Source organism: Pinus tabuliformis, chromosome 4_2 (genome assembly GCF_031772625.1).
Source record: "Pinus tabuliformis cultivar Carrire ecotype Pingquan chromosome 4_2, CPIR1, whole genome shotgun sequence".
Classification (NCBI taxonomy): Eukaryota; Viridiplantae; Streptophyta; class Pinopsida; order Pinales; family Pinaceae; genus Pinus; species Pinus tabuliformis.
In genome coordinates this window covers 427,751,272-427,823,360 of record NC_142304.1, presented here as the reverse complement: position 1 = coordinate 427,823,360, position 72,089 = coordinate 427,751,272, and positions in this window count along the sequence as shown.

The following is a 72,089-nucleotide window of genomic DNA, read 5'->3' as shown; positions in this document are numbered from 1 at the left end:
TGTGCTTGCGGCCCCAAATATTTGTACTTTTCTCTATCAAACTTAGGTGGGTATTCGAAAACAATAAATAATGTACAACAAATTTGTACCCTTCAAAAATCAAGTACTCCATTGCAATTTTATGTGATTCCCTTTTTGTATTCTCCTATTTACTTTTCTTCTCTAGTTCTAAATTTTCATCCAACAAATTTATACCTAATTCCTATAAATTTTATTATGACAAAATCTTAGTCAATCCCTTCCCTTTTACCAATTTAGTGGGCTTGATTTCCATGTCATATTCTGGAATTTTAGCAATCCATTTTCCTATCTTGCCTTCATTGTCTCCCAACGTGAGGAGCATAAGAAATTATCCTAGACTGCATAATGTAAGTTCGGAAAGCCTTCAAGGATTTGAATAGAGCATAGGCTTGTTTTTCCAAAATATTATATTTTAGTTATGCATATCTCAATGCTTGGCTGATAATGCAACTAGCTACTCCTATTCTTCATTCTTTTGCAATAAGACAACTACAACAATGTTAGAAGATGAAAAGGAAAAGATATGAAAATGATTTTGATAATTACGGATAGCCAAAACTAGTGCCTCTCTAAAGGCCTTTTTTATTCTGACAAATTATTCTCTGGCTTATGCAATCCATTTAACCTCTCTGTCTTTCTTCAAGAAAAATATGTAATTGCCCTCACAACTTCAACATAGTTGGGTATGAACCTTCTCAAAAAAAATTATCCTTCCTCAAAAACTTTGAATCTCCTTTTTGTTCTGAGGCAAAGGAATACTACTAATTTCTTCCACCCTTTTGGGGTCAATATTCACTCCTTCCCTTGAGACTACGTGCCCCAAAAATTTTCCTTCTGTGAGGGAAAATTGGGACTTCTTTTTGTTCAGTGACAACCCATATTTCTTGCATTTTTCAAATTCATGTTGTAACTGTTTCAAGTGTTCCTCATCAAACTTTGAGAAGATCATTGTGTCATCTTGGTAAATGACCACAAGCTTATCCTTCTCCCCAACAAAAGATATATCCATTTCCTTCTAAAAAGTGGCACCAACATTTAGGATGCCAAAAGGAATTCTGGCATACATGAATGTTCCCCAAGGTGTGGTGAAGGCAGTCTTTTTTTGATCATCAGGGTGCAAATCAATCTAGTTATACCTAGAGAACCAATCAATCATGGAAAACCTTGATGACCCTACCACTTTCTATAAAATATAATCCATCTTGGGAAAAGGATAATTATCCTTTAGAGAAGCCATGTTCAGGTTTCTGAAGTCCACACACAATATGATTTCTCCATTTTTCTTCTTGACAAGAACTAGATTAGCCACACAATATGAGTATCTTAAAGGCACAATGATCTTATCTTGATGCATTCGCTCCACTTATTTCTCTATCAGTGGAAGAAGAAGGGGATTAATTTTCCTAAGCTTCTCTTTGTGAGTTTTGATTCCTAATTTCAAAGGTATTTTATGCTTAATGATACTAGTATCATAGGTTTTCAAATCATCATAGAACCAGGAAAAAATATCAACATATTCTTTGAACAAGTCAACATACCTCTATTTGAATTCTTTTGGGATCCCCTTGGCTAGTTTAACTAGTTTAGGTTTTTTTTGTGCCAATGTTATAGTCTTTTGTATCCTCCTGATGCTCCTTCTTGGCTGGTTTGACTGCAACATTGTTGGCTTGGTGGGGCCTGACCCAGGTTCAGCGTTAGTTAGCCAAACAAATCCCTACACTACTGGACCTTTCAGCATCAGCCCATGGAGCGTGGACCAAAGTCTCACCTGAAGCAGTATGGGGGATGCTGGAACCAAGTTTCTGCACCCTAAGATGGTTGTGATGTCAGTTTATTCCTTCTATTCCTGCTTTTGCACAGGTCACTTAGTTCTAGGGCTTTCCAGACTAGCCCTTTACTCCGCCCTTCAGTACCTTCATGAAAAGGTACAATTGACCTTCGTGCAGCCCTAACCTATGGCTTAGGTACTTTCGCGCTACTAGGGCAGCGTACCGTGTAGATTCCCAAACTAGTTTAAGTGTCTTACTTATCTTATTAAGAAATCATAGTTAGCATCGCGTAAACAGATGTTCTTACTTGCGTTCACTTAACCAACATAATTACATACATTCACGCATCATATAAGCATTATAAATGAAATTCATACATAACATGTCAAGATGCATTAACAGGAAACAAGACACAAAGTTTGTAAAATGCTTCTCTTTATTTATATCTTTAGAGGATTACAGACTTTATCCACCCCGCACACACAGCTGCAGGGGTCCATGCACTCAGTTGCGAAATTTCACCCTATGCCTTTGCACACTTAGTTGTAGAGCCTCTACCAACGCTACAACCCGAAACTTAGAATTCTTACTTCAAAGCTATGACTATCTTACTTCCCCAAAACTTATCTGAACTACTTAGAGCTTACTTAATTAGCTCTTTTTATACAATCCCATGGTCCGCGAACCATGGGTAGATCTTTTACAACTGACTTTACTTTAGAAAAATAAGGGCGGACAACCCTTTATGACTCATGACACCTTCGTGCTCCGCGACCACAAAATGCGGAGACTTTACAATTTTATTACAAATTTTGGCCCAAAACATGGCTTTTAGCCCCAAAATTGTCCTTGGGGGATCTCGTTCCCAATAGGCCCCCAACACAAACATCGTGACTTGCCCTTGAGTCACTCGGTAGGCGCGAAGATCTTTACGTGAATCCCTTCCAGCTCAACTCGTATGACCGCAACCTCAGTCATCCACTGTGCAGTCGCCTGCTTCGCGTCTTCAACCATCTGCTCAGTCACTGCTCCTAAACTATTGGCCTGAAGCTTTTGTTGAGTTGCTTGCAGAGTCGCAAGCTTTCCTTCAATAGAGCCTGTTATCGTGTAAGCCTCATCTAGCCAGGGCTTTAGTCTTGCCTTCAGTACTACTTCCTTGTGCAGTGCTGCATCCACCTGTTCTTTTAGCTGCTTGTCCTCCTACAGCTTTGATAATCTTTGTGTCAGTGCAACGTTTCATGTTGTACCCTTGACTTCATCATAGCATTGTTGTAGCTCCCGCACTTTTGTCTCTAGTCGTTGTACATTGGGGTCCTCCTGCAAGCTTGTCAGGACCTCAAATGACTACTCAAAAAGTTGCGTGCAGTCCGCTACTACACTGTCAACCGTCGCTATTGCTTCTATGACAGTGGTCGCCTGCTTCTCCTTTACTTCTGGAAAAGTTGAAGGCTAGGCCTTCAACTACAACTCTGTGATCTGCAAGTTCAACTCCAACTGGACCTTTGCCATTTCTGTCCAAGTGTCATGCACCCTTGTGGCCAGCTTGCAAACACGTACCTCATCCGGTTCCTCCTCAAGAATGGCCAACTCTAGGACCATTCGACATGCCTCCTCGACGACCTGTATAATACGCTTCTAATTGGTTTTCGTGGTCACAACGACGATGGCAGTGTCTCGCTATAGTGCCATCTGCTCATTGTTAATCCATTTTTCACTAATCACCTGGAGGGCGTGGTGCTCATGGGCCCTCAACTCTGCAATCATTACATCCTACAAGAGGTGGAGTGCTTCACCAGGAGGCTCTGCCAAATTCAACCCTACTCCCTTTAGGGCGCTGACAGTGGGCCTGTCAACTTCATTCTTCATGGTCAGTGCTCCATCAGGCAGCACTATCGCGTTGGAGGCCTTTGCGTGCAGCATCTCGGCAGCTTCTGAAGTGCCAATAGCAAGGTTGGTAGACATCATGCCAACTTGTGCTGCATGGGTTTGCAGCTCCTGCAGACGTGTCTAGATAGCCCCCAATACTAGTTGTTGTTGTTGTTTAAACTATTGTAGGGCCTCCATGGTGACATCCCACACCGTGTCACCGATGTCATGCAGATTGCCTTATGTTAGTGTGATAGGGTCCAGTGATGTCTTAGTAGCCTTTGATTTCTTCCTAGACCCTCCTTTCTCCTACTCCCTTGGATACTTGATGCGGGTGGACATCGCCTGAGGGTCCACATCGTGCTGATCTTCCTACTGTCTCTTCCTTTGTCTTAGGTGAAGGCAACCTCGTGCCTTTGTCAGAGCCCCACTCTATTCCACCTATTTGCTTCCTTGTCTACTGAGCGACATCGTGTTCCACCTAGGCCTTTTCAACGGCCTCCGTTTTCCTCTTTTTGGCCAGTTGTGTCATCTTAATCTTGGCCTCCTCCTTCTTTCTTTGCACAGCAGACTTGCTCGCTCCAACCACCAAGTCTATTGTAGTGCGCCACTTTGCCGGCCATCGATTAAGCACTGCATCAATGGCATCATCCGTTTTCAGGTAAGGTAAGTCATACCATTTCTGTGCAGGGTCCTTCCACGCCCTAATGGACACATGGTGAAAGTCTTCTTTAAACTCTACATAGCCCTGCAGGTTGGCGTACACCATAGGCGACAACCATGGTTTGCGATTGATGGCCATGCAGATGTTCATCTCCATCAAGATCCAGAAGATCTTATTTTCCTTGATTCATTGCGCATCCTTGGTCGCCCATAACGAAGCGTACTTTGCTACTTCTGGTAGGTCTGGCATGACCGAAGGGAATTGGCTGTCCTCTGGTAGCTCCCATGCTACCAACACAATCGACAGCAAAAGCCATGCATAGTGGAACGTCTTGTTGAACTCCTGTGCTTCACGACAGTTTGCTAGGAACTCTCCGCAAAGATAGTCTGACCAGTTGAATTGGACTCCTTCTGCGCATTGGGCTGCGAGTGCGACGACAGGCGCTGGCACCTCATCGGCACGACACTTCCTTATCACCTTCTCCGCTAAAATCTATGTAGCTACCTTTACAACAAGGTTGCAGATTCTGGATATGGCATATCTGCGCAGCTTCTTTACCAGCTTAAACTTCTCTTTCATGGCCTCCGCAAGGGCATGCTCCTCATATTTTCTTCCAAATATCATGGCTGGATTCTCTCTAGTGTAAGGCAACTATGTGATCATGTGGATCAACCTGTTAATGATGGGGATTGGCTCCTCCAGCCACAAACACCCATCATGCACCAAGCATAGCAGCTGCTTGATGACCAATACTGTAATCGGGGTGCGGTTGTAGTGCAACACCCAAAGCAGGTTGAGAAACCCTGCCTTGTCTACTCCTCTGAGGCACCTCCGCAACCCCAATGTAGTCATTCCAGTGTTTGTATCAATGATGCAACACATCATCTGGTCGGTCGCTAGGTGTGGGAACTTCTCATGATCGGCCAAGTCCCAGTCTTCAAGTTTCAACAAAGGAACCTGTCCCATGCACGGTCCCTCAAAAACAATTTCGTCTAGTAGTAGAGGGGTTTGCAAGGGGGCCTTGCTCTCATCAATCTCTTTCAGCACCTTGGTCTTGCCCTTACACGGAGGGACATACTCAAGCAACCGAGTGATAGGGTCAACACCCTGGGCTTCAACCTCCTCCACTTCTACTCCCACATCCTCATCATCCATCAGTATGTCTACGATTTTTTCCTCCTCCGACTTCAAATTGATGTCTTTTCCCTTCTCTTGTGTGGTAGGATTTGGTGGATTTCTTCTTGGTGATGTGCGCACTGGTATTGTAGACTACTTGTCCTTCTTATCCTTCATGCTCTCCTTGGTTGGGGTAGGCTTTGGTCTCGACATCCTTGGTGATTTAGGGAATTCTGCTAATACTTCGGCCACTTCTGGAGAAGCTACTTCTACCTCCATATCCATTTCTGGCACTGACTCCTCCGCTTCAGTATCTATGGCTTCTGTGGGCATCGACATGATTTTTTACAGGAACTCCTATGTCTCCTTTGGCAATGTCTCAAAGATTTTACTGGCTATTAGAAGTTCCTAGTGCTCGTGATTCATGTGTGCTTGAGAGCTCAACAACTCAATTCTCAAAATGCCAAGTGTTTTTCCCTAGACAGCCACTTGTAATTTATAGGGAATTTTGAATTCAAATCCGACCATTCTCCCCAAATTTGGTTCATTAATGCAAGATTGACAACAGATCTTCAAGGATCTAACCCATAAATTTTGTCTTAAATGCCAGATTCCCACTCCATTTGGCCGCATTTCTATCATAAAATCATGAATAGTGACTTTAATAGTCACTTTCTAGCCGACCAACATGATTCCTTCCTGGGTAACCGACTCCCTTCACACTGCCGTGAACCCTGTGACACTTCCTTACTCCGCACAATCCTCCAATCGCGCAGCTCCCCAAACCAGGAAGTGTAGTTTATAGTCTTGCACCTCCTTTCAGCTACCTGGAGTGCTAAGATTGTGCTACCTTCATGTAGTCACATGGCAGGACCACCGATGTATGGCTTCAAGTGACTGTCACTCACCTCTCCTGGGAAGGGTTCTCCATTCAATTTGACCAACTGAACTGCTCGATCATGCCATGCTTTTTTGCGCTGCTTTTGGACCTGTTGGTGAAATCCAGCTAGAAATATTTCTTCCTCAAGCTCAGCTAGCTGCATGAGCCTCTCCTCCAGGGCTCTGTGATCCATCATACCTGTGAGTGTCGCTATGCGTAGACTAGGCACAATATATTCTATGGGCATAAATGCTTCAACACCATAGACAAGCCTAAAGGGTGTTTGTCCCGTCAACTTCTTGCATGTTGTCTGATAGTCCCATAGTACAAAGGGTATGTGTAGGTCCCAATCACTTCGTTGAGCGTTGCAAACCTTGGTGAGCACATTCTCCAACACTTTATTGAATTCTTCCATTGTCTCATTAGTCTACGAGTGATAAGGCATGCTCTTCTGGTGATATACTTGAAATTCCTCCGTTAGCATGCTGATCGTTTCATTCAAAAAGTGTGTACTGCGATCACTCATCAAAATCTTTGGACACCCGAATCGCGTCAGTACGTACTCGAAGAGGAACTTTGCAGCTGTCATTCCTGTATAATCCTTCACAGGTTGTGCCTCCACTCATCGAGTCAAATATTTTGTTGCAGTGATAATGTACCTCGCTCCCGTCTTTCCTTGGGGTTGGATGGGTCCCACAAAGTCTATCACCCATTTCTAAAAGGGTTGTAATGTCATCTGTGGATTCAAAGGCAGCTCATCCCTCCACGATGGCCTGCCAGTCCTTTGACACACATCACATGCTTTGCAATACTCTTTTGAGTCCTGATGAAGGGTTGGCCACCACAAACTTGCGCACAGAATCTTCTGCGCGGTTACTCTCCCTACATAATGTCCTCCCGTGGCGCCCCCATGAGCATCCACTAGGTTGCTACTTCTTTCAAACTTTGGTATGTACTGTCACAATATCTCATTGGACCTGATTTTATATAGATGCCTGACAATGACATAAGTCTACCGTGCGCACCACTAACTCCTTCTTTTGCTGGATGGTGTATCCTTCCGAGGCAGTTCCTATAGTTAGGAAATGTATGATATCTTCAAAGTGACCATCCGCGATGAGCACTACAAATAGTTGCGCGCCATGCAATCCTTCCTCCAAATTCATGAGCTCTTCCCCTGTTTCGATGTGTGATAGATGGTCTGGTACCACATTCAGTCGTCCAAGCTTCACAATAACTTCAAAATCATACTCCTGGAACAATAACAGCCATCTGCAGATTCTCCCCCCGAACACAGGCTTATTGACTAGGTATTTCAGCGTGAAGTGATCTGTATACATCTTAAAATGGCCACCCAGAAAGTAGTGTCTAAACTTCTGGAGTGTTATACCATGGCTAACCCTTCGCGCTTGGTGGTGGAATAGTTCCTCTTTGCCTTGGATAATCTTCTTCTTGCGAACACTATAGGATGGTACAAGTCTCCTCCACTAGCCTGTGTCAATACTGCTCCCAGCGCTATACATGACGCGTCGACATGTACATCAAACTCCTTCTTCCAATTTGGGAAGACTAGGATTGGTGCGGTGACCATATTTTCTTTCAATACATCCAAGCTCTTCTTACAGTCCTCGTTCCAGCAAAATGTGACATCCTTCTTCAACAACTTCTCCATGGGTGTGGTGATCTGGGCATAGCCTTTGATAAACTTTATATAATATCTCGTATGTCCTAAGGTAGCACGCAACTGTTTCACACTCCTCGATGCTTCCAGATTTAGTATCACTGTGATCTTCACGGGATCTACCATTAGTCCTTTTCTACAAACCACATGACCCAGCAGGGTCCCAAAAGGAACACAGAACAGGAATTTCTTCAGATTGAGTGAGATCTGGTATCTTGGACAGGTACCCAGCATCAGGCACAACCTTTCTACATGGTGTTTCACTAGCCTAAACACAGTCTAATCATCAAAGTATACTTCCAGGAACTTATGAATAAACTCCTTGAACGCAGCAATGACTACGTGCAAGAAAATCACAGGCACATTCTTTAATCCAAACGGCATTATAGTGTACTGAAAAAACCCCCCCTCAGTTTTGAAGTTCGTCTTGCTCCTATCCTCTAGCGTGATTCTGACCTTATGGTACCCAGAGAACCCATCAGTGAAGGAATATGCTTCCAGGCCACCTAGATTGTCCAACACTTCATCAGTGAACAGAGTTGGGAAAGGATCATGTATGCAAGCTGTTAGCACTTGAAATTTCACCTCAGGCTGAGAAAGGCAAACCTCAAAGCTACATCAAACCATTCAGCCTCGTAGCTAGCCCTACGGGGCAGGAGAAGGCTCTCTCCGGTCAATCTCAGTAGATATTTGAATAGGATGAGATGACCAACAAGGTAACACTGATATTAGGCTAGTAAACTGATTATAAAGGTTGATTTGGGGATTTTTTGGGGTTTTTGGTGGCAATTTGAGGAGCTGCAATTTAAGGTGCGGGGATTTGACACAGTTTTTGCAGGGGGGTCTTTGGGGCAAGGTAGGAACCTGTATTGATGTCTTTAGCTGAAGTGGATGATTAGGAAGAAAGATAAGAAGGCTAAAGAGAGCAAACAATGGATTTGAATTCTCTTTAGACAGCAGAAAACATAGAAATTAAACAAATTTAAAAGTAGAGCATGGCAAGCATTAATTCTGACTTTATCACTTCATTTGTCTAATGTGCAGCAGTAAAGAAAGGAAATGAATCACATAACAAAGCTTACAAGAACATGAAGAACACACCATCAACACATGAGTCCACAAGAATCCCAAAGATGACTGCAAAACCCTGGTCTTCCTTAGCCAAAAATTGCAGAGATACAAGTGAATAATACAATGATAGCTTCTCCCTCAAGAGTCCAACCATGAAAATGAGCAAGAAAGTACATAATATAGATGATCTAACCTCTTTCCCTGCCTCCATGGGTCGAGCTCACTATCCTAGGAGCTGTTTGAACCACTTCTAAACTAAGCACTACAAAATAGGCAGTCAAAACAACTTGCCTCTATAAACTTGGGAACCAGTTAATACATTCAATTTTTACCCTTTACATGCAAGAATCTTCTAGAGAAGTTAAACAAGAGTAAAAATATTCAAAAAGTGCCACAAGTACAGTCAAGAGGATCACCATCCACCTCAGAAAGTCAAACTGGAGCTAAACTGCGTTTTCTGGGCTGAACTGGTCAAATGTGGCAAAGTTCCTCAACGGGTCGCGCACATCTTCCTCAACGGGTCGCGCACTTTGGAGCCCTGTTTGGAGGCCTTCCCGGTGTCAGAATGAGGTTCCGGATAGCTCGTTGGAAAGGTCTCTGAGTCTAATTTCCAAACAAACTGGAATTTTTGGATTTGGAGGTCATTTACCTAGTAAAAAGTCAATTCTCCCAAGACTACTTCTGCAGCTCAAAAAAGGGGCAGAAAGTCAAAATTTGGCTGTAATTTGACCTTTTGGAGGCCCAAAACTTCATGAAAACTCAAATCCATCCATAGACATGTATAACTTTGCATGAAAAATCCAGCAATGCTGAGTTTTCGCAAAACGGAGCTACGATGACAAAGGGTCTCACCAGGGGTGAGACCCGTTGAGAAGCCAAAACCTGTAAATTGCCCAAAAATGTCAAAAATGAGCCAAAACTTCCAAAAATTTTTGTGCTTGGTGCTGTGAAGAGGCTAGTGGGTGTCATGATGAGTGAGAGAAGCCTTGGCCAAGATGCAGAGGGGGTTGGTCTTCTTCTTCCTCTTAAGAGCCTCGGTCAACCTTCTTTGGAACATTTTCATCTTTGCTTTACAAACGTGCATCCTAGCCCAATAGTGGTTTTTCATGTTCCTTAGCAGATTTTTCTCTTGGTTGGCCTTAGCCAACAGCCTCTCCAAGTGGGCATTCTCCTGAATAAGCAATGACTCCCGGTCAACAGGCAATGGGTCACCGGGCCTCCTACGGTTTAGGACTCGGTCACTACGAATCCTCCAAATCTCATCAAGTGCCTTCTCCTCCTCCAGCTGTGTGTTCCGCTGCTCTAGATATGTGATGGTCCATTGGACACCCTCAAGTCTCCGCTGCAAAACATCATTCTCGGCCCTGAGCTGCTGAATGATCTCCTTTGCCTCTTGGCTAGGAGAACTGACCTTGAGATCAATCACCGGATCCTCATGAACCATGGGCTCTTTGCCCCTCTACAATACCTGTGCTGGTGAAGAAAACGAGGCCCCTTCCACCTGCTGTGGAGATAACACTCGCTGCTCTAAAGATGAAGGCGAGACCCCTTCCACCTGCTGTGGAGATAGTACTCGCATAGCTGCTGCAAATAAGGCCCTTGGGCCTTTCTGATAGGTGACCATAGGAGTGGAGCTGACATGTCGGGTGATGGGAGCATCAGGCTGCTGAGATGGTCCTCCCTCCTCATGAATAGCCTCCTGATGTGGCTGAGGTGGCACTGTGAAAAACTCACGGGAGATGAACTCCTCCCATGAGATACCCTGCTGAGTCAACTGATGAGAGACTATAAGCTGGATCAAACCATAGTGACAAAGGCTCCTGTACTGTTGGGCCGGGGTCTTCCTCTGCAACATGGGCACCATCCTCTTAATGTTCTGAAATAGGAAGACCGGGAGGTTCATCATCCTCACCCGGGTGAAATGCATCAACAGGCGAATGTGATATGAATACACCTGTGAAAATCTGCCCTCACATGTAAAATAATGCATGATAAGTCTCATGAGGGGGGCATACTCACTCCGAAGAAATCTGAATGGGAAAACACCCGTCAACAGTCTCACAAATGATGGCCGGACATAAGGCTCAAAGTGAACAAAATCAAGTAATCTGTGCTTAGGCCACACCTCACCCACATTTGGTATCCCTGTAGCCTCTGAGATCACCTCGGGTGTCAATATGAAATTCACCCCTGCAAGAGTGACATGTCCATCATGGAGGTGTAAGACAAATGAGCGGGCCAACTCTCTATGATGCTGAATCTGAGAGAGCCTCTCACAAAACTAATAGCATGACATATACTGGAAACAATTCAGTGCCAAAGGACAAGCCTGTAACTCTGCCAAAGAAGTAGGCTCCTCCCTCTTATGATGGCCTCCCTTACCTCCTCTACGAGGCCTCCTCTGTTCCTCAATCTCTGTAGATGATGAATGGTCATCACCTTGCTCATAAGTCTCGGTATCTGACATGGTTTTGGAGCAAGGTGGGCAAACTGAAGGACAAATTGAACTGCTACCTCTGCCTGCAAAAGTACTGAACTCTATGCTGTTTCAAGGGGAAAAAACATGAGGGGAATGTTAGGGGAGGGAACTTCTTAACGAGGAATGGGAATATATGAAAATAACAGGGAATTTTCAAGGGAAACTTTACAAATTGTCATGCATATAGGAACACATTTTAACATTGGGAAATCATTTGCAAAGAAAATCTCATATGGGACAAAAACATGTATGATAATGAACATGGAAGGGGCATACATGTATCAATAGGGACATAGGGACACCATACACCAAATTTAATTATAGGAGTTCATGTGTGTCATAAGGCAGATTTTGTTTTTAAAGAGTACATGCACATTGTTTTAACATAGAGGGAAGGTTTTCATGTACAAGGGGAGATCAAGGGTATGTAGGGGTTATGTACATGACTCTAGATATACAACAACATTTATTTTCACATGACTCTTTTCTTTATTTACAAATGCATCCTTTTTTTTTGTTTTTTTTTTTTTTTTTTTGCATGTGTATGGTAGAGGGAATTAGGGTTTTGTGTGCTTGTGAGAGGGGTAGGGTTTATAGCTTAGGGATGGGGGAAAAAGTCAACATTTTATGTACAAATAGTATGGGACAGAGATGCAAGCATGACTATGAATGAAAGAGGAAAAGAGGGAAGGGACCAAATGGGACAAAAACACTTGAAACAGTCACAAAACCCTAGCATTTTACAAACATTAGCAAGCAGCCATATTAATCCATTCATTTGCAAATTTAGAAGATGAAATCATAGCATACATCCTTATTTTCACCACCAATATCAACAACCATGCATTAAGAGCCTACCTCGACCGATTGAGCAAATTTGAAGTGGAATGAAGGAATTTGATTGAAGTTTTGGTGGCAGACAGTTGAACGGGTCGCGCACAGCCCAACGGGTCGCGCCCGTTATAATTTTACACTGTCGGAGTGTGCTGGACGGGTCGCGCACTGCCCAACAGGTCGCGCACAAGCCTGGACGAGTCGCGCACCTGCAAACTGCCCGAAACCATTGCAATTTCGCCTCCTTCGCCTATCACTCTCTCACAATCTCTCTTGCAAGCTTGAAATGCACAATGAGAGTGAAAGGAGGGAACATTACCTTTTATAATCTCATTTGAAAAAATTTCATCCATAAACCCACTTTATAAAGTCTATTTTGACACTTTTTTTTAAAACACTGATTTTCTTGGTTTCCTTTATCCTGAAGTTGACTTTTTGAGTGCTTTGACTTGATTCTTTTTGCAGGTAGATCATCTGAAGGACTGTGGCAAGGGGACTAGGGTTGTTGCTGCCCTTTTTGAAGACATTTTGGAAATTTATTCTTTTTACAAAAATTATCATGACCTTGGCTTTAAAAACAGGGTTTTTAAATCCAAGGTTAAAAATGAACTGTACATGATGAAAATTTCAAAGGAACATGTTTACCATCCTCCCTCTGGCTTACTGGTCACTCAAGGACTTTCAGAAACATGACCTTGCAAAGACAAATGACCAAAACCCTAGACCTAGACTTTTGACACTAAGACCAAACAAGAGAAGCTTGACAAACTCAATGACTGATATGACCTGATCTAGCAAAGCCAAGAGGGGTATGAATAGACCAGCTCCTCCATCAGGATTATGGCATGCCTAACGGGATGCAAATTTTGACACTGATGAGACACCTACTAATGCAAATGCAAAGAGCTTTGATCACTGATGGAGGGCTTTCAAGACTGACACTAACATTAGCTCCAATGGGGATGGTATCTCCTTGGAGGTACCAAGAACCTCAGACCTCTGGGAGAGCAGACCAGTGCCTTTATCATTGGGCAATGGAGTCATTATTTACACCTTTGACACAAAACTTTGACACATTTATTGAATGAAAACTTGACTGAAAACTGACTGAAACTTAACTGAAGCTTGACTCAAACCGACTCGATGGCAAACTGAAATAACTTGAAAAAACTCACTCAATAGACCAAACACAAATGACTCATGACTGACTTAACTAAAACAAGAGAAGGGCAGCAGTCCATCAAGATGTGAAATCATGATGACAACCACCTGCATACTAATGAAATATGTACAATCATGTATAATGAGCTTTCCAATGTAACCAATCCAACAGATGGCTACATACCAAATTTCTGCTCTCGCTTATCTCGAGCAGGCGAAACGATGAACCTGTAGGCAACTCAAAATAACCACTGAAACCAAAGCTTATGATAATGAACCAGGCAACATTTATCTTTTCTAATGCTTGCAGAAGAATGCCAAAGGGATCTTGATAATCCTGAAGCACTATCTTGTTTGGAGATCCAGCTGCAAAAATATAAGTACTCGCTTCATTCTGATCTGAAAAACCAGTAGGTTGCTGATTGATAGGAAGGCACAGAGAGGTATAAGCTTCTACCATATGAGTGTTGGCTGTAAATTCCTTGGTCGTGAGAAATTTTGACATATTGTCTCTCTCAAGCTTATATTCCTCACTTTTATGGTCTAGGTCATTCTTAAACAGAAAACAATCTTCAAGATCATCAAACATGACAGCCTTATCATCTTTGTGAAGGGAAATATTATCTGTTTTCTGATCTATAAAACTAATTACAACACTGTCATCATTTTCAAAAGAGGAAGAAGTTTCACCAACACTTTCGTGACCATGTGTGCACTGCAAATCTGCTTTAGCTTGGGTTGTAGCATGACCTTTCAAGAGCTGATCTATCTCCTCTTCAGACAAAGGAGACAATGGCTTTGGTTTTCTTCTGCTCAAACAAGGCTTGTCTTCTTGAAATAACATTTCAAAACATGAAAAATCTGAATGACAGTCCTGATCTTCTGAAACTTGGAAACATTGTTGATCATCTTCATATGACATGGCAATCAAACTATCCAAATTATGATTGAAAGAAGAGTTTTCACTTACTTGAACAAAGATCTCATCTTGATGTTCATGAGCTGGCTGAATTACCTCCTCATGCAAGCTCTGTTCTGATGGCATAAGGACATTTGGATCAAGAACTTTGTCCATGATCTCAACAAAAAAACTCTCCTTTTCAGGATTCGGCACAAGGTATTCTTGGTCACCATGATCTGAATTTTGATCTGAAATAGCTGAGTTGACTGCATTACATTCTAAACTTGAATCTTGGTTATCTTGCACGATGTCTTCTTCTGTAGGCAGATCTGAAACAAGCTCTTCTCTTTCATCAATTACAGCCATATGGCCATCTTCAACCTGCTGATCTTGACAAGTATCCTCTAACATTTCTATGTGCTGCTGAAATGGAATCTCATACAGAGCCTCCATGATCTCTTCATCCATGAAATTATCATCTTCATAAAACTTCTCAAGGCTTTCAATAAAACTATAGGCATGCTTGCAACAGTCTTGAACTAAATTTAATGATGGATAAGAGTCCTTATATCTTTCAATGAACATATCATGAAAATCCTTTAAACAATAAATACAAGCAGGTGGCAAACTTTCATACCATGATTGAGTTGTACCTTCCAGCGTGGCCAAGAATATCTTCATCAAGCAATCTTCAGGAAAATCGACCTTGAATTTGCGAATATGCATGTGAAATCTAACCAGATGTAGAGCAGCATCCTTCTTACCATCATCATTAAATATAGGCAAATTCCTTGACCAATCTACCTTCGGAATTTTATTCGGAAAACCTGGAATGTGATCTCGGCTCAAGGGATCATATCTTCTTGCAATCCGATCCATCTTGAAAAGCTCACAGCTACTGATCTCTCTGCAGTGAAGTCACCATGAAGCATTGATCTCTGGATTTTTCAGTGAAGGAGTCGCCAGTGAATGATTTCAGCCTTGTCAGTGTCTGATCGTTGTACACTATCAACAATCAGATCTGAACTTGATACATGTACTGGGGTAAAATGCAAATGAAGTGTTGTATATTCACAAGCTCACGGAGATAGACTGAAGCAGCGTTTATCTACTAACGCTGATGTAAAACAAAAGCGTTTTCGAAGGCTACCTGGCGTAACTTCAGGCTCCGTCTAAGACTTATGAAATAACACGTCAATGAGCATAGGTTTAGATGTTCTCCCCAGTATGGTCGCCAGTATGTTAGCACTTGAAATTTCACCTCAGGCTGAGAAAGGCAAACCTCAAAGCTACATCAAACCATTCAGCCTCGTAGCTAGCCCTACGGGGCAGGAGAAGGCTCTCTCCGGTCAATCTCAGTAGATATTTGAATAGGATGAGATGACCAACAAGGTAACACTAATATTAGGCTAGTAAACTGATTATAAAGGTTGATTTGGGGATTTTTTGGGGGTTTTGGTGGCAATTTGAGGAGCTGCAATTTAGGGTGCGGGGATTTGACACAGTTTTTGCAGGGGGGTCTTTGGGGCAAGGTAGGAACCTGTATTGATGTCTTTAGCTGAAGTGGATGATTAGGAAGAAAGATAAGAAGGCTAAAGAGAGAAAACAATGGATTTGAATTCTCTTTAGACAGCAGAAAACATAGAAATTAAACAAATTTAAAAGTAGAGCATGGCAAGCATGAATTATGACTTTATCACTTCATTTGTCTAATGTGCAGCAGTAAAGAAAGGAAATGAATCACATAAAAAAGCTTAGAAGAACATGAAGAACACACCATCAACACATGAGTCCACAAGAATCCCAAAGATGACTGCAAAACCCTGGTCTTCCTTAGCCAAAAATTGTAGAGATACAAGTGAATAATACAATGATAGCTTCTCCCTCAAGAGTCCAACCATGAAAATGAGCAAGAAAGTACATAATATAGATGATCTAACCTCTTTCCCTGCCTCCATGGGTCGAGCTCACTATCCTAGGAGCTGTTTGAACCACTTCTAAACTAAGCACTACAAAATAGGCAGTCAAAACAACTTGCCTCTATAAACTTGGAAACCAGTTAATACATTCAATTTTTACCCTTTACATGCAAGAATCTTCTAGAGAAGTTAAACAAGAGTAAAAATATTCAAAAAGTGCCACAAGTATAGTCAAGAGGATCACCATCCACCTCAGAAAGTCAAACTAGAGCTAAACTGCGTTTTTTGGGCTGAACTGGTCAAATCTAGCAAAGTTCCTCAACGGGTCGCGCACATCTTCCTCAACGGGTCGTGCACTTTGGAGCCCTGTTTGGAGGCCTTCCCGGTGTCAGAATGAGGTACAGGATAGCTCGTTGGAAAGGTCTCTGAGTCTACTTTCCAACCCAACTAGAATTTTTGGATTTGGAGGTTATTTGCCTAGTCAAAAGTCAATTATACCAAGACTACGTTTGCAGCTCAAAAAAGGGGCAGAAAGTCAAAATTTGGCTGTAATTTGACCTTTTGGAGGCCCAAAACTTCATGAAAACTCAAATCCATCCATAGACATGTATAACTTTGCATGAAAAATCCAGCAATGCTGAGTTTTCGCAAAACGGAGCTACGATGACAAAGGGTCTCACCAGGGGTGAGACCCGTTGAGAAGCCAAAACCTGTAAATTGCCCAAAAATGTCAAAAATGAGCCAAAACTTCCAAAATTTTTTGTGCTTGGTGCTGTGAAGAGGCTAGTGGGTGTCATGATGAGTGAGAGAAGCCTCAGCCAAGATACGGAGGGGGTTGGTCTTCTTCTTCCTCTTAAGAGCCTCGGTCAACCTTCTTTGGAACATTTTCATCTTTGCTTTACAAACGTGCATCCTAGCCCAATAGTGGTTTTTCATGTTCCTTAGCAGCTTTTTCTCTTGGTTGGCCTTAGCCAACAGCCTCTCCAAGTGGGAATTCTCCTGAATAAGCAATGACTCCCGGTCAACAGGCAATGGGTCACCGGGCCTCCTACGGTTTAGGACTCGGTCACTACGAATCCTCCAAATCTCATCAAGTGCCTTCTCCTCCTCCAGCTGTGTGTTCCGCTGCTCTAGATATGTGATGGTCCATTGGACACCCTCAAGTCTCCGCTGCAAAACATCATTCTCGGCCCTGAGCTACTGAATGATCTCCTTTGCCTCTTGGCTAGGAGAACTGACCTCGAGATCAATCACCGGATCCTCATGAACCATGGGCTCTTTGCCCCTCTGCAATACCTGTGCTGGTGAAGAAAACGAGGCCCCTTCCACCTGCTGTGGAGATAACACTCGCTGCTCTGAAGATGAAGGTGATACCCCTTCCACCTGCTGTGGAGATAGTACTCGCATAGCTGCTGCAAATAAGGCCCTTGGGCCTTTCTGATAGGTGACCATAGGAGTGGAGCTGACATGTCGGGTGATGGGAGCATCAGGCTGCTGAGATGGTCCTCCCTCCTCATGAATAGCCTCCTGATGTGGCTGAGGTGGCACTGTGAAAAACTCACGGGAGATGAACTCCTCCCATGAGATACCCTGCTGAGTCAACTGATGAGAGACTATAAGCTGGATCAAACCATAGTGACAAAGGCTCTTGTACTGCTGGGCCGGGGTCTTCCTCTGCAACATGGGCACCATCCTCTGAATGTTCTGAAATAGGAAGACCGGGAGGTTCATCATCCTCACCCGGGTGAAATGCATCAACAGGCGAATGTGATATGAATACACCTGTGAAAATCTGCCCTCACATGTAAAATAATGCATGATAAGTCTCATGAGGGGGGCATACTCACTCCGAAGAAATCTGAATGGGAAAACACCCGTCAACAGTCTCACAAATGATGGCCGGACATAAGGCTCAAAGTGAACAAAATCAAGTAATCTGCTCTTAGGCCACACCTCACCCACATTTGGTATCCCTGTAGCCTCTGAGATCACCTCGGGTGTCAATATGAAATTCACCCCTGCAAGAGTGACATGTCCATCATGGAGGTGTAAGACAAATGAGCGGGCCAACTCTCTATGATGCTGAATCTGAGAGAGCCTCTCACAAAACTGATAGCATGACATATACTGGAAACAATTCAGTGCCAAAGGACAAGCCTGTAACTCTGCCAAAGAAGTAGGCTCCTCCCTCTTATGATGGCCTCCCTTACCTCCTCTACGAGGCCTCCTCTATTCCTCAATCTCTGTAGATGATGAATGGTCATCACCTTGCTCATAAGTCTCGGTATCTGACATGGTTTTGGAGCAAGGTGGGCAAACTGAAGGACAAATTGAACTGCTGCCTCTGCCTGCAAAAGTACTGAACTCTATGCTGTTTCAAGGGGAAAAAACATGAGGGGAATGTTAGGGGAGGGAACTTCTTAACGAGGAATGGGAATATATGAAAATAACAGGGAATTTTCAAGGGAAACTTTACAAATTGTCATGCATATAGGAACACATTTTAACATTGGGAAATCATTTGCAAAGAACATCTCATATGGGACAAAAACATGTATGATAATGAACATGGAAGGGGCATACATGTATCAATAGGGACATAGGGACACCATACACCAAATTTAATTATAGGAGTTCATGTGTGTCATAAGGCAGATTTTGTTTTTAAAGAGTACATGTACATTGTTTTAGCATAGAGGGAAGGTTTTCATGTACAAGGGGAGATCAAGGGTATGTAGGGGTTATGTACATGACTCTAGATATACAACAACATTTATTTTCACATGACTCTTTTCTTTATTTACAAATGTATCTTTTTTTTTTGTTTTTTTTTTTTTTTTGCATGTGTATGGTAGAGGGAATTAGGGTTTTGCGTGCTTGTGAGAGGGGTAGGGTTTATAGCTTAGGGATGGGGGAAAAAGTCAACATTTTATGTACAAATAGTATGGGACAGAGATGCAAGCATGACTATGAATGAAAGAGGAAAAGAGGGAAGGGACCAAATGGGACAAAAACACTTGAAACAGTCACAAAACCCTAGCATTTTACAAACATTAGCAAGCAGCCATATTAATCCATTCATTTGCAAATTTAGAAGATGAAATCATAGCATACATCCTTATTTTCACCACCAATATCAACAACCATGCATTAAGAGCCTACCTCGACCGATTGAGCAAATTTGAAGTGGAATGAAGGAATTTGATTGAAGTTTTGGTGGCAGACAGTTGAACGGGTCGCGCATGCTCCCCAACAGGTCGCGCACAGCCCAACGGGTCGCGCCCGTTATAATTTTACACTGCCGGAGTGCGTTGGACGGGTCGCGCACCGCCCAACAGGTCGCGCACAAGCCTGGACGGGTCGCGCACCTGCAAACTGCCCGAAACCGTTGCAATTTCGCCTCCTTCGCCTATCACTCTCTCACAATCTCTCTTGCAAGCTTGAAATGCACAATGAGAGTGAAAGGAGGGAACATTACCTTTTATAATCTCATTTGAAAAAATTTCATCCATAAACCCACTTTATAAAGTCTATTTTGACACTTTTTTTTAAAACACTGATTTTCTTGGTTTCCTTTATCCTGAAGTTGACTTTTTGAGTGCTTTGACCTGATTCTTTTTGCAGGTAGATCATCTGAAGGACTGTGGCAAGGGGACCAGGGTTGTTGCTGCCCTTTTTGAAGACATTTTGGAAATTTATTCTTTTTACAAAAATTATCATGACCTTGGCTTTAAAAACAGGGTTTTTAAATCCAAGGTTAAAAATGAACTGTACATGATGAAAATTTCAAAGGAACATGTTTACCATCCTCCCTCTGGCTTACTGGTCACTCAAGGACTTTCAGAAACATGACCTTGCAAAGACAAATGACCAAAACCCTAGACCTAGACTTTTGACACTAAGACCAAACAAGAGAAGCTTGACAAACTCAATGACTGATATGACCTGATCCAGCAAAGCCAAGAGGGGTATGAATAGACCAGCTCCTCCATCAAGATTATGGCATGCCTAACGGGATGCAAATTTTGACACTGATGAGACACCTACTAATGCAAATGCAAAGAGCTTTGATCACTGATGGAGGGCTTTCAAGACCGACACTAACACAAGCGTCATTCAACTTTTTGAGATCCATGCATATCCTTATTCATCCTTCTGCTTCTTCTCCTGTACCACCATTGGGCTTACCCAGTCAGATTCTTTCACAGGCTCAATGATGCCTACCATGAGCATCTTGTCTAGCTCTAAGCAGACCTTATCCTTATACTTCAGATTGAGACAGTAAGGTCTTTGCTTAACCAGCTTTGTGTTAGGCTTCAACTTGATTTTCATAACACTTAGGTCCCCGATTATCCCTTTTAGATCCATTAACTTGGTAGGGAATAAGTCTTGGTATTCACAAAGCAATTTAGTGACCTTATCCACCGTCGCGTCGTACTAGTAATCTCCAATCTTCGCGAATTTGGGCTCTGCCTCCGTACCAATGTTTACCTGTTTTGTTTTCAGCAGTGCGGTTATGTTAGGATTCTCAATCTGTGGTCCTTCAACCTCACAGTGACCTTCTATTTCAGGGATGTTAACCTTTCATGGATCCTCATCTTCTTCTTCAGCTATGACGTTATAGCATTCCAGTGTGTGACTTAGCTGAGTAGCCCAATCAGGCTGAATCAGGTCCAAAGGATCCCAGAGTATCCTAAATATTTCTTATTTTACTTCTTGTAGGACTTCATTGATACAATCAAATCCATCTTCGAAGCTGAATGTCATTATGAATCCTTTGCGCAGAACATCCCATTCATCGATACCATGGCAGAGCTCTTTTTCTACGTACTAGTTCATCGGGATGACATCCAGGGTGTGACAAAACAAGTGCACCCATTCAGGTTGGGGCTTCTCTCCATAAGCTTGAGCCCATTTGTCCAAGTGCACATGCGGATCATCCTACCCATCATATTGGTCTCTCAATCATACCTTCATCTTCCCAAAGTGTGTTCTCATCATCCTCCTACATTCGCGCCAATCATCAAAGCTTCTCTTATGCATACCCCACCACCTTGCAGGCGTAGCGCGCAGTGCCTAGTCCAATGCCTTGAAGCGATGCTTTTCTGGTACCTCCCTCTCAAATGCATCCAAAAAGATATCCACATCATTCAAGCCATCATAAGTGGGAAAATTTCTTACCTTTGACGACACACAGCGTAGTGATTGGGTCATCATGTTATAGCTCAGTGTAGTTACTTCATGTAAACGATTTTGTCAGTGCTTTAATTCTTCATCAGAGTCTGAGGTGCATGAACTCTCGTGATCCCATGTAATTCATCCATCTGCTATTGGATTCACCCAATCTTGGTCTCGCGTTGTTATCTTATAGATACAGTCCAGATCATCATTGCTCTCATAATCGCAGACTGGTTCAATATAGAAAGATCCCTTAGTAGGATCTAGGGGTACTATCACGTGGAGTGATTTCTTCTCAAATATCATCTTTCACTTCTTTAGGTTGATTACCCCGTTCATATCAGTAGCCCAATCAATTCCAAGGAGCACAGGATAGGGGTTGTTGTCATCCACAATTTCTATTACTTCAAAGTCAGCCAACATGCTCGCACCTTCAATATCTACAGTCACCCCTTGCAGACGCCCCATGGGGATGATCTTCTGCTGATTCACCATCCTTAGCTGAATTGGAGACCACTGCAGTGCGTGTCTTCCCATCTGTTCCCAAGTCTGTTTCGGTAGGACGTTCGCGTTTGACCCCAGGTCCAAAATAACCTGATCTATTTCATACTCTCCTATCTACGTGGTTAGTCTCATCTCCCATCCTGTCCTTGTTTTATGCTTACAAATCTTTCGTACTACGCACGACTCACCCGGAGTGTTTCCAACACATCTATTTATGAGCTCCTTTAACCCCTTCACAACCTTGCTATCGCATAGTAACTTCATGCAGGTCTCTAGGAAGGTTGTAAACATAGAGGGGTCCATCTCCTGATAAGCTCTTCTTTGTTTCCATGAATGTTTCACGTGCGTGCTCCAAATCAAACTCAGCCTCCTTCACTGGAGCTTTGCGAACCCATGTGTTGTCTTAGAGTTGTTTCCCCTTGTCATCTCCTATTGTGATTCCACTACAGAGCACTATATTCACGTTCATATCCTCTTCGCGCGACTCATACTTCATCATTTGCAGGTTCTGAGTCAGCTGAGGTGGTAGCACCCCTTTGTCATGTATCCTTGCTATCAGCATAGGACAGTCTTCTATTTCATGATCAAACAGAGTGCAATACTTGCACGACAGATGTGTTGGGTTAGTACAATCACGTGCCTAGTGTCCTGGTCCTCTGCAATTGTAGCATATCAGTTGTCCCCGACTTCTGCTAGATCCTCCTCTTCCTCAGCGTTGTTCGCACCCTTGAAAGCTTGTCCGTGCCATCCCCACGCTTTGGTCAGGGGATCGTGATTTAGCCTGTACCCTATAGGTGGGTGTTCTATCCATCATCAATTCATAGCTTTTGCAGTTGCACTCATCATGCCCTATTGACCTACAAAAGTTACAGAATAGTTGTTGAGGTGTCTGTACAAACTTCTGCAGCAAATGACAGTTATCTGTGGCATGTTTTCCTGCTACCTGACATATAGAACACCAAAATGCAGGCCCCGTTCTTGGTCCTACCTGAGCTTACGACCTCAAAGGCATCAGCTCTCCTCCTACAATATAGTTCGCAAAGACCGGGCAATGGTCTTTGTCATTCCCCTAACCCTTGCATTTCAAGAACCATAACTCTTCGCGCACCTTTGATCAAACTGTTCTGTCCTGCTTCAAACTTTGCATCCCGAGGCAAATATTTTTCAACTGCACATGGATCTGTTGAACCCCCAGATTCAGATCTTGCATCGGGGTTTCATGTAGTCTCATTGCAATCTCCAAGGCCTCTACCTGAGTCGTTATCCTCTATTGTGACAATGCAACCCTTAGGTGTGGAAGGCGTGAAGCCACAAACCATTCGCGGTGTTGTCCATATGTTAAATTCATATTATCTTCACGTATTTTACACTTCAACCTCTGATCTAGTTCCCAAGGGGTCTCGCTCGGTTGCATCGCGATTTCCTTGAACCCAACAATTGGTTGTGCCTCAGATTTATGCCTACTGAATTTTGTGTTCGGCACGGTCTGGATGTTTACCAATCTAGCATTTGGGTTATCATTAGAGTACTTGATGTACCAGGTTAGCGTGCGATCTTGCAAAGCACTAACCGGCGTTTCCTTCTTCATGTGATAATTTGTAACGCACCGAGCTTCCCATACAACTTTCATGACAAACCAAAACTAGTATGGGTCCTCATTTCCCAAGCCTTTGAACAAAGGAAACTTTACTGAATTTTCCATATTGAACCCTTTATGACTCATGACACCTTCATGCTCCGCGACCACAAAATGCAAAGACTTCACAATTTTATTACAAAATTTGGCCCAAAACATGGGCTTTTAGCCCCAAAACTATCCTTGGGGGATCCCATTCCCAATAAACACCATTAGCATTAAATAATATTTCTAATGGAACCAACCCCTTTGGGATTATATTTCCCTACAACTGCAAAATTTTATGCCCAACCACAGACTCTTCCCAAGGCACATGCGGCTCATCTCCCTTAATTTCATCCACATCTTCATCTTCCTTTTCAATTACAAAATTGGAAAATTCCCCAATCACCTCCATAAACCGTTTAATATGATCTTCATCCTCAAACACCTACCAATATTTCATATTGTATGGTACTAAAGGTTTGTGCTTGATTTCAACTTCATATCTGAGCAAGGGATTTTATGGTGGCTTGAAAGTACTGGTTGTTGTTGCTAAGGAATAAACCATTTTTTTTTCTCTCTAGCCAGACACTGAATGTTAAATTCCAAAAGAAAATTTTCAATCAAATCCCACACTTCATTCTGGTAGGATTTCAACCTAGGATGCTTGGTTTTGGCCTTGATTCCTAATTTGTTTTATAACTAGTCTACAATCTCCAAAAATTGTTAAACATTCAATTTTCATATTTATGGTAGATTTTAGGCGCAACACCAAAGCTTCATATTCAACAAAGTTATTTGTAGTGTCAAAATCTAATTTGTATGTGAGAGGGATGAGGTTACCTTTTGGAGATACCAACACACACCTACTCCATTTCCTTCCTTAGTGTAGACCCCATCAAAATATAACTTCCAAACATGGTTAAGTTTCATATCTTGCTTACTCACCTGTGTGGGAATTTCCACCTGAGTATCCTCCATAATTTTATCATCTATTTCCAATAGAATTCATGAAAGATTTTTTTCCTAGCCATATATTGGAGAATTTTTGGAACCATCTGCTCTGGTGACAATTTTTACAAGTCTAGATTATTTGTATAATCTTCGTTTTTCTCCACCAAACACTCGAATAGTGGCATATGTGAGGTCAAGTTTGATGGACACTCCAAGATTCATTCTGCATGATCTAGAAAGCAGCATGCCAAATCTTGCATGAATTTCTACAACCACTCCCTTCACAAGGATTTGTGCCAAATTAACGACCAAGTCCTTGATCATCCCAAGGCATTTTACTTTTTTAGAATTGAAGGAATATAAGTCTTAGCATGGATTTTCTGTTTGCAGGCCCAATTTCTCCATGACAGACAAGACATTAGATTATGAGAAGCCCCTGAATCAAGCATACAATGATACAACAACAGATCATGAATCACCAAGGTAACATAGAATGGAGGGGTGGAAGGGTCCTACTCCTCCACATGTGGGCTAAACATAACCACAAGTCTCTCTTCCTAAAAATTAAAACTATCTTATGTCGGGGTAACATGAGATACATCCATGAAATTAGAAACTTTCCTTTTATAGGTAGGTTTTTTCAACAATTTAGCCAAAGGAATAGAGATCTTCACCTTCTCTAATTCTTTTTGCAAACTAAAGGTAGAGGTGTTCTTCTCCATTTTTTCTTGATCAATTGTCTCCTTATTTTCTTCATGTACTGGCTTGGGTTGCATAGGTTGTTGTATTTTATTTACAAATTTGGGCTTAAAATGTGTGGGATGGGAGGTTTCTCCTTTAGTTGTTGGGTCAACCTTAACAGGTTGTTTGCCCTTATCATTTTGATTGGGTGTGGCATGTTGAGAAGGCTCCTCACCTTGATATTGTGTTTGAGACCTTTTTCTAGACCTCAAGCCATATCTCCTATGCAACTCAACTTGCATTTAATCAACAAACTGCTTGAAATAAGCATCTATCTCTTATTTATCCAAAGGGACATCCTGATCATCCTCCTCTCCTACCTATGCTTCTACTTCATGCTCCTCTTCTGATAGAGTTGAGTATTGATTTTCTTGAATTTTAAGTGCATGAGTCAATGCCTTCTTCAGGTTCATATTCTATATAAAAGGGGGTTGTACTTGGTCTTACTATTCCTTTCTTTCTCTTTAGCAAAAGTTGCAAAGGAGGTCTCCTATTTTGGGGATTGAAGTTTCTATTAGGACTTTGTGGCATTTGTCTTTGAGAGTTTTTGTTCTCCAATTATAGCTTTACTAGCTTGTTAGAGAGGTTTTTGATCAACTTATTCATCTCATCCAACTTCTTCTCTTGAATATCCTTTCCTTGACGATAGAAACTAGCTTCCTCTTTCTCCTTTCTCGTATCACTGTGTTCTACTTTTCCCTTCAACTTCCCTATTGATCCAAGATTTGCCTCTACTTCCCAAACATCACTATGGATCTGGTCCAACATGAAGGATTTCCTTTCTATTAGATTAAACCCAAAATATGATTCATAGGCTACAACAAATACCACTTTAGCTACTGCCTATGGGGGTTTAATCTCAGTAGGAAAATTGTTATACAATTTGTTAAATCTTTTTATAAACTCGGTGACACCTTCATTTGATATTTTATTTATTGCATTAAATTCGGTTAGAAAGTATCCATGGTCTCTCTTATCACCCCATTTTTGCATAAATATGTTTTCTTATTCCTCCCAAGTGTTGATTGAGTTGTTAGGAAAAGTCTTGAACCATTTTCCAACCTCCCCATATAAACATTGAACAAATAATCTCAACACCACATCTAGATGTTCAACATTCAAGTTTTCTACAAATGCACAAAATATTTCAATATGTTTATGGGATGTGACATCATCTTCCTAGTGAACCTAGGCATAACTTTAAGGTATTATTGAGGCATTGAATTCATAGGCTGCTGCAAGTTCAAAGGGGCATATTTGTTGAGCAAAAAGCCAACGACAACCATATTTTTTAAAGGATGTTGAGGAGGATTTACTACAGGAACTGGGTGGAGAACAAAATGGAAGATAACTGATGAAATTGGATGTGGAATAACTATGGAAGTTTGAGATGTACTAGGAATGAGAATATATTTAATTTCTTCAAATTCAGGGAAGGTATTAAATGTGAAAGAATCAAAACTAATGGAGAGTTCTTCAGATTTAGGTTCAAAAAAGTGAAAACCTGGTGGGGGGAATTGTTCCTCTGAAAAGTCCAAAACCATAGATGGGGTTTTAGGAGACTTTATCTCAGATTTCTAAGAACCATAAGTTGAATCTTCTCAGGAAAAAACAACTATATCTAGAATTTTGGGTGTCCTTTGCTTCCATATTCTCTTGAGGATAATTCTCTTTGGGTCGGGGAAAAAAGGAGTTTTCTGTTGAGAAGTGTTTGAATGAGCGTGACGCCTCCTAAAATCTAGGATTACAACTTGACATCTCTCTTAGGTGAGGGATCTCAACCCACACTTCCTTTAATCACCAGACAAAGGAATGCACAAAAATCATAAGCAAGGAAATATGTTCTACTTTTGTCCCTAGAAACAATGCCAAAAGATGTTGTGGTTCCTACGGCCAACTGTCGGGTTGAGGAGAGGTCATTGCCTAGGAAATCTTGATGTGTCTCAGGGATCAATTCATTTTGATCAAGGATTAGATGTACATTGATGAGTTCTATTCCAATTACCCTACTTAGAGACAGATTCATTTTTTACATGAATAGTATGTCATTCCAAAGTGTTAATGCTCAGATCTAGTGGCCTACACATAGAGAGTGTAATTTCATTGACTATTGTAGTATAGGTGAAGGATGAAATTTAAGGAAAGAAACCAAGTGCATAGGGTTGAATGTAGAATCCTATACACTATATTCAGTAGAATTATGAACTTGGCCGAGGAAATGAAATGAAAAAATTATGGAGTGCATTTAAGGCTTCCAATTCAACACATCACAGGTACCATTTTCCATCAGATAACATAGGTAAACTTGCAACTTAAAATTGAAATGACTAGCTATGATTACACAATTTATGAAGAAGAAATACACATATACAATGATAAATAGAGATAGAAACACATACTACACATCTCAATTCTTGGAATCACTAGAAAACTTCTTCATTAACATTCAAAATGATACACATCTAATAAGCCCAAAACTTGGAAAATTTGCAGAACATTTACAATCACTATGACAGAAATTGAGACCCTTACTAATGAGTTTGCCTTCACTTTTTATAGGGATAATCAAAACTAGAACAATTACAAAAATATCTTGAAATGCATCAATTGTCTAAACTACTAAATCATGTGAGCATGCAGCTAGTCTAGCTGTCATAATGATTACATAAAAAACTTGATTCTTTTCTTGAAAATAAAATATTTACAAAACTTCAAAATGACATAGATATGTCATGATTTCCCAAATCAAAATATATTCACTTTTGACTCCTTTCATATCTCAATATGGACCCAGGATCCACTACTCGGACCTGTGGTGGGTTGATGAATTGGTCACACTTTAGCCATAATGATGGATCTGTTGTAGGAGTGTGAATGAGCATGATTTAGGCCACATTTAAATTTGTGAGATCAATGTAATTAGGCTTGGAAATGAACAAGGCCTTCACCAACCATAGTAGTTGAAAATCCCTCTACAAATAATTAACTATATTTTTGCCCTTGAGAGTGGCAGTCTTTTCATGTGAAGAATCTACTTATCTTTTAGCCTCAATGAATAACTGTTCATACTTATCCCATGGAAGCAAGTTCCCCTGAAAGTCCCAACAACTAGGAAATCCTTCCCTCGTTCTCTGATCAAAACTGGAAATAAATGTTGTTACCAACTTCTCCAAATAATTCAAACATACCTCAGCTCTATCCCTCGTTGATTCTTAAAGAATCATCTTGGTAATATCAATAATTACCCTTGTCGTAACTATGATATCCATTGCTCTTAGGTCATTGAATGATTTTTCATGGAGGTACCTGATGAACTCTTAAGCATTCCTAGCATTTTTAACATCCTCATTCTTGGGTGATAGGATGAAAAATTCAGTGGTCTTGACCGCAATTATTTATTTTTCACCTCAGAAATAATATCATCCCATATTATTTGTCTAGGTTCAATGAGATACATGTTACCTTTGTTCTTCAGCTCTTTGATTTAATCATTTCCAGCCTATAATTTACTGTTGGCTTGCTCCACACTTCCCCTGGTCATCTCTAGTTGTTTCTCCTTGTTTGCAAGCAGGTACTTGTTATTGTCTAGGTAAATTTGTATCTTCTTTAGATTTCTCTATGATAATTGAAAATTAATGAGAGCGTTGGTCAAATTTTTTGTAGGGTTTTGAGGGTTGTCTAGTACAATTACATCACAAATATGAGAATAAATTTTTTGTTGAAGCTCTGCAATCTTCTGCTAGAGAACCACCACCTCATTATTTATGTATATCAACTCTTTGACCAGAATTTCCTTTTCACTCTCCACTTGGGCCAATTCTTTTGTTTGTACATGTTCTGTTGCATGCATCTTAAGATTTTTCCTCAATCCTTGAATGTCAGATTAAGAGCCTTGGATAATGGCATCTACAACAAATTTTTCATTTCGGTCTACTCCAAGTTTGAAAATCAAGTCCTTGAAGAACTCATTTTTCAAATGGAGAGCTCTTGAATTAGCCTTCTCCTATTTTAGCTTGGTAACATCCTTCTCTAATAGTTTCTCAATTTTGCTAATAGTTAAGGCTCCTCTGCTCAACTCACTGTAAATCATCTCCCTTTCTCTCCTATGCAAGTTGATCTTATCTTGTAATGGAACACTATCCATATCCAATGACAAATCCGTTGTCTTGAATTGTGGTCCAGATGGAATGGACTATACTGAAGGATGATATAATGAAAACTTCATTTGATTTCTTTCTAGGTCCATCGCAACCAAAAACCCGGTTTGGTATGGAACTGAATGAGATTCTAGTTGTGATAGCATTTCCTCCATGATCTTATTGTTCTTCTCCTCTATCATCTTCCCTTCCTCCCATTTAGGACTTGTTGCAGATGTACTAGAGTTACTACCTCAATTGAATTGGAAGTGGCAACCGGTTAAGGGTATTCTAAGAGCACTTGGAATCCTGTCTAGTCTAGATTTCCCTTGGTCATTTTCACCTCAATTTCTTCATCAATATGCTCATGTAGATTAGTTATTTTACTTGAGGATGCATCTTCCATCACTATGTGTCTCCAGCCTCATCGACACTCCTTTTCTATGTTTTTTCTTTCATGATTGGTTTCTCGACCTCTATTTTTTTACTAATAGGCCAGGAGTCTATGTTATCTTTCCATTCTAACTAAGTTCAAGATTCATTTTCATAAGAAGAATCATTAATTTCTTTCCTCTTTTTATATATAATACCACGAGGATCATAGTTCAAAACTTCTCTTATCTCAAAATTCAACTCCTTCAACATGTCTTCTACCTATTTGAAAGCTTGTCTAGCATTCACAATGAAAGGGTCCACAATTTTTCCAATCTTAAACATATAACCTTTCTTACCAGGGATAAAATAGATTTAGTCAACATTTAAATTCTGCCTGATAAATTCTAAGGCAAAGATCCTCATAGGCATAAATACATGTAATTGATATAGGGGTGGCTCGGATCCATACACCCTAATATTATTATAGTCATCAAAAAATAGGTTCCATTCACCTACCATGGTACCCTTACTAAGATGAAGGAGGTCTCTCTGGTGAGGAAGGATTCTAGGAGGAGAGACATTATTGATGATCTTATAAACAATGGACATATAGGTAGAAGTAATTGGGAAAAACCTTCATTGTTAGACTTCTTCTTCAAAGCACTGTTCTAGTCAACCACTCACTTTTTCTACTTTTTAGAGCCTATAATACTCAGGCCTAGGTATTAAAACTTCTCTACATAAGTTTACATGAATAGGTAGAATAGGTATTCTTGAATCTTCTTACCTTCTTCTACTTGCAAGAGAAATGGTTCAACAACTTCAGCTTTTTCTTTGACCAATGACTCCTTCAGAAATTTACTTTTCTTTCTTAATCTTTTTATTTATTCAAGTGCACTTACCAGTTCTTCTTCTAGATCCACTTCACCCTCATCATCATCAGAATCGATAACTTCAAGTTGCAAATTATCTATGGCCATCGGCATGAATTATTTTGGGATTTCATCATCTCTATCCTCATATTAGGAGTGGTTGACTTCACTTTCAAGGGAGTTGTCTTCTTTAACATAGAGACCTCTCTTTTTATCCTTCTTTTTATCTTTTTGCACTTTCCTAAATTTTCTCTTGGGTCATAATATTTCTTCTTCTTTTCAGGACATTTTGAAGCATAGAGACCAACTTTGCCATAGTTAAAACATTCGAAAGATAGCTTACCTTTATACTTTCTTGATCCCCTCTTGAGATTCCTCACAAACTTGGCTTCTTCTTCATTAGATTCACAACATGAATCATCATGATCTTCCTTGGGATTTTTATCTTCTTTGAAGGTTGATGCTTTTGCTGGAGGCTTTCCATTAGAAATTTTCATCTCATAAGTAGTATGCATTCGAAGTAATTGATCTAGAGTGAGAGTGTTCAGATTGGTCATTTATTCAATGGTTGGAACCTCGGGATTAAATATCTCAGGAAGAGATCTCAACACCTTTTGAATTACCACAGCTTCATATTACTTCTCATCAAGGCCTCTTATGGTTTTGTTCACAACTTCATCAGCTCTAAAAAATATTTTGCAATATCTTCATCATCATGCATCCTTAAAGACTTGAATTTCGGCCTAAAAACTTAAAGTTTAGCTTTCTTTACCTTGTTGTCACCTTCTTAGCAGCTACTCATTTTTTCCTAGATTATTTTGGCATATGTGCTTTCCATCATTTTGACAAGTTCTGATTTCGGTAGGCTAGTAAGAAGGGAATTCATGGCTTTAGCACTGCATGTAAACTCCATATTTTGATCTTTGGTAATCACTGCTAGAGGCTTTTGATATTCTTCTTCCACAACATCCCATACATCAGCTCCAAGTGATTGAATGTAGGTCTTCATCCTTACTTTCCAAAACACATAGTTTGTTCCATTGAACATGGGTGCCCTATTGGTAAATCCTCCTTCCTGGTTTTCCATGGTCCTTGATCTTTATTCCAGTTGTTAAACTAATTTGAACTAAGTTGGATTTGATACCAATTGTTAGAAACCAGAACAATAGTGAGAGGGGGGGGGGTGAATCAATAGTGTAGGAATTTTACTTATTTAAAAACTTTCTTTCACTTGTGCAAGAAAACTAGGAAACCTTAAAGTACTTCAAAATTTAATTCAAATAATCATGACAAAAAATAATATCAGCAATCATAATGGAACACATAAATTCCTCAAATTGTTCTCCAATTACTTCACAAGGAAAGCTACAACTTGTTGTTACAATTCTCTAGCTACAACCAACAGAAAGCTACAACTCCCTAATTTATCAGCTACAACTGAAATGAGCACCAACCCATGAATATTTACCAACACCTACTGGAAGGAGATACAATAGATGAACTGCAAACTACAACTTACTAGAACCATGAATGCTAACCCATTTTTATTTAAATTAAAAAAAAAAATTCACTAATCACCAATACCTTCAACAATCTCTTATTACTAAATACACCAAAAACATCAACTCACACAAAAAACTTGTCCAACCTGCTTGCTCAAGGTTTCTTATAAATATTTTTCTTTTTTATTTTTGGCCTCTTTGCATTTATTGTATTCTTGCATGAATATTTGAATTTTTCTTTCTCTTGTTCAAAATATGTTTTTTGAATGTGTTCAACAAGTTATAATATCTTAATATTCCAAAGTTAGCAAGATTTTAACTTGAATTAATTGCCAAAACAACCACTAAACTGACTGTTCCACAAATAATAGCTTTTAGCTCCTTTTGTTCTAGTTCCTTATGATTTAGATTATCTCAACTACCAGAATTAACCAATATCTTTTACTTCTGTGATGTTAGCAAAATTGCATGTGAAAGAGTATGAAAAACCACATGTGCATACTTTAAAGAGGATCAAACATAATGACAACCATAAAATCAAAGAACACAAACAAGTTGATAACGAAGTTCACCCAGTGTGGGATACATCTTCGGGACGGGTGTCAACAATGGGAAGCTCCTTCATTAAATGCTACAAGATGATGATGAGTACATAGTGCATTCTTTGTCATTACAGGGATAAACTTCCCTAAATTAGAGTGACATGTCTCTCCACAAGACATTCTCCTATAGGAACTCTCACTCATATGGGCCCTCCTTTAGCATGACAAGATACTAAATTCTCACATGAAGTGGCATACACTTATCCTCCAACAGAATGGTAAACAAGGATATCAACAACAAAAACATCATCTTGGCAAATCAAAATAAAGACATGGTATCATTGCATCATATACCTCCACTTTCGAGGATTCCTGGAAAATGAAAATCTCTTCTGAAGAAATGGACTACACCATTGAATTTGTGGCGTGAAATTGTGTCAAATGATTGTAAACTCGACCCCTTTCTGACATTGTCAAAATCTAGACCCTCGGGAATCTCAAAGATTCCCCTCAATATTCCTTTACACTAGTTGACTAGAATTTTTCTACTCATATGACAAATGTGACTTCACCATTGCTCTCCTTGCGAAAAACTAAGTAATTTGAGTATAAAGTTGACCTGGTTCTGAAACTGTCAAAATTTGGCACATAGGGAATATTTTAGATTCCTCATGATTCAGCAAATATTCCTATCTGCAAGTTGACTGAAGATCCATTGCTCATATAAGAAAACTGACCACACCATCAAACTCCTGGCATAATTCTGGTTCGTTTGAGTGAAAAGTTGGCATGATTTTGTCACTGTGAAAATTTGGCCCCAAGGGAATCTTTTAGATTCCACAAAGATTCCTCTTTGCAAGTTGACTAAATATTTGCTGCTTAGATGAGGAAACTGATTACACCATCATATTCCTTGCAAGAAACTAAGTAATTTGAGTATAAACTTGATATACTTTTGCCTCTGTCAAAAATCAGCCTCCATGGGAATCTAAAGATTCCTCCCCTGCATCAAAGAATATTCTTCTTAAAATCAGTGCTAGGCATGCCTCGGCATTCGTGTCTTCTCCCTTTTCTGCACAAAAAGTTCCCTAATAGGCCACACTTCCTTCTACCTCACCTCTGTTCTTCGGAGCCATAAATGATGAATCGACACCTGCATCCTATGCAAACCTGTGGTACAATCTTTGCAAAAGAAATTTTCTAATACATGACTAATCATGACCCAAGCATCCCCATACTTTCCAAGAGTTTATAGCAAACACTCTTTGGTCAAGTGTACAACATAATATAAACCAATACCCCATCTACCGAAAAAGGCCAAAAAACATCATTGTTTCTTTAATAAGCGATGAAAACACATCATCACTTTTACAATTATATCACAACACATGATTTACAAAATGTTCCCATGAAAAGCTACTATATATATTAAAACCATATCTAACTCATCAAAGTGGATGGGTCACCAACCTGTGGTGGATTTTCTTGTTGAACGTTTTCACCAGTTGGTTCCTGCACAGGCGCTTTGTTCCTCTTGAGACGCTGCTCTGGATGGAGCTCCCAACACGTGGTTCTTTGATTTCCACCTCTATTACAATGGTTACAAAAATTCTTCTCGCTTCAAACCCGCTTAACCTTCTTCCTTCCTTGATGTGGATAATGTCTTTCATGTCTCGTCCTCTTCCTTGCTACCATTCTCTTATAGCACTTAGCAACCACGTGGTTATACAAGCCAAAAAAACTACATGGTTTTCTACACCATGATTTCTTCTCATCATTAAAAATATGCTTGTAATCAAAATGAACTTTAGAATACTAAGGCTTTTTATACCTCTCCTATCTGTCTCTAGTGTAATCATGGCGATGAGAGCTTGCCTTATCTCTTCCTCTGCAATGTGCACTATCATGGGAGGATTGTGCTGTGTTCCCATCATCGTCTTTCCTCGATGGTTTCGACAATGCCTTGGAAGCTTCTGCTACCTTCAAGCACTCTCCTTCCATGTATCCCATCTTAGTAAGGAGTCTCAGGTTGGTTCTTGAAATGGGTACCTCAAGGCTTCCAACAAAAATAACGTCATGTGAAAATGAAACTAAAGAACGATCAACATTGTTTACCTTAGTTGTTGATTTTGAAACAGGTGATGATAGCTTCGCTAAGCCTTCGTTGTGCTTCAATTTTTCCAAGGCCTCTTTCGTAGCTCGTAACTAAAGCTACAATCTCTACTTCTCCTCTTTTTCTTCTTGTAGAAGTCTCCTCAATTCAACATTCTCTACTTGAAGGCTCTCATTGATCTCCTCATTTGAATGATGAGAATATGATGAAGAAGAAGAATGTTCACTCGAGGAGGTATATGGAGCATCGTCCTCTACTTTTTCTTTCTCTTGTTCCTCTTTTGGCATTTTCTCCTCATAATCTACATACATTAAATCTACCATGTTGGCCATCTTGTAGAAGGTCTCGTAGAGATCTCTGTCATCCTCCATTTTCTTTCTATTTGCACGTTCAATCATTCACACTCGCAATTCGCATCAACAAGAAGATTGCTCTGATACCAAACTTGATCCAGATTCTCTCAGCTACCGGAATTAACCAAGATCTTTTAATTCTGTGATGTTAGTAGAATTGCATGTGAAAGAGTATGAAAAACCACATGTGAATAATTTAAAGAGGAGGAAACATAATGAAAACCATCAAATCAAAGAAAAAAAACAAGTTGATAATGAATTTCACATAGTGTGGGTTATGTCTCTGGGACTAGTGTCAAGGGTGGGGAAGTCGCTTCTTTAAATGTTGCAAGATGATGATGAGTACATATTGTATTACTTTTCATTACAGGGATAAATTTCCCTCAACTAGAGTGGCATATCTCTCCACGAGATGTTCTCCTATAGGAACTCTCACTCATATGGGCCCTCCTTTAGTACGACAAGATATTAAATTCTCACATGAAGTGGCATACAAGTATCCTCCAATAGAATGGAAAACAAGGATCTCAACATCAAAAACATCATCTCAGCAAATCAAAAGAAAGACATGGTATCACTCCATCATATACCTCCACTTCCGGGGATGGCTGGAAAATTCAAAGCTCTGCTGAAGAAATGAATACATTGTTTATTTCGTGGCACAAAATTGTGTCAAATGGAAATCTCAAAGATTCCCCTCAAGATTCCTTTTCGTTGGTTGACTAGAATTATGTTTCTCAGATGACAAATTTGACTTCACCACAGTGTTCCTTGCTAAAAACCGAGTATAAAGTCGGCTTGGTTATGGAATTGTCAAAATTCAATGCTTAGGGAATCTTTTAGATTCCTCATGATTCCACAAAGATGTTGGCATTATGATACAGGTGTTGTCCTTAATGGCAACTCACTAAGATGATAGATCACAGTTCAGACTCACAGAATGAAGAAAAAGAGATATATGTAGGTTCCCCTTGACCAAGTCGCGTATACACGCGGGTTCGACGACCAAAAGGCGCATATGCGTATACACACACTTTCATGCAAGGAAAGGTGCGTACAAGTGGTTTTGGTCCGTGGTATTTGGACCATGGTATTGTAATCCATGGTATTAGTCCAAGGTATCTTGTTCAACGTATTGACCCCAGGTATGTGGTCCAAGGTATTGGTTCTAAGTGGTTTTGGACCATGGTATTGAGTAAGGTCTAAGACTATAAAAGGAGGAGAAGATCATTAGGCAAATGCACTCATAAAGTCTCAAATATATCATGAAGTGTGAGATCCAGTATGCAGATTATGGGTTGATAATGCTTTACTTGATCTGAGCCAAGGAGGAAGCTCAACGATTGATGGAGGACAAGATCTAATGATGGATCGGGATCTTATGGCTTGGATGAATCATCTCTATATGGTTTGATCATGCTTATTCTAGATCTATACAATGACGCATGTAATTTTCTATAAATATTATGATCTGGTATAACTCAGTATTGAAATAGCTGCAAATCATGAATGAATATTTACAAATGCATACGCTGGTTGACTTTGATAAAAGCGTGTATACACACAGGTTAGATACATCTAAGTAGCGTATACCAGATGAACTATGAAGTTACATGTGGTTCTGGTTGTTGATGCAACGTTCTGAGTTCTGGTGACTGTTTATTGGTGTCAGTATTCTGCACATTCAGATTGATTGATTGTGATTAGCTTCAGAGTTGATGGATGAGATCTAATAATAGATCAGGACCATAATGTCTTATCTTTATGTGATCTTATGGACTAGATCTGATTGCTGACACGCGTATTATCCTTTTGTATGCAATGATCTGGGTATGTCTGAAGTCAGGAAGTGCAGCGAAGTTATAAGTAAGTATTTGATGATATATACGCGGGTTCGCTTTTGTGAAGTTGCGTATAGACGCTGGTTCAGCTCTTCCAAGTAGCATATGCACTATGATGCATGATTTTTGATGATATAGTTGGATATGAATATTGTTGCAGAGTTTTGTGTTCTGCTCTGTGTTCTGGTGACTGCATGTTGTTGATAGGGTTTCAGTGATTGAGTATTGGGTGATTTAGAGATTGATGATGCAAGTGGTGATTGATTTTGTGCTTCAATGATATTGATGGGTCCATTATGAAATTTGGATGAAATGTGGCCTTCAGATTATGATGTTGTGTTCCATGAGTATCCAGTCTGAAAAGTTATGAAACATGGTACCTGGAGGAAGAAAGAGAAGGTTGTAGCCTTCTGTAGGTAAGCACCTACATACTAGTACAATAGCTAGTACAAGAGCTAAGGGGGTTGTAGCTTCGTTCCAGGAGAAGCTGGAGAACGAGAGAAGGTTGTAGCCTTCTGTAGGTTAGCACCTACGTACTAGTACATCAGCTAGTATAAGAGCTAAGGGGGTTGTAGCTCCCTTCCAGGAGAAGCTAGAGAACGAGAAAAGGTTGTAGCCTTCTGCAGGTAGAAGCTTGCGTACTGGTATAAGACTGCACTGGTACAGAAATATTGTAAAAATAAGTTTCTTATTAAAAGAAGATAGAGATGAATTGCAGCAGGTGGTTTTCACCCACATTGGGTTTCCACCTTATATCATGGTGTTCATGTGTGCTTCTTATGTGTGATGATATGTTCTATTTTACTGCACCTGCCTACTATTCATATGGTTAATAATGTTCTGATGCACTCATTAAAGATCAACTAACTGAATCATAATTTTACTGGATATACGCTAGTTGCATTAAACACAATTGCGTGTACATGTGGGTTCCCTTAACTGAAGTAGCGTATATGAAACTAAGTATGGAAATGAAAAGTTAGTGTTTTGATAATACTGATTCACCCCCCCCCCCCTTAGTATTATTTCCAACAATTGGAATCAGAGCAGGTCCTTTGGTAGAAGCTTGATCGCTTGAAGGAGATTCATAGAACAATGGGAAGGAAGCTAAAGAAGAAAGCGCCTAAGAAGAAGAAGACATATCAAAGGAACTATGACAGTGGGAGAATCAATTGGGGAATATGTGGAAGAAACACTTCAGATTCAGAATCACCTCAGAATGAAGATGAACAAGCAAAAGAACTATCAGGTATGAGTTTGTTATCCTCTGGTGATACATTTCTCCATCCATTTGAAGATGATGAAAGTGATAGCGAAACAACTGAACTTGCTCTTATGGGTGAGGATGAAAGATACCAAATAGAGACAAAATTTAAAAGGCTTATGAACAAAATTAAAGATCAACAAGATCTACTAGACAAAAGGGAATGTGCCTCCAAAGAAGAAGCTACCAAACTAAAAGCTCAACTGGAGGAAGGAAACAAGGTAAGGAAGCTATTCAAGGAAAAGGAAGATCAATGTCAAAAGTTACAAGATGAAGTGACATCATTAAGAAATGAAGTAAATGAAAGGAGCACAACAATCAAGAAACTCAGAGAAAGATCCAGTTACTATGAAAGTCTTGAAGCTAAGATCCTCTCGCTAAAAGAAGATCTTGAAGAATCAAATAAGCAGAATAAAGAACTACTCCAAGCCCTTGAAAAACAAGAAAACAAAGTTCTTGAATTAAGTCATCAGTTGGAAGAAGGAAGAAAAGCTGAAGGAATCATGAAGAAACAATATCTTGAAAAGGAAGAGCAACATCAGGTTGAGGTAAATATTCTAAAAGATAAATTAGAAGAAAAGGATAAGCTCTTACGATTTCAAGATAGTACTAAGATATTAGATGATATTCTTAGTAGTCAAAGGTCTCTTGCTATCAAAACTGGTCTTGGTTTTCATGAATCTATTGAAGGTGAATCTAATTCACAAAGCAAGATAAGGAACTCTAATGAAAAATCTGAAATGCTCAACAAGGAGATGAGAGGTCAATCCCATCAACAACCAAGGAAAGAAATTCTTCAAAGAAAATCTTTTACTCCTAACTATGGAAGTGATAGTCGGTTATTTCCTCCGATGAATAATGTTGAATGTTATGTATGTCATAATTTTGGACATGTTGCAGCCAGATGCAGAAGTAGAATGGTTCAAGACCATCACACAGAAAGATCATCACGTTCCAGGTACTTTAAGGGATATTGTTTTTCTTACAATATGTTTGCTCACAAAGTTGTTGATTGTTACAGAAGGAATACAAAACATGTAAGATGTTATGCATGTAACAAGCTTGGACATATAGCAAAGGAATGCAGGAACAAAGTACAGGCACCATACCAAAAGGAGAAAACATCATCACACTTAAAGATATGGAAGAAGAAGGAAGTACAGTCAGAAAGATATGGCACAGCACAATGTACAGATATAATAGACCCAGAGGGAGCTGAAAGTATAAAACTTCAGTGTTCTAAATCTCATACACAAGTTTCATGAAGAGAAGTCGCATATATACGCGAGTTAGATACCGCACAGTCGCATATATGTTAGTTTGAGGAAAAGCAGTGGGACAGACTTAAGAAAAAGGGTCTGATATGATTTAGTCCATTATTTTCTCTATTCGATAATGGTTACAATCTGCTAATGTTGTGTGGAAATTTCTTGGTACTCATTGTTAGAGTCGGTCTTGTAGCCCTCCATCAGCGATCAAAGCTCTTTGCATTTGCATAAGTAGGTGTCTCATTAGTGTCAATTTTTGCATCCCATTAGGCATGCCATAACCCTGATGGAGGAGTTGGTGTTTTTGTCCCCCTCTTGGCATTGCTGGCTCTAGTCATTTCAGTCCTTAGTCACTTTCAAGCTTGTCTTGTCTTGTCTTGAGGTCAAATTCCTAGGTCTAGGGTTTTGGTCAAGTTTGTTTACAAGGTCATGTCTCTGAAGGTCAATAAGTGCCCAGCAAGCCAGAGGGATGATTTTAAAGGTGTTTCTTCGCAAATTTCAATCTTGTACAGTTAATCTTTACCTTGGATTTAAAAACTCTGTTTTTAAAGCCAAGGTCATTTTTCAAATTTTTGTAAAAAGTGATGAAATTTCAAAAAACTTCCAGAGACAGCATGTACCCTGGCTCCCTTGCCAAGATCCCTCAGATGATATCCCTGCAAAAAGTATCGAGCAAAAGCATTAAATCAGTCAATTTCACGACAAAGGAAACCAAGAAAAGTCAATTTTATAAATTTTCAAAGAGAAACATTATAAAGTGGGTTTGGGCATGGAATTATTTCAAATCAAAGCTATAAAGGCCAAATCTCCCTCCATCGACCCTCATTGTGCATCCAAGTTATTTGCAAGAGTGATTGAGTGAAAGTTTGAGCGAATTTGGGAGCTGGACAGGCGCGCGACCCGTCAGAGGCGTGTGACTCGTCAAGCGCGTTCCGGCAGTGTAATTTTACAATGGGCGCGACCCGTCAGTGGAGCGCGACCCGTTGGGTGAGGCGCGCGACCCGTCAGCGCCATCCTTACAAAACCGCCTGCAAATTCATCCAAGGAGCCAACAAATCACTAAATTGCCTGAGGTAGGCCCTCCAAACTTATAAATTGTTGCTTGTTATGATTAAAGACACCATGAATTCATTTTTAAAGATCTCCATGTGCAAGAGAAAAGCTCCTTGTTGCTGTAGTTTGAACTTGTAAAAATGCCTAGGGTTTTATGCTGTTTTAAGAGTATTCCCTTGTAATCATTTTTTCCCCATTCCCATTTCTTTTTCCTTGATATTCCATGTAAATTTCCCTTGCTAAATTGTAAAGAAAATCCAAACCCTTCCCTTCTTCCCTAAAAAATTAAAAAATCAAGTCCTAACCCTACCTCTCATTACCCATGTAAACAATGTATATAATGATGCATATGCAATGATTTTTGCAATGTTTTTCCCTTGAATCCCTGTTTTATATATCTATTCCCATTTTCCCTTTAAAAGTGTCCCTCGTTTTTCCCTTGAATCCCTGTTTTATATATCTATTCCCATTTTCCCTTTAAAAGTGTCCCTCCCCTAACATTCCCCTCATGCTCCTTGTCCCCTTGAAACAACATATAAATCAGCATTTTACAAGGCAGAAACAGCAGTGCATTTTGGCCACTCTGCTCCTTAAACAATGTCAGAAACCGAAACCTATGAGCAGAGTGATGACCAGGCATCAGCTTTAGAGATTGAGGAACAGAGGAGGCCACATAAGGGTGGAAAGGGTGGCCATCATAGGCGAGAGGAGCCCACCTCTTTGACAGATTTACAAGCTTGTCCTATGGCAGTCTCATGTTTCCAGTACATGTCTTGCTATGAGTTTTGTGAGAGGATCTCTTGGATTCAGCACCACAGAGAGTTGGCTCGCCTGTTTGTTTTACACTTGCATGATGGACATGTCAACCTTGCCGGGGTGGACTTTACATTGACACCCGAGGTGATTTCACAGGCCACAGGGATACCTAATGTCGGAGAGGTATGGAATAAGCGCAAGGTGCTGGACAGTGTTCATTTTGAGCCTTTTGTTAGACCAGCACTCATGAGACACTTGACATGAGTGTTTCCCTTCAGATTTCTCAGGAGTGAGTATGCTCCCATGATGAGGCTCATCATGCTCTATTTTACCTGTGAGGGTAGATTTTCACAGGTATATTCATACCATATTCGCCTCTTGATGCACTTCACACGGGTACGGATGATGAACATCCCTGTTTTCTTCTATCAGAACATTGAGAGGATGGTGTCCATGATGCAGAGGAAGAGCCCGGCACAGAAGTATAGGAGCCTTTACCATTATGGTTTGATTTAGTTAGTGGTATTACATCAGTTGGCTCAGCAGGGCATCTCATGGGAGGAGTTCATCTCTCGTGAGCTTTTCACAGCACCACCACCGCCACATCCTGAGGTTGTTCATGAGGAGGGAGGACCATCACAGCAGCATGACATCCCCGTCACTAGACATGTCAGCTCCTCACCATTGGTCACTTATCAGAGAGGCCAAAGGGCCTTATTTGCAGCAGCTCGGCGAGTACTTTCTCCACAGCATGTGGAAGGGGTCTCGCCTTCATCATCAGCTCAGCGAGTGTTATCTCCACATCAGGTGGAAGGGGCCTCGCTTTCTTCAGCAGCACAGGTACCAGGGAGGGGCAAACAGCCCAAGATTGATGAGGGACCATCAGGTGTTCCGGATATAGAGCTTATTGATCTTGATGTCAGTTCTCCTAGCTGAGAGTCAAAGGAGATCATTTAGCACCTTAGAGATGAAAATGATGCATTGCAGAGGAGGTTAGAGGGGGCACAATGGAAAATCTCATACCTGGAGCAGTGCAACAAACAGTTGGAGGATGAACAAGCTCTTGATGAGTTGTGGAGGATTCGTAGTGACCGCAACTTGAACCGAAGAAGACCTGGCGATCTTTTGCCCGCTTAGCGAGAGTCCATGCTTATCCAGCTCAATGCTCACTTGGAGAGGTTGTTGGCTAAGGCCAACCAAGAGAAGAAATTGCTGAGGAACATGAAGCACCATTATTGGGCAAGAATGCACGTGTGCAAGGCAAAGATGAAGATGTTCCAAAGGCGGTTGGCCAAGGCACAAAAAAGGAGAAAGAGGCCCGATCCCCTCCATATCTTGGCCGAGGCTTCACTGAAGGACCAAGGCACTAAATAGCCCAGCCACAGCACAAATCCCAAGAAATTTTGAACATTTTGGGTCAATTTTGATTTTTCAGGCAATTTACAGGTTTTTGTCCATTAACGGGTCTCACCCCCCGCGCGACCCTTCATCCCGGCAACTCCATTTTGCAAAAACTCAGCATTTCCAGATTTTTCATGAGAAGTTACATATGCTCATCAATGGACTTGAGATTTTATGAAGTTTTGGGCCTCCAGAAAGTCAAAAAAGGAGCAAAAAATGACTTTCTGCCACATTTTTGAGACACAGAAAGCAGTCTTGGGAGATTGCAATTTTGGAGGGGCAAATGACCACCAAATTCAGAAATTCCAGTTGGGTTGGAAAGTAGACACAGACCTTTCCAACAAGCCTACTCTTGCTCAATTTGGCCACCTGGAAGTGCCCCAAATGTGGTCCCAAAGTCGCGCAACCCGTCAGGCAGAGGCGCGCGACCCGTCAGGCAAACTTCTCCAAATTTCAGTGTACAGCTCAGAAAAACGCAGTTTGACCCTATTTGACTTTTTGGGGTGGATTATTATGCTCTTTGATGTAATTAATGTACTTTTATGACACTGTTACACTTATGTACCTATTCTAGAAGATTCATTCATGAAAAGGGTGAAAATTAAATGAATGAATTGGTTTCCTAGCTTATAGAGGCAAGTTGTTTTGACTGCCTAGTTTGTAGTGCTTAGTTTAGAAGTGGTTGAAACAGCTCCTAGGATAGTGAGCTCGACCCATGGAGGCAGGGAAAGAGGTTAGACGATCTATATTATGTACTTTCTTGCTCATTTTCATGGTTGGACTCTTGAGGGATAAGCTATCATTGTATTATTCACTGTATCTCTGCAATTTTTGGCTAAGGAAGACCAGGGTTTTGCAGTCCTCTTTGGGATTCTTGTGGTTACATGTATTGATGGTGTTTTTCTCTATGTACCTGTAAGTGTGTTATGTGAATCATTTCCTTTCTTTTCCTTCTGCACATTAAGCAAACGAAGTGTTAAAGTAAGAATTCATGACTGTCATGCTCTGCTTTTAAGTTTGTTTAATTTCAATGTTTTCTACTGTTTAAGGAGAATTCAAAGTTATTGTTTGCTCTCCTTAGCTCCTCATCTATCATTCCTGAACATCCACCTCAATCAAAGGCATCAATACTGTCTCCTATCTCTTCCCAAAGAACCCCCTGCAAAAACTGTGTCCAATCCCCACACCCAAAATTGCCATTTCCCCAATTTTCCACCAAAAACCCTAAAAACCCCAAATCAACCCTTTTGACCAGTTTACTAGCCTAAAATCAGTGTTACCCTATTGGTCATCTCGCCCATTGAAGATATTTACTGAGATTGACCGGAGAGAGCCCTCTCCAACCCCGTAGGGCTAGCTACGAGGCTAAGTGGTTTGATGTTGCCTTGAGGTTTACCTTTCTCAGCCTGAGGTGAAATTTCAAGCGCTAACACTCATAAGATGTTCTTGATCCTAACTTGATGATGATGATTCCTTGATACTTCTTGATGATATATGCATGATCAGATCTGACAGTGAACAGATGGCACAGGTTCAGGGGGAGCATATGCTTTGAATAATGCATTGTTGGCATTATGGTTAGAAGTCCTTGGTGATGATGCTTATATGGCTAAAAGATACATCTTGCTATGATATGGTTATGAGTTTCCCATGACAAAATCTCATATGATTCTTGGGGTTACATAGTTGGTGTTCAGATCAGATTTGTGGATGATTCTCTGATGATGCATATATGTTGCTTACATGGTGATCTTCATAAGGATAAGGAGAAGTACAAAGCTTGAATACACAACTTCATTACTTGATGATGAGTCACTCAAATGCTGCTGGTGACAACTATGGGATGATGAGTCGCTCATATGTTGCTGGTGACAGTTGTGAGCTCAAGGTTTGCTAGATACATAGTGCTATATACAGTATGCTGAATACATGGATGATTACTCAAAGTTGCATTGTAATGGAGTTATTGCAGGTCACATGAAGGCATAACTATTTGAAGACATGAGTTCTTACCTATGTGATGATAGGTTGATACTCACATATGTTGATTAATGCTTATCATACGAGGGATGTTCCCGATTGATGATACATGGATAGTATAAAAGATCATACAGATCTTGATGATAATATGATGAATATGGTGTTTTTCACATATGATATAATGTGAAGGATCTTGTATGACGTACGCAGAATTCATTCATGGAAGGCTATGATAATTTTCAAAAGGATGAGTTGATATCTATATGCAGACATACCTTGTTACAAGTTGATGATATCTACACTAATGGACATATACAGGTTGCTGGTCTGGATGCTGTTGATAGATGCTTATGGAGCAGATCATACATTGTGTATGATAGTTGTTGATGACTATCATGGTCTTGTTTAGATATTTGGTCTCTGTTATAAATGTCATTCGATGTAAAGGTCATATCAGTTTGTCTCTGTCTATTGTAGTCGTTTGATGAATCCCTTTTGGTCATATGATGTAATTTGTACCCCCACTATGCATGGGAAGGATGATGTAATATTTCAAGTCATGTATAAACAATTGGTATCTGGTATATCCCCACTTGGTTGGGTGGATGAGTCAAGTTTATCCCCACTTGGTTGGGAGAATGAATGTATGTATGAGTCATTGGTGATAGGAAGGTCAAACTCACATAGTTGAGTTATAGAGTCATGTTATTTTCTTGAAAATATTTACAGACTCTGCATGTACTTAGGGGGAGTATGGATGATACAGTACATCTCAACATGAACAGAGGGGGAGCTCAATCAGAGATTTCAGCATGCACTTAGGGGGAGCAAGAGCCTTTGCCCTTGATGTCAAAGGGGGAGAGTGATTTGGTGTTGGTGTTGTTGCCATCAAGTCCAAAGGGGTAGATTGCTAGCACTATGATGCATGTGTTGTACTTAATGGCAACCCACTTGTAGCAGAATAACTCACTTATATATAACTAGATGAATCTACAGAAGAGATATCAAATGTGACAGAATACATGGTAGTTGATGGGATGCAGGGCAGTTCAAAGGAATCAGTTCAGATGTAATGTACAATGACAAATCATTAAGATGACAGTTCACAGTTTAGCAAGTTAACATTGCCATCAAGTCCAAAGGGGGAGATTGTTGGAATTATGATATAGGTGTTGTCCTTGATGGCAACTCACTAAGACGACAGATCATAGTTCAGACTCACAGAATGAAGAAAAATACATATATGTAGGTTCCCCTTGACCAAGCCGCGTATACATGTGGGTTCAGCGACCAAAAGGCGCGTATGTGTATAAACGCACTTTCATGCAAGGAAAGGCATGTACAAGTGGTTTTGGTCCGTGGTATTTGGACCATGGTATTGTAATCCATGGTATTAGTCCAAGGTATCTTGTCCAACGTATTGACCCCAGGTATGTGGTCCAAGGTATTGGCCCTAAGTGGTTTTGGACCATGGTATTGAGTAAGGTCTAAGACTATAAAAGGAGGAGAATATCATTAGGCAAATGCACTCAGAAAGTCTCAAATATCTGATGAAGTGTGAGATCCAGTATGCAGATTATGGGTTGATAATGCGTTACTTGATCTGAGCCAAGGAGGAATCTCAGTGGTTGATGGAGGACAAGATCTAATGATGGATCAAGATCTTATGGCCTGGATGAATCATCTCTATATGGTTTGATCATGCTTATTCTAGATCTATATACTGACACATGTAATGTTCTGTAAATATTATGATTTGGGTATAACTCAGTATTGAAATCACTGCAAATCATGAATGAATATTTATAGATGTATACGCTGGTTGACTTTGATAAAAGGGGTGATGGCCCACCTCCTATATATATATATATATATATATATATATATATATATATATATATATATATATATATATATATATATATATATATATATATATATATATATATATATATATATATATATTTATAACAAATAGGAAAATAAATTCGACTGTATTTTGGGTTTATCAGACAAAATCGCCAGTTCCAGCGGCTGGAATCTGTTGAGGATAAGCACCAAATTGTGGAATCATTAGTGGCCACCAATTAGCATTTTCTGCCAAATTTAGTCAAACCCCCAATTTTAGCAGACCTCCAAATTTAGTTGACGGCCCTACAAAATTTAGCCAATGGGCCTAGTTTGACCAAAACTTTGACTGACCATAACTTTCACATACGAGCTCGGATTAAGGTTTCATTTGTGCCATTGGAAATATTAAGATAAGCTTTCCGTTATGATTGTGATTTCACTTCAATCTCGTAACTTTTATTTTTGAGCTTTCCTGAGCCCTCTTTGACTTCTAATGTTGATCTAAAGATGATCTGAGGTTGTCGTTGATGTCAACCCAAGCAGCACCAAGGATGAACCTGAAATTCCATGGCACATTGGGCATCATCATTCATGGTTTCTCGTCTCATAACCATTATAGGAATACTCTACTAAAAAATATGTTTCTAATGGTATATAGCTCTCCTCGTAATTCCTCACGGTTTGTAAGTTATTCAAGATTGAAGTTAGTAACCCAAATTAGTGGGCTAAAACCCCATGGGGTTGTGACATGGAATTTATCATTGATTTTGGTCATTGAATAGTCAATAATTAATCATTTTTTAAGCTCCTAAAATTCCTTCAACATCCTCTATAGAAGCCCTTCTCAACTCTATAAAAAGAAATCTCATATATCTTCGAAAAGTAGTGATCGTGGAATTGTTGCTATAACTTTATTTCTGCAAAGTCTTAGATGTAGAAGTTAAAACCCATTTGAGCAGAAGTCATGATGAACTTTGTGACCGAATTTCAGATCTTGGTTAGCTATATTTTCAGAGATATGATCTGTGGAAGTTAGGGTTTTTGCAAGCCCCTGAATTTCATCTCAAAGAGGTGACATTGGGAAAATCATCATAACTCTCTCTCTGAGAAGCAGATTGGAATTTTGTAAAAAGGGTGGATATTTCATAGACTGTAGTTTTCTGTGTATCAATTTCAAATATTAAGGAGGAAAAAGTGACATGTGGCATACCGTACAAGTTAGCTCTACTGAACTAGTCCATAATTAGGTCATTGTGAGAGATTAGGCATAACTTTGCCTTGAAGAATTCAAATCAGGTCAAACCTATGGCATTGGAAATAAGACTCAGAGGACTACTATAGGACTGAAGATCACATATTGGGGATCTGAAATCATATAGATACATCAGATACAATATTGTACTCCTAGAAGGCAAGAAAAAAAACTAGATCAAGTGCTATCAAAGGGGTGCAAAGGACCAGACTTTTAAGAGCAGCAAAGAGAAAGGTGCAGAAAAATGATGCAGCAAAGGTAAGCTCCAATTAAGTATATTTTGTATATGCATGTTCATCTCTTAATTGCATTAGGTTATTTGTATTCTAATTTGTTGTTTTTTTTTAGCACTGACATATGCCCTCTAGGATGAGGTAAGTTTTGTTATTATCATGTCATAGGTATTTCCTTGAAGACTTTTTGCAGGTATTATATATTCATCAAGAGAAGACTCAATGAATAATCTAATGTTTTGAAGAGTGAAAAAGGGTAGCATGACAAGAGCAGCAATCAAGGTACAAAACAATAGCAAGAAGTTCACCACATGAAGTCTTCAAGTGGGAAGCACTGCATACAGTCATTGTAAAAGTATCATTGTACAGAGTCATTGTAAAAGCATCATTGTAAAATTTGTACAAGTGTCTATCTGCCAAGAGTTGAAGAGGAAGTATCGGGAGGTCTAGGATCATCATTAGGTGGTTGTGTCATAGTTGGGGTTATGGTCTAGTGTGTTTTCTTCTTCTACATCATTCTATATCATTGTAAAGCAGACCATTTTCCCTGGTACAGGAGTCCATTCTTCTTTTATTCTTCTAAAGGGTGGTAGGGTGGTGCTAGGCTTCTACATGAAGTAACCAACAGGTTCAAGCCTGTGAAAACTTTAGGGTGGTAGGGTGGTGCTAGGGTGAATTTTAGCTCATTGGTTGTTGGGGCATCCGTTCAGTTAACTACTGAAGAATCTCGGGCATTGGAGCATCCATCCAATGGGAGCTGGAGAAGAATGCTTTTCTAGATTCTAGGAAGTTGGAGCTTTCTTTTCAATTGGAGTTGAAGATTAAAGAATTATTAGAAAAGCGTTTAGGTGGTTTTTGTCCTGGAGGGGGTTTCCACCTTAAAAACTATGTGCATTTTTGTTCCTTTTGTTTACTTCTATAATTGTGCAAACACTGATAATAATTAAAGACTAAATAATGCTCTAAAAGATTAATAATAATAATAACTGAAATGAATATTGATTAACCACCCACCCCCCGGACTAAGTATTTCCAACAATTGGTATCAGAGCTGATTCCTTCAATAGAAGTTTAACAACTAGAAGGAGATCATGGAGCATACCAAGAATGGTGTACCTCTGTTCAATGAAAATAATTATGCACTCTGGAAAGGAAGAATGGAGATCTATCTCTTGGTGCAAGGTTACGAAGTATGGGACACTGTGCAAAATGGCTTTACACCAATTGCAGAAGAACAAGGTAAGAATAATTTGGTAAATGATGAAAAAGCAAAGAATATTATTATCAGTGGACTTATTGAATCTACTTATCATAAGGTGTTGGGTTGTAAAATTGCCAAAAATGTATGGGACAAGCTTGAGAATAGATATGCAGGTGACTCAAATGTCAAAGAAGCAAAGCTTCAAATCTATAGAGCAAAATTTGATCAACTCAGAATGAAAGAAGATGACAACATTACTGCATACTTCCAACACGTTGATGAAATAACCAACACTCTGGAAGGATTGGGAGTGCCTATTGATGAGAAGACTATTATACGAAAGATTCTTAGAACATTGCCACGAAGATTCAACCCAAAGGTATCAGTCTTAGAATACAGTGCAAATATGGCCAAACTAAGCAAAGAGGAATTACATGGAGTTCTCATCATATGAAATGAAACTTTATGAAGAAGAGGGTACTTCGCATCTAGAAACTGCATTCGCTGCATCTAAGAAAACCAATAAGGACAAACAACCTTCAAAGGCAAAGACCTGCACCTGTAAGTGTGAGGAAAAGGAAGATGATGAAGAAGGTTTTTTAGATGGAGAATATGCTTACTTTATGATAAAACTAAAAATTGGTAAGGGAAAATTCAAAGGTAAACTCCCATTGATATGTTTCATTTGTGGTGAGGTTAGGCATTTCGGAGCAAAATGTCTAAACAGAAGTGACAGAAACTCAAAAGGAAAGAAAGGATTTAAGGAATTCAACAAGCAAGGCAAGAAGAAAGGATTCAAAAGGAACTTTCTCTAAAAAGAAGATTTCTCATCATTCGATGAAGACAGTGACAATGAAGAAGAAGCCAATGAGAGAGTATTGTTTATGGCCAAGCATAATAAACAAGAGGTATCAAACAATAAAGAAGAAGGGTTGACCATAGAAGAATTTTCTGAGGAGGAAATAAAGCTTATAAAAGAGCTCAAGGCTGAGAAGATCTATTCCAATACTCTTGAATAATAAGTTCAAAGTCTCAAAATTGAAGTTGAAGAACACAAATGTATTGAAGAGTCACTTCAAAAGAAGTTGGAAGAAAGCAACTGAGAAAGGGAAGCATTAGAAGTCGAAGTATTCTTGCTGTGTAAGGAAGTGAAGAAGGGAAACATTGTCCAAAACTATGCCAACAGCTCAAGGGCGTTGGAAGAACTCATCAACAATCAATGATCTTACAATGACATAACTTGCCTTGGTTACAAAGAAGAAGAAGCAGGACCTTGTACAACAAAATACAATGAACCTATCAGATCTGATAGGCATGTAGACTTCATTGGACAAGATTCGCAAGAACAACCTTGGAAGATAATTCCCCGATGAATATTTCCATCTAGGTACCAACATATTTTTCATGGCTATTGCTAATCATGTGGAAAATTTATTCATAAAGCTGTAGAATGTCGCAGGTACCCTAGGAACCAATACAATTCCAGGAGATCTGTCATATTTGAACCTCCCAAGGCTTAACGAAACATCAATATATTTGAACATTTAAGAAATAATATTGAATGTTACAAATGTTGAAACTTTGGACACATAGCTTGATCTAAAATGGATCCAAAATACCCTCTAAGTCTTCAAAAATAAAAAACAATCGCAAAAGATTAACTTTTTAAAATGGCGGATTACACTATCGGGCCTAAAAAACATGAAGAAATAGTGAAAAACAAAGCTATCAGAGGCTTGAACAACCATGCACAGGAGCCATCAGATCTAGCCAATCAACGGTCCAGATCCGATCGGCATATCGCAATCAACGGTGGCAAGCAGAGGTCATCGAAGGTGGCCATATGATAGTTGCGATAGCGATCAGTGCAAGTCAATGAGGACCGTCGATCAAGCGCACAGATCAATAGCTCAGGTTAACTCGCGATATCCCATCGATAGAATACAAAGGAGCACTTACCAATGGCCCGGGGACTATGCGATATGTGATTGCGATATATCACATCGCATTATCGCATTGGAGCAATACAAAGGAGTGAGGCCGATATACTTGCGACTTGCGATAGCTAGACCCGATGGAGTTATGAATGGAATTTAATATATTTTGAGTTCCGAAAAAAGGGGTTTTTATATGTAAAGTCGCATTTTCGTTAAATAAACAAAAATCAAAAGAAATGCGAATGGAGCGATAAAAAGGACCTGAAAGAATTTATACATGTATTGACATATATTTTGAGTTCCGTAACGAGCGAGATTTTGGGTGGGCCTTAGGCGGTAAGTGGTATTGGCCGAGCTCCGCCCGAGCCCATACACTGGCCGCCACGTGGCCAGGTGCCAGAGAGAGAAAACCACCCTTTTTGGGTGGGTAATCTTCGTGCGCGTAAGCCACCCGAAATAAATAATAACCATTGGATCAATGATCAGTTTCGATAGCGCCCGAAGACGGATCTGAAAGGATTATAGGGCAGAATTGATAATATTTCAGATCCGATAAAAGGCGTTTGGGCGGATTTTTACATGTTTTTGTGTATTTCTCTGTGTAAATAGAGAATGACTATTTTGATAGTTTCAAAGGCGCTGATGGTCCCTTCCATTGCAGAATAAGTAGCCACCATCCCTGAAGACGTTTAGCAATGATTGCTTAATGCTCAGAGGGGACTTGAGCGGACAGAGGCAGGGAGCCAGAGAGCCCAGAAGAGGAAACGAATAGATAGCGCTGATTGGCTAAAAATCTATTGAATGAAATAGATAGAGGCAATCAGTGCTGAGACAAAGAGAAAACAGAGACAGAGAGCGAGAGGGAGAGTCTGTGCACTCAAAGAGACTCGAGGGATTCAAGTAAACTCCTGTTATTTTGTATATGTTGCGTTGAGACTCAAATTGAGCTCACTTTTGTAAAATTCTACTCTTGAAGACATAATAGAGAGGTCACCACTGAAGGTTGGACCAGGAGACGTAGCCCAAGAGTTTTGGGTGAACTCCATATTAAAATTTTTGTGTTATGTGTGTTTGTCTATTATGTTTCTCTAACTGCTCATTGTCTATATTATTTGCAATCTTATCGATCCGTTGCACTAAGTAATATAGGAAAATCCATGCACATGAGTTTGTAATACCTTAATACTAGTCTAAGATCTCATTTTTAGCTCAAGTGGTATTAGAGCTTTAGGTTTGCTAAGGTTAGACAAGCTTGTGCTAGATTGTTGAATGCTAACTAGGTTAAAGATCAAACTAGGAGAAGGAGAACTTGTTGAGGCTAATCCAGAAATTGGAAGAGTCTATCCTAGGAGGAGAATGGCAAAACAAACCCCATATGAATCAGAATCTCAGATCATGGATAGTTTCATGATCATAAGAGCCATGGTGGAAGAGATTTATCTACAATTTAAGAAAGGTCGAGGTGAAAGTACTTCAACCCCCAAACAAGGCAGAGGAGCAGGGGAACCTTCTCTAGATGCCCCAGAGGGAAAAGGGAAAGGAAAAAGCTTCCTCCATCATCTCCTCCACCATCACCTCCATCATCCTCATCTCCTAGCCCTGAAGAGAAAAAGAAGAAAACATTTGTGATTAAATTAGATGTGAAATTTGATTTGCCAATCTATGACGGATAATTAAATGCAGAAAAGATAGATAATTGGATTAGACAGATTGATGTATATTGCAGGGTGTAGAACATTGATTCAGAGAGGAGAAAGATTCAGCTGGCTAGCCTTCGCCTTGGAGGAACTTCCCTAGTCTGGTGGGAAGGCAAGACACAAGCTGATATGAAGAGACATGGTAAAATTCTTTCTACCTGGAATGAATTTGCTTCTGCCATTAAAAAACAATTCCATCCACTAGCTTATATGTAGCAAGCAATGATGAGTTGGAAAACTCTTCACCAATTAAAGGGCCAAAGTGTACAAAGCTATACCCAGGAATTTAGAAAAAGAGATTTAACTCTAGGCATATGATCTGGATTTAAACAAGAACGCAACAAATTACAGAGATAACCATAAACACAAAGATGCAGCGGAAATAATACTTCATTTCATTAATGTAAAATACTGAAATATGCTTACAAACAGCAATGGAAATAAACTAGCTTAGGCGATGGTAGCTTATCTCTGAGAAGAGATGTGGCGGCTACATGCCTCTCAACTGTGTTACAATGAGGCTCGAAGGCCTATTTATTGTTGTGAAATAATGAAAACATCCCAAAACCTAACCCTAGAAGATGAAAAGCCAAATTGTGGGCCCCATTTTGGGTAAGTTGGTACATCAACTTCCTAGGGTCGTAACTTTGGCACCCGATCTTTGTTTGACATGTACAATAGCTCATTAGAAATATCTATCTGAGCACTACAACTTTGGGAAGAGAAACATCGGTCCATGGACCCATGTTGCTCCCAAATTTCCCAAAAAATGTCATTTAGGGCCTCAAAACAGTGCTGGAAATTGAGGACCCGAAAAACTGCTAAATATAGTACATTGTGCTACAATTACAAAAACTAAAAAACTAAGAGAGATAGTTGTGGGGGTCCAAGTGGGATAGGTGGGTGGCCACCAATATCCACCTGGATCAACATATCTCTAGACTCACCTGAAACTTTGTTGAAGTATATAGGTGGTCTGCATAGCTATTTGAGGCACACCATTCTCATGTTTAATCCCACTAGCCTAGATGATGTATCAGTTCAAGCTACACATCTAGAGGCTAGAGGCAAGAATGTGAACCTAGATATTTGGGGATCATCAAAACCCTCTGCAAGCAAGAACAAGGAAAAGAAGAAGCATAAATGGAAGGAGAGGAAGGTAAACGATGTATACAAAGATAGACCTTCAGGCACTCACTGCAAGAAGGGTGGACACGATGACGAACACTACTGGTCTTTGCATCCAGAGCTGAAACCTAGGAAGTTCAGTGGTAAGAAGAAGAAAACTACTGTTGCTATTCAGAAAGAGTTGGGGTCAGACTCAGGTGATGAAACAATAGTCACAGCCATAGGTATAAAAGGTAAAAATTCTGAAGCATCTACAAGTAATTCTACACAATCTATTGATAATGAAGATAATGAGAGGAAAATACATGAGATTTTTAATATAAGAGTTATTTCCAAGAACCAAAAGATTTATACTTTATTTGATAGTGGTTCACAAGTAAACTTGATTTCTGAAACAATTTTAAAGGAGTTGGGCTTACTAACAACACCTCACAAGAATCCATATCCATTAGGTTGGGTATGTGATAAAGCAAAGCTACAAGTGACTAGACAATGTAAACTTAGGTTTGCCATTGGGTCAACTTTTGTAGATGAGGTTGAGTTAGATATAGTTCCCTTGGATATATATGGTATTGTTTTAGGAAGTCCTTACTTGTATGATAGAAAATCCATTTTCTATAGAACTGAAAATAAGTATCAACTCACTAAAGATGGAATAGAATATATTGTAAGAGCTCATCAACTCAAAAATAAATATTCTCTCATAAACTCGGGGCACATGAAAGAATTGTAAACTCATGCAAGCAATTTTTACTAATGGTTGTAAAGGAAAAGAACCTTGATAAAACCAATGTATTTGAAGGCTGTGATACTAAACAAAAAGTTGATTTAGTTAAAGTTGTTTCAGAATATGATATCATATTTCAAGAACCTAAAGGTCTGCCACCCAAAAGGGAAATAGTACATGATATTCATTTGCAACAAGATTCTCCATTACCTAACATCGGAATGTATAGGTTATCTGCTTTAGAGAATGTAGAGATTAAGAAGCAGGTATAGGAGCTGCTCGATAAAGGGTTCATAAGGCCGAGCACATCACCATGTGGATCTCCAATCATACTGGTGAGAAAGAAAGATGGTTCGTGGAGGATGTGCATTGATTACAAAGCACTGAATAAAATAACGATCAAGAATCGTTATCCTCTTCCTCGCATTGATGATCTATTAGATCAACTAAAAGAAGAAGTTTACTTTTCCAAGTTATACTTGCGTAGTGGCTATCATCAGGTCAGAGTAGCAGAACAAGATGCATGGAAGACTACTTTCAAAACAAAGCAAGGGCTATATGAATGGCTGGTTATGCCTTTTGGCTTAATTAATTCTCCTGCCACTTTCATGAGAGTTATGAATGATGTACTCATACCTTTTATTGATGATTTTGTAATTGTATATTTAGATGACATTCTCGTTTTCAGTAAAACATGGGAATAACATTTGAAGCATGTAAAGTAGACTCTAGATGTTTTGAAAAGAGAAAATCTCTATGTGTGAATTTGACAAAACAACTTTAAATTATTTGGGTCAATTGTATGGGGTGGTGAATTAAAGAGAGATCCCTCTAAGGTTGAAGTCACTATGAACTGGCATAAACCCAAATCTACTACAGAAGTTAGGAGTTTCCTAGGAGCAGCACAATATTGGAGAAAGTTTATTGCTAACTTTTCCTTGATTTCAGCTCCCTTACATGCTTTGACAGGATTGAACAAGGTGTTTCAGTGGGGAGGCAAATAGTAGAGAGCCTTTGACACCTTAAAAGAAAAAAATAGTACAACACCAGTACTAGCATTGCCAGCTCTTCAACAACCATTTGAGATTGAAATAGATGCCAGTGACTATGCCATGGGAGCAGTGTTGATGCAACACAGTAAACCCATATGTTATCACTCTGAGACATTTACTTCTACAGTAGTTAATTATCCCACATATGATAAAGAATTGTATGCATTAGTACAGAGTATGAAAAAGTGGAATTATTTACCTAATAGGCAAAGAAACAATTATACATACAGATCATCAACCACTTAAATATTTGCACTCACAAACTAAATTGCAGCAATCAAGACACTATAGGTGGATGGGTTTTCTACAACAATTTCATCTTTTCATCAGATAGAAGAAGGGCATACACAATAAGGTTGCAGATATGTTATCAAGACCAATCATAAATGCATCTACTATACTGAAGCATAACTTAGTATTGCATGAAAGCTACATTGAACAATATGATCAAGATGTAGATTTTAAAGATGTATATGCAACTTTAAGTCATGGCAAACAAGTAGAAGAATTGGATTATCATATTAAGGACCAACTCTTATATCATTTGGGAAAGTTATGCATTCCACAAACTGAAAGAGTTAACATAATCCGAGAGCACATGCTTCTCTAATATCAGGTCATTTTGGTGTAAGTAAAATAGTTGCATAGTTGCAAAGGTTCTGTTATTAGCCAAGAATGCATGAAATAATTTCTAGATATATTAAAGGGTGTACCATGTGTGCTACAAGAAAGCCTAGTAATAGAAAATTAGGCTTGTACACTCCACTTCCAATTCCTTCTTGTCCTTAGGAAAGTGTTTCCATGGACTTTGTTTGGGGATTGCCAAAATATAGAAAAGGTCATGATTATTTATATGTTATTGTGGATAGGTTCAACAATGTGTATTTTAATACCTTGTAACAAGCAGATTACAGTTGAACAAACAACGAAGTTGTTCTTTCAGCATCTATGGGTTCATTTTGGGTTACCCACTTCTATTGTATCTAATCAAGATTCCCAATTTGTTGAGAAGTTTTGGTCAGGTCTATGGGAGTTGATGGACACCAGATTGAAGAAGAGCACAACATTTGATCCACAAACAGATGGTCAAACAGAGGTGGTCAACATGACAGTGATCCAGTTGCTCAGAGGCTATTGTAGCAAGCATCCCAAGCTTTGGGATGAACATTTGTGTTATGTGCAACATGCTTACAACTGTGCCAAAAACTATTCTACTCAGATATCTCCTTTTGAGACTTGTTTTGGTTTTATCCCAAAGTCTCCCTTGATACAGATAGAGATTGTACAAGTGAGGAAGTTGTATCCTCACTTGATCAATGCTTAAAAACCGACTTTTGGTGGTCCAAAATATTTTTCAGTGGGAAGGCGTGATCCAAAATGGATCCGAAATACCCTCTAAATATTCAAAAATAAAAACAATCGCAAAGGATGAACTTTTAAAAATGGTGGATTACATTATCGGGCCTGAAAAACATGAAGAAACAGTGAAAAACAGATCTATCGGAGGCTTGAACAAGGATGGACAGGAGCCGTCGGATCTGGCCGATCAATGATCCAGATACGATTGGCATATTGCAATCGGCAATGGCAAGTGGAGGTCATCGGAGGCATCCATATGACAGTTGCGATAGCGATTAGCGCAAGTCAAGGAGGACCGTCGATTAAGCGCGCGACTGCCTAGGTTAACTCGCACTATCACATCGGCAGAATACAAAGGAGCACTTACCAACGACCCAGGGACTATGCGATATGTGATTGCGATATATCGCATTGCATTATCGCATCGAAGTAATACAAAGGAGCGGGGCCGATATACTTGCGATAGCCAGACCCGAAGGGGTTATGAATGGAATTTAATATGTTTTGAGTTCCAGAAAAAGGGGTTTTTCTATGTAAAGTTGCAATTTCATTAAATAAATGAAAATCAAAGGAAATGCGAATGGAGCGATAAAGTGGACCCGAAAGAGTTTATACATGCAGCGACATATATTTTGAGTTCCGTAACGAGTGGGATTTCAGGTGGGCCTTAGCAAGTAAGTGGTATTGGCAGGGCTCCACCCGAGCCCATACACTGGCCACCACGTGGCCAGGCACCAGAGAGAGAAAACCACCCTTTTTGGGTGGTCAATCTCCATGTGCGTAAGCCACCCAAAATCAATAATAGCCGTTGGATCAATGATCACTTGCGATAGCACCTGAAGACATATCCAAAAGGATTATAGGGCGGAATTGATAATATTTCAGATCTGATAAAAGGCGTTTGGGCGGATTTTTATGTGTTTTTGTGTATTTCTCTGTGTAAACAGAGAACGACTATTTTGGGAATTTCAAAGGCGCCGATGGTCCCTTCCATTGTAGAATAGGTGGCCACCATCCCTGAAGATGTTTAGCAATGATTGCTTAATGCTCAGAGGGGATTTGAGCGGATAGAGGCCGAGAGCTAGAGAGCCCAGAAGAGGAAACGAACAGACAATGCCGATTGGCTTAAAAGCCATTGAATGACAGAGACAGAGGTAATCAGTGCTGAGACAAAGAGAAAATAGAGACAGAGAGCGAGAGGGAGAGTCTGTGCACTCAAAGAGATTTGAGGGATTCAAGTAAACTCCTGTTGTTTTGTATATGTTGCGTTGAGACTCAAATTGAGCTCACTTTTGTAAAATTGTACTCTTGAAGACATAATAGAGTGGTCACCACTGAATGCTGGACCAGGAGATGTAGCCCAAGAGTTTTGGGTGAACTCAATATTAAGCTTTTTGTGTTATGTGTGTTTGTCTATTATGTTTCTCTAACTGCTCATTGTCTATATTATTCACAATCTTATCGATCTATTGCACTAAGTAATATAGGAAAATCCATGCACAGGAGTCTGTAATACCTTAATATTAGTCTAAGGTATCATTTTCAGATCATAGCTAGAGACTGTAGACTTGAAAATCCTCCAGAAGAATCTTGGAAGCCACAAAACAAACAAACATGGAAGAATAAGAAGACTGATAATTGTACTCTCACTCTCAAGGCTCAAAACAACAAAGATGTGTGGTATGTTGATAGCGGTTGCTCAACGCATATGACTGGATATAGAAAGAAATTTGTATCTTTGAAAGAGAGGAAGGATAGAACCGTTTCCTTTGGAAATGATGGATCTTCAAATGTTATAGGATCAGGTACTGCCAGTCTCGGAAGCAAAGATGCTCTAGCCAAGAATGTTCTATTGGTTGAAAACATGAATCACAATCTGCTCAGTGTTGTATGAATGTGTGATCAAGGACACACAATGCTATACAACTCCGCAAAATGTGAAATCAGGAAAGGCAGGTATGGTAAAATTATGGCTACAGCAAGTCGAGCTCCCAATGACATATATGTTCTGGATGAAGCAACTAAATCATGTCTAGTAGCTAAAGAAGATGAAAGTTGGTTATGGCACAAACGAACGGGTCACATAAACTTTGACAATCTTGTCAGGATAAGAAGAAAGGAAGAAGTATGAGAAATGCTAAAAATCTCAAGCCTTCCCACACACTATGTGAGGCCTATCAGCACGACAAGCAGACAAAATTCAGATTTAAAACAAAATAACACTTTGCATCACATCCATTGGAATTGATACATATTGATCTATGTGGTCCTATGAGAAAAAAAGGCTTAGAGGGAGAATTATATTTCATGTTAATGATAGATGACTATACCAGGATGACAACGTCAGTTTCCTAAATAAAAAATTTGAAGCATTTGAGTGCTTTAAGATCTACAAGGAGTTGGTCAAAAAGGAAACTGATTTGAAAATAAAGTGTCTAAGATCAGATAATGGCGAAGAATTCACTTCCAAATTATTTTAGCAATACTGTGACAAAAATGGAATAAAAAGACAATTTTCAACAGCACGAACACCTCAGGAAAATGGAGTTGCTGAAAGAAAGAATAGAATCGTACAAGAAATGGGTAGAACAATGATGAAGGACTCAAAATTGAATGAAAAAATCTAGGTTCAAGCAATTGATACGACAATCTTCATTATCAACAAAAGTATTCTCAGAAATAATTGCAACAAGACCCCATATGAATTATGGAAAGGAAAACTAGCTAATGTAAATATTTCAGAATCTTCGGAAGCAAATGTTATATGAAAAGAGAAGATCAAAAGTTGGGTAAGTTTGAATCACGTGTTGATGAAGGTATCTTTGTTGGTTACTCACGCAAATGAAAGGCCTATAAATGCTATATTCTAAGACGAAAACAGATAGTGGAGAGAATAAATGTTACATTTGACGAAGATGGCGTTCTAACAAATAATGATGAGGATCTAGAATCTTTGAAACTTGAGACAAATACTAAAATAGGTAGAGAGAAAATTCTAGAACAGGAATCAAATTTCAACCAAGAAGAAGTAAGTAATGATCAACAAGATATACAGGAACAAAAACAAGAAGCTCCTCCAAAGAGAAAAAAATAATGGATTCAAAAGAATCATCCATCAAATCAAACCATTGCTGACATAAATTAAGGAATTGGAACAAGAAAAGGTCAACAGCTTCAATCATCACAACAAGGTCACATTGCTTTTCTAGTAACCTTTGAGCCTAGTAGTTTTGAGGAATCTATCCAGAATGAACATTGGGTAGCAGCTATGAATGAAGAATTGGATCAAATCGAGAAGAATAACACTTGGGAATTACTTCCATGACCAAAAGATAAAAATGTTATTGGGACTAAATGGGTGTTTAGGAACAAGTTTAATGAAGATGGACAGGTTACGAGAAACAAAGAAAGATTGGTTTGCAAAGGCTATGCAAAAGTGGAAGGAATTGATTTCGATGAAACATTTGCACCAGTTGCTAGAATGGAAGTCATCTGGATGTTTCTTTCCTATGCATGTTCAAGAAAAATAAAATTCTACCAAATGGATGTAAAGTTAGCATTTTTGAATGGCGAATTAGAAGAAGTTTACATCGAACAACCTGAAGATTTTTTACGATCATAAAAAGAAGACTATGTTTGCAGGTTAAAGAAGGCTCTGTATGGTCTCAAGCAGGCTTCCAGAGCATGGTATGCTCATCTTGATGGATATATATATATATCAAAAAGAGTTCAAGAAAGGTACTATTGATAGAAATATTTATGTACAAATAAATAAATATAATTTAACAATTGTTTAGGTATATGTGGATGATATAATCTTTGGTAGCAATGATGATTGACTAAGTAAGAAATTTGCTACAAATATGCAAAGTGAGTTTGAGATGTCTTTACTTGGTGAGTTGACATACTTCTTAGGGCTTCAAATATCTCAGCAAGAGAAAGGAATATTTATATGTCAAGCCAAGTACATCAAAGAAATTCTCAAGAAATTCGAAATGGAAGATTGCAAACCCGTCCTTACTCCGATGGTAACAGGTTGCAAATTGAGCATAGACAACTCATCTAAGGATGTGGATCAGAGGTTGTACAAATATATGATTGGTAGTCTTCTATATGTAACAACCTCTTGACTAGATGTTATACAAGTAGTTGGACAAGTAGCAAGATTCCAAGCAACACCAAAAGAATCACATATTATTTCCATCAAAACAATTCTTCAATATCTGAAGGGCACAACAGAATATGTCTTGTGGTATCCCAAGGGAAACAATCTCATTATTCAAGCCTTTACAGATGCAGATTGGGCAAGAAGTGTTGATGATCATAAGAGTAATAGTGGAGTAGCATTCTATCTAGGTGGTTGTCTCGTATCATGGTTGAGCAAAAAGAAAACCTCAATCTTGTTATCTACAGTGGAAGTAGAATACATTGCAGTGGAAGCTTGTGTACTCAAGTCCTTTGGATGAAAAAACTTTGCAAGATCTTCAAGTACAATTCATTGAGCATATTCCCATCTTCTATGATAACACCAGTGCCATCAACATCTCCAAGAATCCTGTCATGCATTCAAAAACAAAACACATTCCGATCAAATATCATTTTGTGAGACAATAAGTCACTGAAAAGAATATCAAACTTGAATATGTTGGTACAAAAGAACAAATCGTTGATATCTTCACTAAACCTTTACCTCGTGAAGCATTTGAATATCTTCGCAAGAAGCTTGGGATTCTCCCAAGTTCTCATTATATTTTCCTTATTCATAAAATAAAGGGGGAGTGGAAATGTGTACAGGTCCACAGGATGGTTGTGTGTTAGGGGGATCTACCCTTTACCATTGATGTCAAAGGGGGAGAGAAGGCAGTAGGAAGAGGTGCCTTGCTCGCAGGGGGAGTACTTGTGTTGCCATCAATGCCAAAGGGGGAGATTGTTGATCTAAATATGATCTAAGGTTGTCATTGATGTCAACCCAAGCAGCACCAAGGATGACCTTGAACTTCCATGGCACATTGGGCATCAACATTCATGGTTTCTCGTCTCATAACCATTATGGGAATACTCTACTCAAAATTATCTTTCTAACAGTATATAGTTCTCATTGTAATTCCTCACAGTTTGTAAGTTATTCAAGATTGAAGTTAGTAACCCTAATTAGTGGGATAAATCCCCATGGGGTTGTGGCATGGAATTTATCATTGATTTTGGTCACTGAATAGTCAATAATTAATATTTTTTTAAGCTCCTAAAATCCCTCCAACATTCTCTATAGAAGCCCCTCTCAACTCTATAAAAAGAAATCTCATATATCCTCCAAAAGTAGTGATAATGGAAGGTTCGCTATAACTTTATTTACGCGAAGTCTTAGATGCTGAAATTAAAACCCATTTGAGCCAAAACCTGACGAACACTATGAATAAATGTTAGATCTTGGTTCACTATATTTTCATAGATATGATCTGTGCAAATTAGGGTTTTTGCAGGCTCCTGAATTTCATCTCAAAGAGGTGACCTTGGGAAAATCATCATAACTATCTCTCTGAGAAGCAGATTAGAATTTTGTAAATATTGACAAATAGTGCATGGACTTTAGTTTTCTGTATATCAATTTCAGAGCCGAAGGAGGAACCAATGACACGTGGCACACCATACAAGTTCTCTCTATTGAAATAGTCCATAATTAGGTCATGGTGAGAGATTGGGCATAACTTTGCCTTGAAGAATCCAAATCGGGTCAAACCTGTGGCATTGGAAAGAAGACTCAGAGGGCTAATAAAGGACCAAATATCACATATTAGGGATCTTAAATCACAGAGATATATCAGATTCAATATCGTGCTCCTAGAAGGCAATAAAAAAAACTAGATCATGTGTTGTCAAGGGGTGCAAAGGATCAGACTTTCTAGGGCAGCAAAGAGTAAGGTGCAGAAAAATGATGCAGAAGAGGTAAGCTCTAGGTAAGTATATTTTGTATATGCATGTTCATCTCTTAATTGCATTAGGTTCTTTGTATTCTAATTTGTTGTTTTTGTTTAGCACTGACATATGCTCTGCAGGATGAGGTAAGTTTTGCTATTATCATGTCATGGGTATTTCCTTGAAGACTTTTTGAAGGTATTATATATCCATCAAGAGAAGAATCAATGCATAATCTGATGTTCTGAAGAGTGAGAAAGGGTAGCATGACAAGAGCATCAATCAAGATGCAGAACAACAACAGGAAGTTCACCACATGAAGTCTTCAAGTGGGCAGCACTGCATACAGTCGTTGTAAAAGTATCATTGTATAGGGTCATTGTAAAATTTGTACAAGTGTCTATCTGCCAAGAGTTGAAGAGGTAGTGTCAAGAGGTCTAGGATCGTCATTAGGTGGTTGTGTCATAGTTGGGGTTATGGTCTAGTGTGTTTTCTTCTTCTACATCATTCTATATCATTGTAAAGTGGACCATTTTCCCTAGTACGGGAGTTCATTCTTCTTTTATTCTTCTATAGGGTGGTAGGGTGGTGCTAGGCTACTGCATGAAGTCACAAAAAAGTTCAAGCCTGTGAAAAATTCAGGGTGCTATGGTGGTGCTAGGGTGTATTGTAGCTCAATTGGTGTTGGGGCATCCGTTCAGTTGACTACTGAAGAATCTCGGGCATTGGAGCATCCATCCAGTGGGAGCTGGCGAAGAATGATTTTCTAGGTTATAAAAAGTTGGAGCTTTCTTTTCAATTGGAGTTGAAGATTAAAGAAATATTAGAAAAGCATTCAGGTGGTTTTTTTCCCGGAGGGGGTTTCCACCTTAAAAACTATGTGCATTTGTGTTCCTTTTATATACAGCTATCATTGTACAAACACTGATAATAATTAAAGATTAACTAATGCTCTGAAAGATTAATGATAATACTATTTAAAAGGAATACTGGTTCACCCCCCCTCTCAGTATTTCCAACATCTAAGTGTTTCTAGAGCCACCTAGATCACCTTATCTCTTTTGTGTTATAAAACCTCGTGTTGTGACCTCCACTTTGGTATTTTTTGTGCTTAGATACTTTTAAGCCTCTGAGGGCTAATTTTCTTTATAAATCCACCTTTGTGCCTTTGGTCTCTTAGCTGCATAAAACCTCGTTCGAGCGTTTAGCCCACGACCCTTATCCCTACATTTTAAACTTTTCCTTCTTGATAAACCTCCAGGCTCCATTTAGCGGGATGAGTTGTCAATGGGTTTTGCTTGCTATTCTTCTCATTGGTTACCACTAACAATCGTATTGCCTCCATCATCCCGACACCTATCTCCTGGTGCTTTCGCTCAGCGCCTTCAAAATTATTCTAGGTTAGAGCTTGCCATCTTAGCTATCTTGTGGGGTTTGTCTTGTTGATATGTCCATGCCTTGTTAGCCCACTTACTGCCTTAATAAAAACCTTTGGGCTCCTTTAATATTTCTTCCAGAATATTTCATGTAGGCTGAGTTGTTTAGTGGGGTATGCCTACTCTAACTATGAGCCAATAACATTGCACTTGGGATTGTGTTGTATCTAACATCACCCACGTCATCTCGATGCCTCTTCAACCCGTTAATTTTTTATTCTCTGCTCCAAGAAATTCTAGGCTCTGACCAGTGGGATGACATCATGATGATGTCACTTGTGCTACATGTCATCTTGTGATTTATCCATGTGTCACTCCAAAATGGGCCATTCAAGTACCCAAAAACATTAAATTTTCCTACCATGTGTCCACCTCTGATTGGGCCACGTTATGATGACGTTAGCAATCTCCATCATATTCTTAGGGTCAATCAAATTATGCCACCTGTCCTGCTATTAGAAAGGATAGAGAAGGGTCCTTAAAACCTTGGTTTTTTGCCATTTTTCTTTATAAAAAAATTCTAAGGGTCTCGACTATTTTTTTTATACATTGTTGCTTCCACATTGCCTAGTCCATGGGAAAACCAATTGTGGTTTTTGTGTGCTCCCCTAAGGTTGTTTGTGGTTTTATAGGGGGGGTGTGTGATGCATATTTGTCATTGATATCTGATCGGTGGATTGGGGAACCCACCCATTATGCAACCCCCCTTCTTGTTAATGGTCATCCTATGGACCCTCATGTAATTCCTCCGATGCACTGGTGGGGGACATGAGGTGCCCAAGCTACCTCCAAACATGCACGTTGTTTATCTTGTGGCTTACATCATCCCATTTATTCTATTAAGTAGTCCTTAATTTTCTCCGGGGTGCATCCGCCAAGGTGCCTTCATCGAGCTGAGCTGTGAGGTGGGCTCTGCCTTTGACCAATGAACATGATCCTTGCTACTTATCTATTTCTCCAAGTCATATTGTTCCTCTGGATAGTGGCTCCACTAAAAATATTTCACCGCATTTGGAAATGCTGCCAACCTAGACATGCTCCAGAAGGGTCTCCAAACACTTTAGCTCTGCATGGTTTGACTTATGGGGTCCTTAGATTTGACTAAGCATAACTTCTTAACCAAATGGTCCATCTAAGTGGGTTCCATCTACTTTTGAGATAATCTACTACATTAGAAATGGATTAAAAATTATTTGCATGACTCTCCACTAGTGTTGATCTTCATTCTTCGTCTTGTGCCTGATCCTGAACACATGTATCCTTCTTTTCCATCTTTGACATATTTTTCCATCTATTTCCATCAATGACAACATATTTCTAACATCTCACTCTGAATGGGAAGCCTCTTCAATTGTCATTAATAATGAAATCAACCTATCTCTCATATTAATGTCATGCATCAACAAAATTGTCAGATCATAGAGTCCAACTACATTAGGTTCTCATACATATATATATATATATATATATATATATATATATATAGTCATGAAAAGTCACCATCAGTTTTTTCACTATCACATATGAACATGTCATCAAACATTCATCAAAGGTTATCATCATATAATTAGGGTAACTAACAAGTGTATCTCCATACAATATCAACTCTCTATCACGATATACAATAATTTTCATTAAATCTTAATTATACAAATATTTCATCAAAGTCCGAACATCATCAAGTCAGTGTATCCATTTGTCACATTGTGAAATTTGTTAGGACATCATAAAGAATATAGTAAGTAGATCAATCTTATTACTACATTTATTCCTGCAAGGTTACCATACATGTTACATGCATTGATAACAACATCAAGATATTGTATATCAAAAATCAATGTTTCTAGAATGCTTTATAGAATCGAAAAATCCATCGGGGTCACATTACAGTTGTTGTCTAACTTATTCAAATGTGAGATACTTTCCAAATACCATGGAAATTTAAGTCATATTAAATGTTACTATAGAGTGCACCAATATATTACATGTACCATAGTTCATACTTACTTTCATATGCGCTCAAGGAGATATTTTGTCATACCTCGGGGCTTAACATACCATCTATCATTGCAACTGAATTGAAGCAATATAATATACATACCTCGTACTATTCAGATATCTTTATCAACTTCTAGCATTCAGATAACATGTATACTTTGTCATTGGCAGTAGTAGAGCTTTTCATATTGCTCTAACTTCCTCTTTCCTTACCAACTTCTTCTTCCTACACTAGCTAGCATCCAGATGATCGTTAAGAAGGATCAAATAATCAAATCTCCATCATGAGGTTAGAAATACTCAAATATTCATGCAGGAAGGATAAGTAATAATAACAAAAATCTAAACAAGAGAAGAGTCATAACATAAATGTAAAAGGTACTTATTTTTAACGAGAGGAGAACAACTCGCTCTTGAGCCAACCTTCAAGAGTCATAGTAGCCTTCAAAAAAGTACCTACCATCAATTACATATCACAATTATCATCAAAAGAGGAGGTGAATCTACTTCCAACAAACAATCTAAGTCCAATGATACTTCTATCTCCAAGAGAGAAACTAGCCCATCTAGGGTTATACTAAATCTGTACAAGTGTTGGAATAACTTTTCACTGATCATGCTAGGGTTTCCAGACTTCAAGTATTTATTACATCCAATTTCTTTTAGGCATACTTCGAGGGTTTCTTCCATACCCTAACCTCATGATATCTTCCAAACCCCTAACTCTTGTTATAGCAAGGGTGCCCAAGGTTTCCTTCAAACTCTAAAATTATTTCAGGTCTCCACCATCTTCACTTGCTTCCATCAACAATGTATTCACAGGGGTGATCTCCATGATTTTTCTTCAGCCTAGCTCTAATACCATGTTATTTTTTCTTAGGGTTGTATTATTATTTTCTTTAGATAATTACATTACATCATTTACAAATTGAATTCACCCCACAACATTTTAACATTATTACTTCATATGAAATTATGTAGAAAGAATAATATCAACAGAAATGCAACGGAAATAAAAGGAACATGGGAAGAAAAACATTCACACATAGAGAGTGCAGGATTGGTTAGAGACTAGGGAAATATGTTACAAGGGGGAAAACTGAAATTCAATTCTTCTTCTTCTAATAGATTTTATAAATTTTTCAGTTGAGATACAAAGTACATCAAATATAAGATACATATTTACTTCAGGCCTCCTAGGGCTAACTAAGGACAGTTCACAACTTCAATTTTGAACTAAATGAATCTAATCCAAGAGAGTTGCAAACACATTTGTTATCACATAATCATATCAGTACTACAATCATAGTCAGTCATGATACTGAAAACGGATACCAGAAGATGCTCGTATTGGTATACCTTAATTATCATGAATCTTTCATTGTTCATAATAGGTCAGTGAAGCATGGGCACTGTTCAAGATTCACTGATTTGAAAATTGGTCTACAAACCCTAACTGATCATGTATTATGGTTTGATCCTTTCACTGAAAACACTGACATACAGGCACTGCTCTATAACCACACAACATTGCCATATTTTATATGTATATACTGATTATTAACCATATGAACACACTTGTTCCATGCATATATTATATAATTGTTTCATAACTTAGAGAGAAAATGTAATAGATTTATGCCCATATGGTTGACTCAATCTAGAATCCAATACCTAAATTCCATATACCATTACCTGTGTGTGAATTATACACAAGATACCATATGGACTAATTCATGGTATATGAACTGTGAAAAAGTATCAAAATATCATTTCATATGAACTATGTACTAATACCATACCTTTGTTCCATAAGAAATGTCAGAAGAGACCATACGATCTATGCCACGTGTACTATGAAAAGACACCATATACATTGAGATGGTGTGATGGCATAAACTATGTGATGCCATGAATTATGCAATGCCATGAGCCATGAGGCTAAGTGATAACATAGACAGAGAGAAGTTGTGTGATTCCATAAACTGTGCGATGCCATGAATCATGTGATGATCCAAGCCACAAATAAAAGCAATGCCAGAAATACTAGCCTCAAAAGATAACCAAAATAAGATCCATTGGAATTATGATATGATCCACCAAGTATACACGGTATGCGATGACACATGAGGGTGTGTAATGCTCATTTGATATACATTTATGCAATCCTTAGATAGACACCACACTAGAAAATGTGATTCACAAAAATACATGTTCAAACCTCATATAGATGATAGGTATATGAGTCGCATAGGAGTGCGGACCAATGAAATATATGAACAAATCAATGTATGAATCCATGCCTCAGAGATAAAATAAATTTGTTGAGAGAGCCTCCAAAAATGACAATCCCACAGAACTGTAATCAATTTTCAATGATACAATTGATATGCCATTTCTATTCTCTAGTGAACCATACCATAGTCTTATATACTCATTCAAAAGATATTTTTCAATAGAGGAGTCGGATTAGGGTTTTTTAGGAGGGAAACATTCAAATTTGAATTTAACTTAAAAATAATAATAGATTTGAGACTTCTGCGATCTGTATTTTGTGTGGTTCTCTCTTCCGGATTCATCGCATTTTATTGTTTTATGTATCGACGTTTCGAACCATCCTCCTTGGTTCATCATCAGGATTAGATATGTGAAGAAGTCATAGAATGATGTGTAATAAATAAAGGATATGGTAGGGATGGTAGTGTAAAGAGCCGACAGTGAAAATGGTGTGGTTTTAATTAATTAATTTAATTTAATTTAATTTTAATTCTAATATTTATTTAATTTTAATTTAATTTATTTTAATTTAATCTAATTTTAATTTAATTTAATTTAATTTAATTTTAATTTAATTTGATTTGATTTAATTCAATTTAATTTGATTTAATTAATTTAATTTAATTTTAATATAATTTGTTTTAACTTAATTTAATTTATTTTAATTTGATTTAATTTTAATTTAGTTTAGTTTAATTTGATTTGATTTGATTTAAATAAATTTAATTTTGATTTAATTCAATTTAATTCAATTCAATTCAATCAATTCAATTATAATTATAATTATAATTTCATTTCATTTTAATTTTAATTTAACTTGATTTAATTTAATTTTAATTTAATTTAATTTAATTTTAATACTAGAGTCAGTTTAACTAATGGATTAAATATAATTAGATGAGTTTAATTTAACTGAAGTTTTTAAGGAGTTGAAAGAGGAGGACCAAGAAGCAATGGGGTCGGGGTTGTCTAGGAGATGGTAGAATCCCTTGTTAGTGTGGGAATCCAATTATCACTAATTTTCCAACTGTCATCACGGTTTAAGTTATTGGGGTGTTTCCCTATTTCGATAGCTTCTCTAAATTTTCTATGGTGGTAATGCTCAATTTTGGCCACAACACAGGAGTTTTCAATGCAAATGTGATGATTGGTTTTACTAGAGTGCTCAGCCAAAGCTGAGGTTTTGGAATGGTTATGTTTAATGTCTGCAGCATGTTCTTGAATCCTAGTTAATATAGAATGACTGGTTTCACCAATGTAGGTCTTGCCACATGAACAAGGGACTAAATACACCCTTTGTGGTGTTTAGGATCAATAGGATCTTTTACCGATTTTAGACATCTGTTAATTGTTTTCATGGGTTTGAAAGTGGTTTTTATATTGTTCTTTTTTAAGATGTGTGAAATTTTATCAGTGGTGCCTAGAATGTAGGGAAGATGAACCTTACCAGCATAATCATCCATGTGTTGTTTGTTTATGGGATTCTCAGCTTTCTTGAAAGCATTGATTCCTTGGTGTCTCTTGTATCCATTCTTTTTGAAAACATCCAAGAGGTGGTTCTTTTCTTGCTCAAAATTATCATGATCTGAAATACGTATCACCCTTGTGGCTAGAGTGTTAAGCACCCCGAGTTTCTGAGCCGGATGATGGTGAGAGTTAGCATGCAGGTAATGTTCCGTGTGGGTTTTCTTATGATAGACCTGGTGATATATTGTGCCATCTTGGTTTATTTTGATTATGATATCAAGAAAGGGAAGACAACCCTTTTCTTGGTGAGATATTGTGCCATCTTGGTTTATTTTGATTAGGATATCAAGAAAGGGAAGACAACCCTTTTCTTCCACTTCCATCGTAAATTTGATGGAGTTTGATTGACTATTGAGGTGTTCTAGGAATTTGTTTAATTTTTCTTTTCCATGAGGCCAAGTGTCATCAACAAATCTTTTCCATAGTTTAGGTTTGAAAGGGGAAGACTCAATGGCCTTAGTTTCAAAATGTTCCATGAACAAATTGGCAATGATGGGAGACAGAGGTGATCCCATGGACATGCCACAAGTTTGTTCATATATCTCGTCCTTGAAGCTAAAAAAGGTTGATTTTAGATAAATTTCTACCAATTTAGCTGTGTTAGGGTCAGTGATTTTGTGAACAACATCCATAGCTTCATCTACTAGAATGTTGGTATAGAGAGCTTTTACATCAAAGCTCACCAAGATGTCATCTTGGTCTAGTTTTATATGTTTGATCTCATTAATGAAATGATTGGAATCCTTAACAAAGGAGCTAGTGTTACCCACCAAGGGTTTAAGCTTCTTAGCAAGATATTTAGCGAGATGGTAAGTAGGGCCTCCAATCGTATTGACAATGGGTCTAATAGGTATACCTTCTTTGTGAATTTTAGGGGCTCCATAGATCCTAGGGGTGTAGGGGTTGGTTTCAATAAGATTCTTAATATTGTGTTCATTGCTCAATTTGATTAAGTTATTGACATTCTTAGAGATCTTCTTTATGGGATTCTTTTTTAATTTAATGTAACAACCACTATTGGTTAAGTGGTCTAGCATTTTCTCATTGTAGTCTTTTGTGTTCATTATAACAGTTGCACCCCCTTTGTCAGCCTTCAGGACCACAATGTCGGGGTTTTGGTTTAAAGTCTTGAGAGCTAGGTATTCTTGTTTGGAGATGTTGCTTCTGGGTGGTTTAGCTTTTCTGAGGATTATGGAACAATCCTGTCTGATAATTTCTTTAATATTGTCCAGCATGTCCTTGATCCCATATTCTATACTGCACAAAATATCTTCTTTGGGGATAGTGCGAGGAGAGATAGCAAAATTCAAGCCTTTTTCAAGTAAGCCTAAAGTGTCTTTGTCAATATGGGTGTTGGAGAGATTTATGATACTTACTTTTTCATCATTAGATGTCATTGTCTGACTGTTTATTTCGATTTGTTGAGATTATGTTCTATATATATATATATATATATATATATATATATATATATATATATATATATATATATATATATATATTCCTTTTTAAATAATTACTTGCTCAAATAAAATTGGCGATGCCCACACATAATAAATAATTAGGGGCATGAAGGGCTTCTTTGGGGCTTAGGGTTTCCCTCAAGGAAAATTTGTCTCGATGGTTCCCAATTTTAACAACATAGTGGCTCACATCATTTTCTATGGCTCTTAATATTATAATGGCTC